The sequence below is a fragment of the Canis aureus genome, chromosome 2 (genome assembly GCF_053574225.1).
Source record: "Canis aureus isolate CA01 chromosome 2, VMU_Caureus_v.1.0, whole genome shotgun sequence".
In the NCBI taxonomy this organism is placed as follows: Eukaryota; Metazoa; Chordata; class Mammalia; order Carnivora; family Canidae; genus Canis; species Canis aureus.
In genome coordinates this window covers 22959359-23031447 of record NC_135612.1, presented here as the reverse complement: position 1 = coordinate 23031447, position 72089 = coordinate 22959359, and the positions used below count along the sequence as shown (strand labels likewise).

The following is a 72089-nucleotide window of genomic DNA, read 5'->3' as shown; positions in this document are numbered from 1 at the left end:
AGCACCTGCCTTCAGCTCAGGTTATGATTTCAGGGTGCTGGGATCAAGTCCAGCATTGGTCTCAGCAGGGAGCCTGCTTCTCCCTCTCCTCCCCACTCTTGCTCTCTGTTACTATCTCTCTCTCTCTCTTTCTCAAATAAATAAATAAATAAAAATCTTTTTCAAAGATAAATAAATTCTTAGAAAATAAATTTCATGCTAAGTTTCAAAAGTGTTGAGGGAGAAAGAGGAATGGAAAGATGAAACTAGAATCTCTTTTAGAGTAAAGACAGGCAAATAGAAAGGGATGCTATCTTCATAGTGACAATATCAGCCAGCATGATATGTATATTGATATTTGACCAAAACTATCACTGAATCATTTCCAGTGGTTCAGCGATTGCTGATGTTCTATTGTGCTAAATAGTAAATGCATAAAAGGGTATAAGAATGGTAATCAATTAGGTTCAACTTAAAATAAATAATTTAAAAGGAGATATATAAATGTTTGAACTAATGAAGAGCTGAAATTCTAAAACCTAGAGAAATCATCTCTGCCTGAATCCTATTTTTCTTGGGTACTACACTCATTCTCTTAACTCTGAACCTTTGAACATATTTCTGCATGTTTCTTCGACCCCTTTGACTAATTCACCCTTTAGAAACCACCTTCATTATCACTTTGTTAGGCCATACTTCAAAGTTCCTTATACTAGGTAAGGTCTCATTGCTATATTAAGTCTCCACTAGAACTTCTACTCCTATCTTAAAATGGCTCTAATAAACTTCTTATTAGATCTCTTCTATTAAACTTTCCAATGTCTACTTATTAATGTCTTTAAAAGTCTTAGGAGCTTGGAGAGGGAAGATGCCAAAGGAGCAGGGGAACCTCATTTCATCTGGTCCCTTGAATTCAGCTAGATATCTATCGAATCATTCTGAACACTCGTGAATTCAACCCGAGATCTAAGAAAATAATTGCTGCAATTCTACAAACAGAAAAGTGACCACTTTTTGCAAGTGGCATAAAAAGCTTTCAGGGAACAAAAGTCACATAGAGCAACCTAGAAACAACTTATGCTTAAGCCCAGCTCTCCGGCAAGGGGTGGTGCAACTCTGTCCAGACAAAGACATCTAAGAATCAGTGCAATAGGCCCCTCATCCAAAAGACCAGCAGGAACATCAGGCAATTATCCAGTTGATGGATCACACAGAACTGAAAATCTCCTGAACTAGAGTAAAACAGTATATAGAATTGGAGGGGTTTTTCGCTTTAGTCTTTTGTTTTTGTTTTGTTTTAATTGAAGTTTGATTTGCTAACCTATAGTATAACACCCAGTGCTCGCTCATCACATCAAGTGCATCACTCAGTACCCGTCACCCAGTCACACCAAACCCCACTCACATCCCCTTCCACAACCCTTTGTTTGTTGCCCAGAGTTAGGAGTCTCTCATGATTTGTCTCCCTCTCTAATTTTCATCGTTTCTGATGGCTTAGTAATATTCCATTGTATACATAGACCACACCTTCTTTATCCATTCATCTATTGAAGGACATTGTGGCTCCTTCCACAGTTTGGCTATGGAGGACATTGCTGCTATGAACATTGGGGTGCAGGTGTTCCAATGTTTCACTGCATCTTTATCTTTGGGGTAAATACCCAGCAGTGAAATTGCTGAGTCCTAGGGTAGCTCTATTTTTAACTATTTGAGGAACCTCCACACAGTTTTTCAGAGTGGCTGTCCCAGTTCACATTCCCACCAACAGTGCAGGAGGGTTCCCCTTTCTCCACATCCTCTCCAACATTTGTTGTTTCCTGCCTTGTTAATTTTCCCCATTCTCACTGGTGTGAGGTGGTATCTCATTGTGGTTTTGATTTGTATTTCCCTGATGGCAAGTGATGCAGAGCATTTTCTCATGTGCTTGTTGGCCATGTCTATGTCTTCCTCTGTGAGATTTCTCTTCATGTCTTTTGCCCATTTCATGATTGGATTGTTTGTTTCTTTGGTGTTGAGTTTAATAAGTTCTTTATAGATCTTGGAAACTAGCCCTTTATCTGATATGTCATTTGCAAATATCTTCTCCCATTCTGTAGGTTGTCTTTGAGTTTTGTTGACTGTTTCCTTTGCTGTGCAAAAGCTTCTTATCTTGATGAAGTCCCAATAGTTCATTTTTGCTTTTGTTTCTTTTGCCTTCGTGGATGAATCTTGCAAGAAGTTACTGTGGCCAAGTTCAAAAAGGGTGTTGTCTGTGTTCTTCTCTAGGATTTTGATGGAATCTCGTCTCACATTTAGATCTTTCATCCATTTTGAGTTTATCTTTGTGTATGGTGAAAGAGAGTGGTCTAGTTTCATTCTTCTGCATGTGGATGTCCAATTTTCCCAGCACCATTTATTGAAGAGACTGTCTTTCTTCCAATGGATAGTCTTTCCTCCTTTATTGAATATTAGTGGGCCATAAAGTTGAGGGTCCACTTCTGGGTTCTCTCTTCTGTTCCATTGATCTATGTGTCTGTTTTTGTGCCAGTACCACACTGTCTTGATGACCACATTTGTAGTACAACCTGAAACCTGGCATTGTGATGCCCCCAGCTATGGTTTTCTTTTTTAAAATTCCCCTGGCTATTCGGGGTCTTTTCTGATTCCACACAAATCTTAAAATAATTTGTTCTAACTCTCTGAAGAAAGTCCATGGTATTTTGATAGGGATTGCATTAAACGTGTACATTGCCCTGGGTAACATTGACATTTTCACAATATTAATTCTGCCAATCCATGAGCATGGAATATTTTTCCATCTCTTTGTGTCTTCCTCAATTTCTTTCAGAAGTGTTCTATAGTTTTTAGGGTATAGATCCTTTACCTCTTTGGTTAGGTTTATTCCTAGGTATCTTATGCTTTTGGGTGCAACTGTCAATGGGATTGACTCCTTAATTTCTCTTTCTTCAGTCTCATTGTTAGTGTATAGAAATGCCACTGATTTCTGGGCATTGATTTTGTAACATTCCATGCTACCGAACTGCTGTATGAGTTCTAGCAATCTTGGGGTGGAGACTTTTGGGTTTTCTATGTAGAGTATCATGTCATCGGCGAAGAGGGAGAGTTTGACTTCTTCTTTGCCAATTTGAATGCCTTTAATGTCTTTTTGTTGTCTGATTGCTGAGGCTAGGACTTCCAGTACTATGTTGAACAGCAGTGGTGAGAGTGGACATCCCTGTCTTGTTCCTGATCTTAGGGGAAAGGCTCCTAGTGCTCCCCCATTGAGAATGATATTTGCTGTGGGCTTTTCATAGATGGCTTTTAAGATGTTGAGGAATGTTCCCTCTATCCCTACACTCTGAAGAGTTTTGATCAGAAATGTATGCTGTATTTTGTCAAATGCTTTCTCTGCATCTAATGAGAGGATCAAATGGTTCTTGGTTTTTCTCTTGCTGATATGATGAATCACATTGATTGTTTTACGGGTGTTGAACCAGCCTTGTGTTCCGGGGATAAATCCGACTTGGTCATGGTGAATAATTTTCTTAATGTGCTGTTGGATCCTATTGGCCAGTATCTTGTTGAGAATTTTTGCATCCATGTTCATCAGGGATATTGGTCTGTAATTCTCCTTTTTGGTGGAGTCTTTGTATGGTTTTGGAATTAAGGTGATGCTGGCCTCATAGAACGAATTTGGAAGTACTCCATCTCTTTCTATCTTTCCAAACAGCTTTAGGAGAATAGGTATGATTTCTTCTTTAAACGTTGGATAGAATTCCCCTGGGAAGCCATCTGGCCCTGGACTCTTGTGTCTTGGGAGGTTTTTGATGACTGCTTCAATTTCCTCCCTGGTTATTGGCCTGTTCAGGTTTTCTATTTCTTCCTGTTCCAGTTTTGGTAGTTTGTGGCTTTCCAGGAATGCGTCCATTTCTTTTAGATTGCCTAATTTATGGCTTATACCTGTTCATAATATGTTTTTAAAATCGTTTTAAAACGGTGTTGGTGTTGGTAGTGATCTCTCCTTTCTCATTCATGATTTTATTAATTTGAGTCTTCTCTCTCTTTTTAATAAGGCTGGCTAATGGTTTATCTATCTTATTAACTCTTTCAAAGAACCAACTCCTGGTTCTGTTGATCTGTTCCACAGGTTTTCTGGTCTCGATTTCGTTGAGTTCTGCTTGAATCTTTATAACTCTCGTCTTCTCCTGGGTGTAGGATCTATCTGCTGTTTTTTCTCTAGCTCCTTTATGTGTAAGGTTAGCTTTTGTATTTGAGTTCTTTCCAGTTTTTGAATGGATGCTTGTATTGCGATGTATTTCCCCCTTAGGACTGCTTTTGCTGCATCCCAAAGATTTTGAACGGTTGTATCTTCATTCTCATTAGTTTCCATGAATCTTTTTAATTCTTCCTTAATTTCCTGGTTGACTCTTTCATCTTTTAGCAGGATGGTCCTTAACCTCCATGTGTTTGAGGTCCTTCCAAACTTCTTGTTGTGATTTAGTTCTCTTTTCAAGGCATTATGGTCTGAGAATATGCAGGGGACGATCCCAATCTTTTGGTATCGGTTCACACCCGATTTGTGACCCAATATGTGGTCTATTCTGGAGAAAGTTCCATGTGCACTTGAGAAGAATGTGTATTCAGTTGAGTTTGGATGTAAAGTTCTGTAGATATCTGTGAAATCCATCTGGTCCAGTGTATCATTTAAAGCTCTCGTTTCTTTGGAGATGTTTGCTTAGAAGACCTGTCAAGTATAGAAAGAGTTAGATTGAAGTCGCCAAGTATAAGTGTATTATTATCTAAGTATTTATTCACTTTGGTTAATAATTGATTTATATATTGGCAGCTCCCACATTCGGGGCATATATATTGAGGATTGTTAACTCCTCTGGTTGGATAGATCCTTTAAGTATGAGATAGTGTCCCTCTTCACCTCTCACTACAGTCTTCAGGGTAAATTTTAGTTTATCTGATATAAGGATGGCTACCCCTGCTTTCTTTTGAGGACCATTTGAATGGTAAGTGGTTCTCCAACCTTTTATTTTCAGGCTGTAGGTGTCCTTCTATCTAAAAAGAGTCTCTTGTAGACAGCAAATAGATGGGTCCTGCTTTTTTATCCAGTCTGAAACCCTGCACCTTTTGATGGGGTCATTAAGCCCATTCACGTTCAGAGTCACTATTGACAGATATGAGTTTAGTGTCATCATGATATCTATTCAGTCCTTGTTTTTGTGGATTGTTCCACTGAACTTCTTCTTAAAGGGTAATTTTAAGAGTCCCCCTTAAAATTTCTTGCAGAGCTGGTTTGGAGGTCACATATTCTTTCAGTTGCTGCCTGTCTTGGAAGCTCTTTATCTCTCCTTCCATTTTGAATGAGAGCCTTGCTGGATAAAGTATTCTTGGTTGCATGTTCTTCTCATTTAGGACCCTGAATATATCCTGCCAGCCCTTTCTGGCCTGCCAGGTCTCTGTGGAGAGGTCTGCTGTTACCCTAATACTCCTCCCCATAAAAGTCAGGGATTTCTTGTCTCTTGCTGCTTTAAGGATCTTCTCTTTATCTTTGGAATTTGCAAGCTTCACTATTAAATGTCGAGGTGTTGAACGGTTTTTATTGATTTTAGGGGGGGATCTCTCTATTTCCTGGATCTGAATGCCTGTTTCCCTTCCCAGATTAGGAAAGTTTTCAGCTAGAATTTGTTCAAATACATAATCTGGCCCTCTGTCCCTTTCGGAGCCCTCGGGAACACCAATTAAACGTAGGTTTTTCTTCCTCAGGCTGTCGTTTATTTCCCTTAATCTATCTTCATGGTCTTTAAATTGTTTGTCTCTTTTTTCCTCAGTTTCCCTCTTTGCTATCAACTTGTCTTCTATGTCACTCACTCGTTCTTCCACCTCGTTAACCCTGTCGTTAGGACTTCTAGTTTGAATTGCATCTCATTCAATTGATTTTTAATTTCTGCCTGATTAGCTCTAAATTCTGCAGTCATGAAGTCTCCTCAGTCTTTATGCTTTTTTCTAGAGCCACCAGTAGCTGTAGAATAGTGCTTCTGAATTGGCTTTCTGACATTGAATTATAATCCAGATTTTGTAACTCTGTGGGAGAGAGGACTGTTTCTGGTTTTTTCTTTGAGGTGAGGTTTTCCTTCTAGTCATTTTGCTCAGTGCAGAGTGGCCAAAAGCAAGTTGTATTGGGAAAAGGAGAAAAAGAGTGGAGAGAAAGAAGGAAAGAAAAGAGAAAAAAAAAAAGGAAGAAACAAAAGAAACAAAGAAAAAAAAGAAGAAAAAGAGAAAGAAAAAGAAAGAAAGGAAAAAAAGGGGGTGGGGGAAGGAAACAAATCAAAAAGCAAAACAAAACAAAACAAAACAAGACAACAACAACAAAAAAAAAAAAAGAAAGAAAGGAAAAAAAGAACCACGGGGGAGTATCTTCTAATTCTGCGTACTTTAAGTCCCTTGGCTTCCCCGGAAATTGTCCGTCTAGCTGGTCTTCTGGGGGAGGGGCCTGTTGTGTTGATTTTCAGGTGTTAGCACCTGGGGGGCTGCTGTGCCCCTGCCTGGTGCAGGGCTCAGTAGGGATTGTTTACCCCGTGAGGCCCCAGGAGCAACAGCCCTAGTGGCGGGGCCGCTCTGGAGCCCTGGATTCAGCCCCTGCAGGAACTCCGGAGCTCTCGGTCTGCAGGGCCTGGAGGCTCCGGGCGGGGCCGCTGATCTGCTCAGCTGGGGCAGGAGCGTCCTCGCTGTCCTGGGCCCTCCCGGCCTCTGCCTGTCCCGGGGTAGGCCGGATCCTGGGCTGTGTCGGGCGCCCTGTGCTCCGGGGCCTGCGCTGGTGGATTCCGCTCCCGCCCCGCACCCCTCTCCGCGGAGCCGCCCCCGAGCCCCCCGAGCTGCTCCCGCCCCGCAGCCCCCTCCGCGGAGCCGCCCCTGAGCCCCCCGAGCTGCTCCGGGTCCCGCCGTGCGCGCTGCAGCCCTTAGGGAGCTCGGCGCACTCTCCCGGGGCGCAGGTGCCTGGTAGTGTCCCCGGGAGCCCCAGAGCATCGTCGCCCTCCTGGGTCCTGCTCCAACTCCCCACGAGCCCCTTTCCGCCCGGGAAGGTCGGTGCAGCTCCTGCTCCTCCGGGACGGGGCTCTCCTGTCCTGGGGACACTCGCCCCGGCCTCAGCCCAGCTCCTCGCGGGGCCCCTCCCCCTTGGAGGCCTTTGTTCCTTTATTTCTTTTTCCCCGTCTTCCTACCTTGATAGAAGCGCGAACTCTTCTCACTGTAGCATTCCAGCTGGTCTCTCTTTAAATCTCAGGCCGCATTCGTAGATTTTCAGGATGATTTGAAGGTTTTCTAGGTAATTTGGTGGAGGCAGGTGATTTGGGGACCCTACTCTTCTACCATCTTGCCCCTCCCCCTCCGCATAGACATTTTCACAATATTAATTCTTCGTATCCATTAGCATGGAATATTTTTGCATCCCTTTGTTTCTTCTCAATTTCTTTCCGAAGTGTTCTGTAGTTTTTAGGGTATAGATCCTTTACCTCTTTGGTTAGGTTATTCCTAGGTATCTTATGCTTTTGGGTGCAACTGTAAATTGATTGATTCCTTAATTTCTCTTTCTTAAGTCTCATTGTTAGCGTATAGAAATGCCATTGATTTCCGAGCATTGATTTTGTATCCTGCCACACTGCTGAATTGCCGCATGAGTTCTAGCAATCTTGGGGTGGAGTCTTATGGGCTTTCTACATACAGTATCATGTCATCTGCGAAGAAGGAGGGTTTGACTTCTTTACCAATTTGCATGCCTTTTACTTCTTTTTGTTGTCTGATTGCTGAAGCTAGGACTTCTAGTACTATATTGAATAACAATGGTGAGAGTGGACATCCCTGCCACGTTCCTGATTTTAGGGGAAAGGCTCTCAGTGTTTCCCCATTGAGAATGATATTGGCTATGGGCTTTTCATCAATGGCTTTTAGGATATTGAGGAATGTTCCCTCTATCCCTAAACTTTGAAGAGTTTTGATTAGGAAGCATTTTGTCAAATGCTTTCTCTGCATCTACTGAGAGGATCATACAGTTCTTGTTTTTTCTCTTGTTGATATGATCTATCAAGTTGATTGTTTTATGAGTGTTGAACCAAACTTGCATCATGGGATAAACACCTCTTGGTCATGGTGAATAACCTTAATGTACTTTTGGATCCTATTAGCTAGTATCTTGTTGAGAGTTTTTGCATCTATGTTCATCAGGGATATTGGTCTAGAATTCTCCTTTTTGGTGGGTGGGGTCTTTGTCTGGCTTTGGAATCAAGATAATGTTGGCTTCATAAAGCAAGTTTGGAAGTACTTCCTCCCTTTCCATCCTTCAGAACAGCTTTAGTAGAATAGGTATTATTTCTTCTTTAAGCATTTGATAGAATTCCCCTGGGAAGCCATCTGGCCCTGGACTTTTGTGTCTTGGGAGGTTTATGATGACTGCTTCAATTTCCTCCCTGGTTATTGGCCTGTTCAGGTTTTCTTTTTCTTCCTGTTCCAGTTTTGGCAATTTGTGGTTTTCAGAAATGCATCCATTTCTTCTAGATTGCCTAATGTACTGGTGTATAGCTGCTCATAATAGGTTTTTAAAATAGTTTGTATTTCCTTGGTATCGGTTGTGATCTCTCCTCTTTTATTCGTGATTTTAATAATTTGAGTCTTTTTTGTTGTTGTTTTTAATAGGTCTGGCTAGGGGGTGATCTATCTTATTAACTCTTTCAGAGAACCAACTCCTGGTTTTGTTGATCTGTTCTACAGTTCTTCTGGTCTCTATTTCATTGAGTTCTGCTCGAATCTTTATTAACTCTCTTCTTCTACTTGGTGTAGGTTTTACTTGGTGTTCTTCCTCCAATTCCTTTAGGTGCAAGGTTAGCTTGTGTATATGAGGGTTTTTTTTTCCAATTTTTTGAGGGAGGCTTGTATTGCAATGGATTTCCCTCTTAGGATTGCTTTTGCTGTATCCCAAAGATTTTGAACGGTTGTATTTTCATTTTCATTAGTTTCCATGGATCTTTTTAATTCTTCTCTAAATTCCTGCTTGATCCATTCATCTTTTAGTAGGACAGTCTTTAACCTCCATGTGTTTGAGTTCCTTCCAAATTTCTTCTTGTGATTGAGTTCTAGTTTCAAAGCATTGTGTTCTGAGAATATGCAGGGGACAATCTCAGTCTTTTTTATTGGTTGAAACCTGATTTGGGACCCAGTATGTGGTCTGTTCTGGGAAAGTTCCATGTCCACTTGATAAGAATGTGTATTCAGTTGCGTTTGGATGGAAAGTTCTGTATATATCTGTGAAATCCATCTGGTCCAGTATATTATTTAAGGCCCTTGTTTCCTTGGTTATATTCTGCTTAGGAGATCTGTCATTTTCAGAAAGTGCCATGTTGAAGTCTCCTATTATTAGTGTATTATTATCTAAGCATGTCTTTAGTTTGGTTATTAGTTGATTGATATACTTGGCAGCTCCCATATTAGGGGCATACATATTCATGATTGTTTGGTCTTCTTGTTTTATGGATCCTTTAATATTATATAGTGTCCCTTTTCATCTCTTACTACAGTGTTCGGTATAAACTCTAATTTATCTGATATGAGAACTGCTACCCCAGGTTTCTTTTGAGGATCATTTAAACGGTAAGTGGTTTTCTACCCCTTCATTTTCAGGCTAGAGGTGTCCTTAGGTCTACAATGAGTCTCTTGTAGACAGAAAATAGATGGGGTTTGTTTTTTATCCAGTCCAATATCCTGCGTCTTTTGATGGGATTATTAATCCCATTCACGTTCAGAGTAACTATTGAAAGATGTGAATTTAGTGTCATCCTATTACCTATTCAGTCCCTGTTTTAGTGGATTGTTTCTTTGGGCTTCCTCTTTCTTTTACAGGGTCCCCTTTAATATTTCTTGCAGAACTGATTTGGTGGTCACATATTCTTTCTGTTTCTGCTTATCCTGGAAGCTCTTTATCTCTCCTCCTATTCTGAACGACAGCCTTGTTGGATAAAGTATTCTTGGCTGCATGTTCTTCTCATTTAGTGCCCTGAATATATCATGCCAGCCCTTTCTGGCCTGCCAGGTCTCTGTGGAGAGGTCTGCTGTTAATCTGATATTTCTTCCCATATAAGTTAAGAATCTCTTGTCTCTTGCTGCTTTAAGAATTTTCTCTTTATCTTTGAAATTTGCAAGTTTCACTATCAAATGTCAAGATGTTGCACAGTTTTTATTGATTTTCTTTTTCTTTGGGGGGGGGTCCTCTCTATCTATTGGATCTGACTGTTTGTTTTCTTCCCCAGATTAGGGAAGTTCTCAGCTATGATTTTTTCAAAACTTTGTGATCCTCTCTCTCTCTCTCTCTCTCTCTCAGTCTCTTCTGGAATCCCAACTATACATAAGCTCTTCCTTATCAAGCTATCATTTATTTCCTTAAGCCTTTCCTCATGGGCTTTTGATTGTTTTTCTTTTTTCCTCAGCTTCCTTCCTGCCATCAACTTGTCTTCTATGTTACTCACTCTTTCTTCCATCTCATTTAACCTAACAATTATGATATCCAGTTTGGATTGCATATCATTTAATCTATTTTTAATTTCAGCCTGATTAGATCTCAATTCTGCAGTAATAAAGTCTCTAGAGTCCTTTATGCTTTTTTCCAGAGCCACCAGTAGCTTTATAATTGTGCTTCTGAATTGACTTTCTGACATTGCACTGAAATACAAATTCTGTAACTCTGTGGCAGAGAGTACTGTTTCTGGTTCTTTCTTTTGTGGTGAATTCTTCCTTGCAGTAATTTTGTCCAGTGGAGAGTGGCTGTATGAGTGGGCTGAGTCAAAAATGTCAATCACAATCTAAGTAAAATATACCCTTGATGATTGCAAAGAGGTCAGAGACCAGAAAATAAAAGAAAAAGAACAGAACAAAATAAAACAAAAGGACCACTAAAGTGAAAAATTTTAAAAGTAGTAAATATAAAAAAGAAAAACCACAAGGAAGAAAAAAGAAAAAGAAAAAAAAGTAAAGAAAAGAGGAACAAGAGAACAAAAGGGGGGTGGGAGGATGGTGGTGATGAAGAAGTGGGAGTGGAGAGAGAATGTTGTCTACCTGAGGGGTCCTAGAGGGTGATCCTCTTGGTTCTGAGTGTATTTTGTTCTATATGTTAGAAGATGCTCAGTCCTAAGTTTATATAAACCATCAATACTTACAGGAAGCCCCAACATTGACCACCAAAACATAAACAAGGTAAAAGAGGGGGGCATAATAGGGAGGAAAAGAGAATATAATCTCACAGAATGAACGAGTACAGTATTCCATATGGTTCTGGGTGCATGCTGGTCATGTTTTAGAAGGTGTTAACTTCCACCATTGTAGAACAAAATGAGGCAGAAAAAACAAAAAACACAAAACAAAAACCCATATCTCATATGTCTACCAAATTAAATTGGATACCTTGAAGGGAGTCCAGAAGTGAAAAATATATTTATGACACGTAATTGTAAAAATATGAAACTCAAAAAGGAAAAAACTGAAAAATGAAGAGCTGGTAAAATATTGTAGTTAAGGTGGGAAAAGAGAAAAAATATTGGAAAGTTTTAGGCTGATACAAAAATGAGTTGTAATGGAAAAAGGAAAAAAAGGGGGGGGAAGGGACCCTCTAGTTCTATATACTATTTTGTCTTGATTTTCCGTTGGTCCTGGAGCTTTCCGGTCCAGAACTTATTCTTCCCCTGTCCTCCCAGCAGGTCTCTGGGGGAGGGGCCTGAGTGCTGACTCAGGTGTGTGCACCTGGGGAGCTGCCCCGCCCCCTGCCAGGTGCCGGCTCAGTGGGAACTCTTGACCTCATGAGACCCCTGTTCCCTGGTGACCCCGTCCCTCCTGTGCACACAGTGGAACAGGGAGGAACAACCATACTGGTGGCAGCCAGCTCCCCAGCTCTGGAGTCAGCTCCCTGTGAGTGTCTACCACAGCTCCCAGTCCACACTGGCTTGGGTGCTCCTGGGGCGGGGGTGCTGCTCTACACAGCTTGGGGGCGCCCCAGGCAGACCACCCTCGCTGGCCGGTGCCCTCCTCATCTCCCCCCAGGGGCACCCCAAGGCAAGAGGGTCCTCCCCATCCTGTGCCCTCCCCCATTCCGTGGTCTCAGGGGTAGCACAGCATCCCCAGCTGTTTCTGCTCGGGCGCCCTGGGATCCGGGGCCTGTGCTGCTGGACCCATGCTCCCAGGGCCCCTCTCCCACAGGGAATGGGGCGCAGCCACCTCTGTCTGGAGCCGCCGCCTAACCTACTGGCTTCTCCCCAATGCCCCAGGGGTGAGCTCCAGCCCTTTACCGAGATGGCCCGCCTGCCGTTGGACCTGATTTCCGTGCTGTGCACGTTCCCTCCAGGAGGAATCCGGGAGGATTGTTAGAGCTCCCCCTTCTCCGCGGCTGGGCTTTCCTGCCCGAGGCACCCCCGCCCCCGTAGCCTGGCTCCTTGTGGGGCCCCTGCCCCACTTGATTCTTTTTTATTTATTTTTCGCCTTCCTACCTTGGTAGATGTGAAAACTTTTCTCTCTGTAGCATTGCGGCTGTTCTGTTTTTAAATCTCAGGTTGAATTTGTAGGTGTTCAGGATCTTTTAAAAGCTATCTAGGTAAGTTTGTGGGACCACGTTAGTTGAAGACCCTGCTCTTCCACTATCTTGCCTCTCATGAGTCTTTAATGTTTCAGTTTAAATTTTTCTTTCACTTTTTTCTTTTTTTCCCTTTACAATTAGTTTCTTATTTTGTCAACTCTTTGTTTTTAAGCCTTTTATTTTTTAAGATTTTATTTATTTATTCATGAGAGAGAAAGAGAGAGAGAGAGAGAGAGAGAGAGAGGCAGAGACACAGGCAGAGGGAGAAGCAGGCTCCCTGCAAGGAGCCAGATATGGGACTCAATCCCGGGACCAGGATCAGACCCTGGGCTGAAGGCGGTGTTAAACTGCTGAGCCACCTGGGCTGCCCCTGTTTTTAAGTCTTTTTTAACTTTCATTTTTACACTTAACATTTTATAGATATATTCTTCATTTTTGGCTTTCTTTCACTATATTTGATTATATATAATCATATATATTTGATTATATATATATTATATATATATATAATTATATATATATAATTTTGAAATTTAATGTCTTCTAACAAACAGAACAAAATACCCCAGCACCAAGTGGATCATCCTGTTGTGTCCACTTGTGAGATTATATTCTCTTTTTTCCCTTTTTCTTTTTTCTTTTTTTCTTTTCTTCTTTGGTTTCTGACCTATTCAGATTTGTCCAGTGTGTATTTAGCTAGAGTCATGGTTGATATTTTTGGTTTTGTTCTATCATTCATCTATTCTTCTCTGGACAAAATGACTAGAAGGAGAAATTCACACACACAAAAAGAAAGAACCAGAGGTAATACTCTGCCATAGACCTAATTGATATGGATATAAGTAAAATGTCAGACCCAGAATTCAAAATAATGATTTTAAAGTTACTAGCTGGGATTGAAAAAAAGCACAAAAAACACTAAAGAATCTCTTAATGCAGAAATAAAATTTAATCAGGTCAAAATTAAAAATTCTTTAACTGAGATGCAGTCTAAAATGGATGATCTAATAGCTAGGGTAAATGAGGCAAAGGAGAGAGTCAATGACATAGAAGTCAAAATGAAGGGAAGAAAAAAATATAAGGTAAATAGAGAAAAGCAACTAATAGAACATAAAGAGAGGCTTTGAGATATCAGCAATACCAGAAAGCACAACAATATTAGAATTATTGGGGTCCCAGAGGAAGAAGAAAGAGGGACAGAAGGTATACTTGAGCAAATCATAGCTTGAGAACTTCCCTAATCTGGGGAAAGAAATAGGCTTTCAAGTCCAAGAGGCACAGAGAACTTCCTTCAAAATACATAAAAATAAATCAACACCTCAACATATAATAGTGAAGCTTGCAAATTTCAGAGATAAAGAGAAGATTTGAAAACAGCTTAAGACAAGAGGTCTGTAACATAGAAAGGTAGGAACATTAGATGGCAGCAGACCTATCGACAGAGAAGCAGCAGTCCAGAAAAGGCTGACGATATATTAAGGGTGCTAAATGGGAAAAAAAAAAAAAAAAAAAAGGAGGGGGTGGGGAACCAAGAATACTTTATCCAGCAAGGCTGTTATTCAGAATGGAAGAAGAGATAAAGAGCTTCCAGAACAAACAGATACTAAAAGAATTTGTGATCACTAAAAAAGCTCTGCAAGAAATAATAAAGGGGATTCTGTAAGTGAAGAGAGAGACCAAAAGTAATATAGACTAGAAAGAAATAGAAACAATATACAGAAGCAGGGACTTTACAAGTAATACAATGGTACTAAATTCATATCTTTCAACATTACTTTAAATGTACATGTGCTAAATGCTTCAATCAAAAGATGCAGTGTATCAGGTTAGATTAAGAAATAAGACTCATCCATATGCTGCCTACAAAAGACTCATTTTAGACCCAAATACATGTCTAGATTGAAAATGAGTGTGTGGAGAATGATTTATGGTGCTAATGGATATTGGAAGAAAACTGGGATAACAATTCTTATACCAGATAAATTAGATTTAAACCAAAGACTGTAGAAAGGGATGAAAGAGACACTGTATCACACTTAAAAGATCTATCCAAAAAAGATGCAGTGATTATAAATATATATGTTTCTAAATTGGGAGAAATTATATAAACCAATTAATAACAAAATTAAAGAAACACATAGATAATAATACAGTAATAGTAGGGGACTTTAACACTCCACTAACAGGAATTGACAGATAATCTAAGCAGAAGACTTAGCAATTCTTCTGCTTTGTTGAAGGAAACAAGGGCTTTGAATGACACAATGGACAAGATGGACCTCACAGATATATTCAGAGCGTTCCATCCTAAAGCAACAGAATACACAGTCTCCCAAGTGCACATGGAACATTCTTAGAATAGATCACATACTAGGTCACAATTCAGAACTCAGCTGGCACCAAAATATTGGGATTATTGTCTGTATATTTTCAGACCACAATGCTTTGAAACTTGAACTCAGTCACAAGAAGAAATTTGGGAGGATCTCAAATATTTGGAGGTTAAAGTGCATCCTCCTAAAGAATGAGTGGATCAGGGATGCCTGGGTGGCTCTGTAATTGAGCGTCTGCCCTTAGCTCAGGGTGTGATCCTGGAGTTCTGGGACTGAGTCCCACCTCAGGCTCCCTGCATGGAGCCTGCTTCTCCCTCTGCCTGTATCTCTGCCTCTCTCTCTCTCTCTCTCTCTCCCTCTGTGTGTGTCTCTCGTGAATGAATGAATGAATGAATGAATAAATAAATAAATCCTTAAAAAAAAGAATGAATGGATCAACAAGGAAATTAAAGGAGAATTTTTAAAATTCATGGAAACAAATGAAAATGAAAACACAATTGTCCAAAACCTTTGTGATACAGCAAAGGGAGTCCTAAGAGGGAAGTATAGAGTAATACAAGCCTTTCTCAAGAAATTAGAAAAGTCTCAAATACACAAGCTAATCTTATACCTAAAGGAGCTGGAGGAAGTAGAGCTAATAAAGCCTAAACTAGGCAGGAGAAGAGAAATAATAAAGATTAGAGTAAAAATAGAAACCAAAAGAACAGTTGAACATATCAATAAAACTAGAAGCTCGTTCTTTGAAAGAATTAATAAGATTGATAAACCCCTAGCCAGAATTATTAAAAAGAAAAGAAAAAGGATGCAAATTAATAAAATAATGAATGAAATAGGAGAGATCATGACCAACACCAAGGAGATATAAACAATTTTAAGAACATATTATGAGCAACTATATGCCAACAATTTAGGCTATCTGGAAGAAATGGATGCATTCCTGGAAACTTATAAACTACCACACCTGAAACAGGAAGAAATAGAAAACCTGAACAGACTCATTACTAGCAAAGAAATTGAAGCAATAATCAATAATCTCCAAAAAACCAAGAGTCTAGGGCCAGACAACTTCCCAGGGGAATCCCAACAAACATTTTAAAAAGAACTAATACCTATTCTTCAGGCACTGTTTCAAAAAATAGAAATGGAAGGAAAACTTCCAAACTTATTCTATGAGGCAGTATTATCTTGATCCCCAAACCAGACAAAGGCCCCACTAAAAAGGAGAATTACAGACTAAAATCTCTGTGAACATGGATGCCAAAATCCTCATCGAGATTGTAGCCATTGGAATCCAACAGTAAACATTAAAAGGATTATTCACCATGACCAAGTATGATTTATTCCTGGTCTGCAAGAATGGTTCAACATTTGCAAATTAATCCTCATGATATATCACATTAATAAAAGAAATGACAAGAACCATGTGATCCTCTCAATTGATGCAGAAAAATGCATTTGACAAAATACAGCAACCTTTTTTTTTCTTTTTCTTTTTTTTTCAGCAACCTTTCTTGATTAAAGCTCTCCACAGTGTAGAGATAAAGGAAACATAGCTTGATATCATAAAAGCCATCTATGGAAAAACTCACAGTTAATATCATTCATAATGGGGGAAAACTGAGAGGTTTTCCTCTAAGGTCAGAAACATGACAGAGATTTCACTCCCACAATTGCTGTTCAACATAGTATTAGATGTTGTAGCCTCAGCAATCAGACAACAAAAGGAAATAAATCATTCAAATCGCAAATAAGTCATTTTTTTGCATGACGTGATACTTTCAGTGGAAAACCCAAGGGACTCCATTCCAAAATCGCTATAACTAACACAGGAATTCAGCAATGTGGCAGGATATAAAATCAGTGCACAGAAATCAGTTACATTTCTATACACTACCAATGAGACAGAAGAATGAGAAATTAAGTAATCGATCCCATTTACAATTGCACCAAAAACCATAAAATATCTTAGAATACACCTAACCAAAGAGGTAAAGGATCTATACCCTAAAAACTACAGAACACTTATGAAATAAATTGAGAAAGACACAAAGAGATGGAAAAACATTCCATGCTCATGGATTGGAAGAATATTGTTAAAATGTCTATGGTACCAGAGCAAGCTACACATTCAATGCAATCCCAATCAAAACACCTTGACATTTTACACAGAGCTGGAACAAATACTCCTAAATTCTGTACAGAACCAGAAAAGTTCCCAAATAGCCAGAGAAATGTTAAAAAAGAAAATTCAAGCTCTATTACAAAGCTGTAAACATCAAAACAGTATGGTACTGGCATAAAAACAGACACACAGATCAATGGGACAGAAGAGAATCCAGAAATGGAACCTTCACTTTACGGTCAACTATTCTTCAAAAAAGCAAGAAAGAATATCCAGTGGAAAAAGGGAGTCTCTTCAACAAATGGTTTAGGAAAGTTGGACAGTCACGTGCAGAAGAATGAAACTGGACCATTTTCTTATACCATATACAATATAAACTAAAAATGGCTGAAAAGATAGGAATAGGATAGGAATCCAACAAAATCCCAGAGGAGAACACAGGCAGCAACCTCTGTCACCTCAGCTGCAACAAGTTCTTTCTAGACATGTCTCCAAAGGCAAGGGAAACAGAAGCAAAATTGAACTATTGTGACTTCATCAAGATAAAGAGCTTCTCCACAGCAAAGGAAACACTCAACCAAATTAAAAGGCAACCTATGCTATGGAAAAGATATTTGCAAATGGCATATCAGATAAAGGGCTAGTATCCAAGATCTAGAAAGAACTTATTAACTTTATGTATATATAAAAATCATCATATATATTAAACATACACAATGGAATATTTACTCAGCCACAAGAAAGGATGAATACTTACCATTTACATTAACCTGGGTGGAACTGGAGGGTATTATGCTGAGAAAAATAACTCAGTAGGAGAAAGACAATTATATTGTTTCACTCATATGTGGAATATATGAAACAGTGCAGAGGATTATAAAGGACAGAAGGGAAAACTGAATGGGAAGTCATCAGAGAGAGAGAAAAACCATGAGAGACTTAACTCTAGGAAACAAAGTGAGGGTTGCTGGAGGGAAGAGAAGTGGGGAATGGGGTAACTGGGTGATGGGCATTAAAAGGAAGGCACATGATATGATGAGTACTGGGTGTTATACACAACTGATGAATAACTGAACTCTGCATCTGAAACTAATGATGTATTATATGTTGGGCAATTGAATTTAAATTAAAAAAATAGGGTCATTTTTGAGTACTAAGAATATATATATATATACATATATATATATCTTTATATAAATTTTCATATACTTTGGAATTTCTTTGACTAAGAGAAGGGAACGCTTCACAAGGTTTTGTTTTTTTCCCTAAACAACAATTTTGCCATGAATTTTCCAAAATCCTCCAAGGGGTTATCTCCTCTAGTCACCATGACAACCCATATAACAAAAGGAGCTAAGAAGAGGACTGTGATCCTATTTGATTCAGAAATTTTTTCACATCTTTTGCTTCTTCAAAGTATAAAATAAAACCAGTAAGATCAGTGCTGTGCTTCGAAGATACCACAGTAACTATATTTTATATAACAAGGAAGCCGATGAATCTGACACATATACAGGATTATAAAAATTATAGAGCTATATATTAAAAATTATGAAAACAGTAAAAAAATCTGTTATGCAAATGTATGTACACACTATATTCCATACCAGGTAATAGGTGAGAGTAAATCCACATTTTTCTCACCCTAAGGGTACACTGCAAATCAGTATTAAGATTAAGCCTCTATGATTATTTATAATTTAAATAGTAACATTAAAAATTTCCATACACCTGGGCAAAGGGAGATGTCTGTCTTTACTACATGCTTTAAAAGGCCCTGCCTGCCATAAACACTGAAAACTTTTTTTTTTTTTTTTGTCCTTGTAAAAATTTTTTTTGATTTTTTGGCAACCATTAATTACACATTAAATACAGGGAAGAGATGTGAGCTAAACAAGGTTCTGTTGAAAAGATGTGGCTCTGAGAGTGCATCAGTGTATGAATATGTGTTTTTTTGGCAGGATAGCTTGGATCTTGGGAAATTTAGTTGTTTTTGTTTTAAGCTGACCACCAAAATCTGTTACAATGTGTGTCCCAATAGATTGCTGTGTTCCCTTTCTTTTTTCAAATGGTCTTAATTTGAAAGACCTCCTTAACTGTCTGGAAATCCAAAGCACATACAGTTATTCACTGGGACAGGAAAACAGTCTACTCAATTCCTCAATTCTCCATGGATTGTGAACAGGTCAGTCTCCATCATAGTTCAGGAGTCAGGGATGTAGTTCATCTTCATCCACTCCAGTAGACCCAGCTGAACTCATGCTACTCTTTAGGCTTTCACATGCAGGACAGTTCTACAGGAAATGTGCTCTGGGTCTTTGATTTATACAGGTGAGGTATATGGGGGTATCTAGGGGTAAGGCCCATGGTTTGGGAAAGGGGTGGGGCAATAGTTATATCTTGATTTAAGACTTTTACTCCAATAAAAAAATAAAAAAGATAAAAAAATCCTGAAGAGAGCAAGGCAGTAATTTCTTTGACATGTATCCAAGGCGAGAAAAACAAAAACAAAAATAAACTATCAGGACTGCATCAAAATAAAAAGCTTCTGCACAGCAAAGGAAATAATCAATAAAACTAAAAGACAACTTACTGAATAGAAGATATTTGCAGACGATATATCTGATAAGGAGTTAATATTCAAAATATATACAGGTTTTATACAACTCAACACCAAAAATACAAACAATCCAATAAAAAAAATGGGCTGGAGACCTAAATAGATATTTTTACAAATAAGATCTGCTGATGGCCGAGAGACACATGGAATGATGCTCAACATTACTAATCATCAGGGAAATGCAAATTAAAACCACAATGTAATATCACCTCACATCAATTAGAGTGGTGAAAATCAAAATGACAAGAAATAACAAGTCCTGGAAGGAGGTGGAGAAAAAGGAGCCTTTGTGCACCATCAGTGAGAATGTAAACTAGTATAACCCCTGTGGAAAATAGTATGGAGGTTCCTCCAAAAATTAAAAATAGAAATACCATATGATCCAATAATTCCACAGGAGATATTTGCCTAAAGAAAACAAAAACATTAATTCTAAAAGATATATGTACCCCTATGCTTATTGCAGCATTATTTAGAATAGCCAAATTATGGAAGCAGCCCAAATGTCCATCAATAGATAAATGGATAAAGAAAAGGTATATTTATTACTTAGCCATCAAAAGAATGAAATCTTTCCATTTGCAGCAACATGGACGGAGCTAGAGAGTATAATGCTAAGTGAATTAAGCCAGCCCACGAAACATAAACAGCATACAATTTCACTCATATGTGGAATTTAAGGTATAAAACAAAGAAAAAAAAGAGACAAAAAGATTACCTGGGGGAGGTGGGTAGGATGAGTGAAATAGGTAAAGGGGATTAAGAGTACACTTAATCATGATGAGCACTGAGTACTGTATAGAATTGTTGAATCACTATATTGTATGTCTGAAGCTAATATACAATTTTAAAAATAGTTATGCTATTTTCTAAAAGTTGTATTGTCTTTCCTCTAATTTATTTATACTTCCTTGTAGAACTGATTTTTTGTATATACATATTGAGAAAGAATTTAAGTTTATATGTGTTTATTTTTGTGTAAAACTGACCCAGAGCCATTTTTTTAAAAGACTGTTCTCTCTTTAATGTTAAGTAGTGACTTTTTTTGTCATAACTTATTTTTATATATGAGAGTCTGTAACTGCACACTATGCTGTTTTTGATTTGATTACTTATCCCAGCAAAAACATACACAGTCTTGATTACTATCATTCTGAGCTAATTTTCTTTATATAATAGAGTAACAAACACAAGTTTTTAAAACTGTCCTGGGATTTTTCTCATTTGCATTTTTTTACTTAGACTTTTTTTTCTTTCTAAATAGAGTCTTAGATTTTTGTATGTGTGTGATTTTTCACTTATTGTTAGTCATTTTCCTAGGTATTTTTATGTTGTATCAGTGATATTTTTATATTAACTTTGTAACCAGCAATTTTTATAAGCATACTTCCTAATTTTAAATATTTGTCTTCTTATTCCTTTGGACATTTTTCTTTGTACGTAATTATATTACTCCAAAGTAATGAGAGCTTTAGCTCTTTATGGCTAATCTATATAACTTTTGTTAATTTTTCTTGACTTATTTCATTAGATAGGATTGCCTGTGCAAGTCTAAACAGAGAGATATTATCAGTGATACTAGTCTCTCCTTTTTAACAGCTCTTGAAGAAAAGCTTTTGGCATTTCATTTTTAGTACTATGCATAATGTGACTTTTGTTGTTGTTGTTTGTATACAGCATCTGTTGTCAAATTAAAAAACAGACGTTAAGGAATAGATATTTGAACAACATTGACTATTCTGATACAATGAAATGATCTAGTCTTTTTTTTTAGAATTATATCTCAATTTAGTAATATTTTCAAGTTTTCAGTGTCAAAACTTCCATCATTTCCAAATTTATCTCTTGGTAGTGCATGTTTTTGAACTTATAGTAAATTCTATTTTCATTTCACTTTTCATTATTTTATGACTAGTATATGGAAACACAATTGATTTTGTATATTGAACTTGTACACTGAAAACTTGCTAAACTCACAAATTAGCTGCAGTGTAGTTTTAATTGCTATCTTCCAGTTCACTAATCTTATGTGATTATACATATAGAGACTATACATATATATGTACACACGTGCACATACACATGTAATACAGATACCGATACAAATATAGATAGAATATGTAGGCATTAGGGGAGGTTTAAAGTGTGTTCTGGGATGCAACTTTTTAAGGCAGTGGCCAAAAAGTTTGTAGTACTAATTTTTTTCCCACACTTGAGGCAATGTTCTTTTGAGTTCTCTGTGCTATGCTGTTTTATGTAGTTTTTCCACACTAAATGGTAGGTACTCAACTTTTTCTGGCCCTGTGTGAGTTAAGAGAATTGTTTCCTGTGTCTTTTGGTGGCTATTTCCCTGATGTTAGGTAGTTTCCCAAACATTATGTACAATGCTGAAAATGCTAGAGAACCCTTCTTCTCAGCTCTTTCCTCCATCTCTTTCTCCCTTTGTACTGTTCCCTCACCTCTGGTATTCTGCTAATATTCCACCAAAATTCTAATATTTTACCGATACTCTAATATTCTCCTATAGTTACATCCATCCTGCAGACACTCGGCTGTCTCTCCTCAGCCTGGGGAAACAGACAGGACTCCATGGCTTGTCCCCTCTGTGCTGTGCCCCTAGAAAGTCTTCTCAGGCAGTGTCCTAGGGCATTGGTAATGTTCATCTATATGTTTTCCTGCATTGTTTCTGGTCCATTGTCTGAAAAGCATTGTTTCATATATTTTATCTTTTTAGCTGTTTTAGGCAGAAGGGAAAACCCAGTCTCTGTGTCTCCATTTGGTGAGAAGTTCCAAACACACGTATTATTAAATATAACATTTTAAACGTATGTTATTTATAATGTAGATTTTCTTAAATACTGACAAGTATAATATGATCTAAAGGACAGCTTTTAATAGCTGACAACAGTCCCTCTTAATGAAAAATTATTTTCTGATTATTTTACTTAAGTGTCAATAAGAATACAATCTTTTTCATAAATTCATTTTTAAAGCATGTATCTCTTTATATTTACAAAACAAATATTCTGATAAAAAGATAAATATTTTCCATATATTTTCCTTTCAAATACATGTTCCATAAACAAATTATAAAGTTAAAGGCCATCATCATTTGGGGGAAATGAGCCATCTAATGGCAGTTTAAAATCAAATTTAAAAATATTCAAGTGTAGGGGGCCTGGGTGGCTTAGTCTGTTAATCACCTGACTTCAGCTCAGGTCATGACCTCAGGGTCCTTGGATGGAGCCCTATGTCAGGCTCCCTCCTCGGAGGAGAGTCTATTTATCCCTGTGCCCCTCCTCCTGCTCCTGGTCTCTCTCACACACACACACACAAAAAGGATAAAATCTTTTAAAAAAGAATATTCAAGTATAATGTTGAGTCCAAAACATTTAGTGATTCTGTAAGACATTAGAAGGATGATCAATATGTTCATATCAATTTGTACAAATAATATAGTTAAAATTTATTGAGTTATCATTACCCTTGAATGAAGATTAATGATAATTTAAAAATAACTTTTTTAATGGAAACTTGTGAAGTAACTTTGATAGTTATTCATATTTTCTATAAAAGATAAATTACATTAAAGAAGTTAAATAATACAGTCTTTATTTGAACCCAGACCATCTAACATTAGCACCTGTCTTATATTTTTATTTCATTTTTACTTTCATAGTGTGCTGCCTTCTTGGACCCAAAATTCAATGTACTCATTAATACTTTGAACTTAAATCACTGCTTTATATTGATGTGTTTTGATGTTTGATGTGATGTTTCACTGATTCTTGATCTGATATTTAGACTCTTTTCTATATCTGTCATTCCAACATCTAATTTTGAAAAATTCCTATTCAAGGATCTTTATCTTTTTTTTGCTAAGTAGTTTCAGTTATTGAATTATTAATTTTAATATTTATAGAACATAGATACAAATACATATATGTACTTAAAATACAAACTCGCAAATTTACCTTTTCATTTCCTTAATGGTAACTTTTTGAACTTTTTAAAAAGTTTTTATTTAAATTCCAGTTAGTTAACATACAGTGTGATATTAGCTTCAGGTTTACATTATAGTGATTTGACAACTCCATACAACACCCAGTGCTCATCAAAACAAATCCCCATAACCTATTTCACCCACTTCTCCAACCATCTCCCCCATGGTAATTATCATCAGTTTGTTCTCTGTAGTTAAGAGTCTGTTTCTCGCTTTGCCTCTTTCTCTCTCTCTTTTTCCTTTTGCTCAATTGCTTTGTTTCTTAACTTGCATATATGGGTGAAATCATATAGTATTTGTCTCTCTCTGACTGACTTATTTCACTTTGCATAATACTCTCTAACTCAATCCATGTTGCTCCAAATGGCAAGATTTCATTCTTTTCATGGCTGAATAATATTCCACTATATATATAGATATATAGATCTTCTTTATCCATTTATCAATCAATGGATACTTGGGCTGTTTCTATAATTTGGCTATTGTGGACAATGCTGCTATAAACATCAGGATGGATGTATCCCTTTGAATTAGTAGTTTTTTATCCTTTGGGTAAATACCTTGAAGTGTAATTACTGGATCATAGGGTGGTTCTATTTTTAACTTTTTGAGGAACCTCCATACTGTTTTCCAGGGTGACTGTACCAGTTTGAATTCCCTCCAACAGTGTAAGAGAATCCCCCTTTCTCTGCATCCTCACCAACACTGGTTGTTTCTTGTGTTGCTGATTTTAGACATTCTGATAGGTATGAGGTGATATTTCATTAGTTTTATTCTATTTCCCTCACGATCCGTGATGTTGAGCATCTCTTCACGTGTCTCTTGACCAGCTGTTTGACTTCTTTGGAAAAATGCTTTTCTCATGTCTTATCATTTTTTAACTAGATTACTCATTTTAGGGGTGTTGAGTTTTATAATTTCTTATAGATTTTGGAAACTAACCTTTTATTAGATATGTCATTTGCAAATATCTTCTCCCACAGGTTTCCTTTTAGTTTTGTTGATTGTTTCCTTTGCTTTGCAGAAACTTCTTTTTATGGAGTCCCAATAGTTTATTTTTCCTTTTGTTTTCCTTATCTCCCAAGATGTATATAGAAAGAGTTTGCTACAACCAATGTCAAAGAGGTTACTGCCTGTGTTCTGTAGGATTTTGATGGTTTCACATCTCACATTTAGATCTTTCACTCATTTTGAATTTATTTTTGTGTGTGGTGTAAGAAAGTGGCCCCATTTCATTCTTTTGCATGTTGCTGTCCCATTTTATTAACATCATCTGTTTAAAAGACTACCTTTTTCCCATTGGATATTATTTCCTGCTTTGTGGAAGATTAATTGAGCATATAGTTGAGTTCATTTCTGGGTTTGCTATTCTGTCCCACAGAATAGTGCCAGTACTATACTATTTTGATCACTACAGGTTTGTAATGTAACTTGAAGTCCAGAATTGTGATGCCTCCAGCTTTGCTTTTCCTTTCAAGGGTGCTTTGGCCATTCGGAGTCTTTTGTGATTCCATATGAATTTTAGGATTGTTTGCTCTAGCTCTGTGAAAAAGTTCTACTGGTATTTTGATAACAAGTACGTTAAATATGCAAATTGATTTGGGTAGTGTAGACATTTTAACAATATTTGTTCTTCCAATTTGTGAGCATGGAATGTCTTTCCATGTATTTGTGACATCTTCAATTTCTTTCATGTTTTATAAAGTTTTGGAGAATAGGTCTTTCACCTCTTTGGTTATGTTTATTTCTAGGTATCTTATTTTTCTTTGGGTGAAATTTTAAATCAGATTGATAACTGAATTTATCTTTCTGCTGCTTCATTATTGGTGTATAAAAATGCAATAGATTTTTATACCTTGATTTTGTATCCTGAGATTTTACTGAATTCATGTATTAGGTCTAGCAATATTTTGGTGAAGTCTTTAGGGTTTTCTATGCAGAGTATCATGTTATCTGCAAAGAGTGAAAGTTTTATTTCTTCCTTGCTGAATTGGATGCCTTTTATTTCTTTTTGTTGTGTGATTGCTGTGACTGGGATTCCTAGTGCTGTGTTAGAGTTCTTCTTTTATTTCCTGGCTGACCCATTCATTTAGTAGCCTGTTCTTTAAACTCCATGCATTATTGATGGTCCTCCCACACATTTTTCTTATGGTTTTTCTTCTAGTTTCATAGCTTTGTTGTCAGAAAAGGTGCATGCATTACTTCAACATTGTTGTATTTGTCGAGGCCTTAATTGTGACCTGATATGTGATCTATTCTGGAGAAGTCCTGTGTGGACTTGAAAAGAATGTGTATTCTGCTGTTTTAGGATGGAATATATCTGTTAAGTCCATCTGGTCCACTGTGTCATCCAAAACCATTGTTTCCTTGCTTATTTTCTGTTTAAATGATCTGCCTATTATGCTAGTGAGGTGTTAAAGTTCCCTATTGGTACTGTTTTATTAACAGTGAGTTTCTTAATGTTTATTATTAATTGTATTGCTACTCCAGCATCCTTTTGGCCTCCATTTGCTTGATGGATGTTTTTCCATTCTCTCACTTTCAAAATGTAGGTGTCTGTAGGTCTAAAATACATCTCTTGTGGCAACATATAGATGTGTCTTGTTTTTTTCTTTTTTTATCCATTCTGACACCCTATATCTTTCAATTGGAGTATGTAGTCCATCTATGTTGACAGTAATTATTGACAGACATGTATTTATTGCCATTTATTATTTGTTAAGTCATTGTTTCTGGAGTTTTTCTCTGATTCTTTTTGTCTTTGTCACTTTTGGTTTCTCCTTTCCCTCAAAGAGTTCACTTAATATTTCTTGCAGAGCTAGTTTGGTGGTCATGAACTCCCTTGGTTTTTGTTTGTTCAGAAAAGTCATCATCTTTCCTATTCTGAATGATAGCCTTGCTAGAATCAAGAATATTCTTGGCTTCAGATTTTTCCCATTCAGCAAATTGAATATATCATGCCACTCTTCTCTGGTCTGCAAAGTTTCTGTGGATAGATCTCCACCTAGACTTTCAGGTTTCCCTTTGCAAATTAAGATGTTTTTCTGTCTTGCTGCGTTTAAGATTTTTTCTTTACCAAAGTGTGTTCTGCAAATTTAATTACAATATATCTTGGTGTTTTTGTCAGTTTCAGTGAGAGTTCACTGTGCTGCCTGGATCAGCATGTCTTTTCCTTCTCCAAATTGGGGAAAGTTCCAGCTTGTTATTTCTTCAAGTAATCTTTTTGCCTCCTTTTCTCTCTCTTCTTTGAAATTCCTGTAATATGAATGTTATCACCTTTGATGGAATTACTGAGTTCTCTAAGTCTCTTCTTATGTTCCATAAATCTTTCTCACTTTTATTCAAGGGCATTTTTTTCTATTATTTTGTCTTGTAGGTCACTAATTCATTCCCCTGCTACTTCCAGACTGCTGTTCATTGCAGCAAGCCTGTTTTGAATCTCATTTATTGTATTCTTCATCTCTGATTGATTCTTTTTTAACTATTTCATCTGTGTGGTAAAGGTCTCACTGATATCTTATTTTTTTAAACTCAGCGAATATCCTTATGATTTTTGCTTTAAAGTCTCCATCAGGGTAGCCTGGGTGGCTCAGCGGTTTAGCACCACCTTTGGTCCAGGTGTGATCCTGGAGACCTGGGATTGAGTCCCATATCAGGCTCCCTGCATGGAGCCTGCTTCTCCCTTTCCCTGTGTCTCTGCCTCTCTGTGTGTCTCTCATGAGTAAATAAATAAAATCTTAAAAAAAAAAAAGTCTACATTAGGCATGTTACTTATATCTCTTGTTCTGATCTCTAGTCACAGCCTCATCTTATTTTTTCATTGGGATAAATTTTTCCATCTTAGAATATTTTAAGTCTCATTCTTCTCTGTATTAGAAAAGCCAGTTATACCTCCTGCTTCTGAGAGTAATGGCTTTATGAAGAAGAGGTCACACAGTATCCTGGTATCCAAGGCCTGTTACTTCAGGGAGTTTCTCCAGTGTGTGCTGCATGTGCTTTGCTGTTGTGTTTTGGCAGCTGTATACCTCAGGTCAGTCATCTGTAGAGATCTCCTTGCCTGCTGTGGGCAGTATTTGGTCCCTGGCCTGAACGTGGTTTTAACTGGGTGTGCTTTTGTCTGCTTGTGAAATGAGAGATGACACCAACTTCACCAGAAGTGAAGCCCTGCAGAAAACTTTGGTGTGTGGTATGGGCAGGGGTTCATGTTGGTATTCTGGTAGAGGGGCCCACCTTGCTGGTAATGAGGCAAGCTTGACAGAGAGGCACAGTCCTGCCGGAGCACCGAGGGCTGGGGCTTGATGTAAGAAAGTTAGGTACCCAGTGTTCTTAATGGTAACTTTTGATAAGCTGGACATTTTAGTTTATATGAAGTCTAAATTATCATTTTTTGCTCTTTAGTGGTTTCTTTTTGTGTGTGTGTGTCCTAAGAAACACTTCCTTACCCCAAGGCAAGGTAGATACTCTTTGTTTCCCTCAAACTTCATAGTTTTAGCTTTGCATTTTCCTCTATGAACCATCTTAAATGAGTCTTCTTCATTTTTTAAAAAGGTGTCAGCAGCCCAGGTGGCTCAGCGGTTTAGCGCCTGTCTTCGGCCCAGGGTATGATCCTGGAGACCCAGGATCGAGTCCCATGTCAGGCTCCCTGCATGGAGCCTGCTTCTCCCTCTGCTTGTGTCTCTGCACCTCTCTCTCTCTCTCTCTCTCTGTGTGTCTCTCATTAATAAATAATTTAAATCTTTAAAAATAATAAAAAATAAATAAAAGTAGGTGTCAACGTTCATTTATTTCTATACAAACATCCAGATGCTCTAGTACTTTTATTTCTCCCAGTCGGTGCTTTAGTACAGTTGTTAATCCAAAAATTAAATTTGTGATTCTATTTGTCCTTATGCCAATACCATATATTAATTGTTGTTCCTTTATAATGTTTCAATGTCAGGTATTATTATTTTTACAAATACGTACATTTTTTAATATTCTAGGTTTTTAGTATTTCATATGAATTTTACAACAATTTGCCAATTTATACCAGATAAATATCCTTCTGGGATTTTGAATGGGACTGCATCAAATCTACAGTTTGGTTTGCAGAGTACATCCTAATATATGAGATTTTTGCAAAAATGAACATGGTATATATCTCCATTTGGGGTGTTTAGTTAGGTTCTTTGGAAAGCTTTGTAATATTTACTATAGTAGCTTTCACATTTCCTTACATTAACTCCTAAGTATTTGATGCTTGTCAAAATTATTGTTAACTTTATTTATACCTAATTTGATTTTCTAACTTCTATTGTTCCTAGTATGTACACATAACATTGATTTTTGTGAATTAGCTTTGTTTTCTATGATTTTGCTAGATTTATGTGCTACTTCTATGACTTTGTTTTTTTTTTAATTTTATTTAAATTCAGTTTGCCAATATATAGTATAACACCTAGTGTTCATCTCATCAAGTGCCCTCCTTAACTCCTGTCATCCAGTTACACCAACTCCTCACCCGCCTCCCCTTCTACAACTCTTTGTTTTCCAGAGTTAGGACTCTCTCATGGTTTTTCTTCCTCTTTAATTTTTCCCCATTCGATTCCCCCCCCCCCCTCGTTTGTGGTCCCTTTCACTATTTCTTATATTCCACCTATCAGTGAAACCATATGATAATTGTCTTTCTCTGATTGACTTATTTCACTCAGCAAAACACTCTCCAGTTCAATCCACACATGACTTTGTTTTTAACAAAGTTTTTAAATATATTCAATATTTTATTTCTTAAGGAATTTCTTATTTTTTTAAGGTTTTATTTTATTTGTTTGACCCAGAGAGAGCATGCACACCAGAGAGTACAAGTGGGGGAAACAGCAGGAGTGGGACAAGCAAGAAGCAGAGAACCCAATGTGGAGCTCTATCTTATGATCCTGGGATCATATCCTGAGCCTATGGAGCCACCCAGGTGTCCCCTTAAATATTTTCTTTGCATCATTTTGCTGGCTAAGATCTTAAGCACAATAGTGACTGTTGGTAGTTAAGAGTGGGTATCCTTACTTTTTGCCTTAATTTTAGGAGAAAATATTCAGTATTTCACTTTTAAGTTTAATAGTATCTGTTTTTCATGATTGACATTCTCTAGATTGAAGTTTCCTATTCAGACTTTGCTGAGAATGTCACCGTAAATGATTGTTGAACACCATCATATGTTTTTACTATATCTATTTAAATGATCAAATAAACATATTTAAACTATGTTAATAAAGATAAGTTACATGTATTGATTTCTAAATGTTAAATCAACCTTGCAGTCCTTGGATAAATTCCACATAGTCATGATAAATCATATTTTATTACATAATACTGGATACAATTTGTTAATATTTCATGAAAATAGTTTTATCTATTTTTTATGAGGGTTGTTGGTCTGCAATCTTCTTATGTCATAATGCCCTATTGCTTCTCAGCCTATTGGCTAAGATCGAGTGTAGTTTGTGTTCTTATCAGTTTTATAATGCCATTATCAATTTTTTATCACAAGCCTATGTTAATTTCATTGTACTAGTTGAATATGTTCCCTTTTATTTTCTGAAAAAAAAAAAAACAAAAACTAAAATCGATGTTACTTCTTTTTTAAGTATATTGCAGAATTCACCAGTGACTACCTTTCTACCCGGAGTGTTTGTTGTGAAAAGTTTTAAATTATGAATTTAACTGTTTTGCTTGATACAATGTTATTCAGATTTCCTCTTTTGTTCTGTACCAATAGTTACAGTTTTTTATATCATGGAATTTGGCCATATGATTGTCAAATTTATTGGCAGAGTTGTTCTATATATATTGCTATAGGTATGTCAATTTTACAGCTATTTTAAAGTAGTATCACTTAATTTACTTTTTCAAATGATTTTTTTTTCATTTTTTGTGCCATTACTGGCTTTAATTTTTCCCTAGTTCTTTAGCTTTTTGAACCAAAAGGATAAATTGACTTCTTAACTTTTTTTAACTTTATTAAATTCTGTAATTTTATCTTCATTATTGTTTTGTCCAAAATATTCCCTAATCCATTTTTAAAGCATCATGACTTTCTCATGATTACTGCTTGCATGAAACATTTTATCTTTTTATTTTAAAATAGTATTTTTCTTTCCAAAACACTCTGCAATCAGCATATAACTAAGAAATGTCGTTTTATCTAGCCTAAAAAAAATCTTTTAAATTGATAGTGTGTAGTTCATTACACTTAATAAAATAACTAATAGATTTGGGTTCATTTTTTTTTCATCTTGATATTTGTTTCTATTTTTCTGATTTGTTCATTTTTTTGTTATTATTGCTCTTCCTTTTCTGCTTTCATATGGATTATTCAAGTATATCTTATAATTTGATTTTGTTTGATTTTTGAGACATGCATCTATTTTTATTTTAGCAGTTGATCTAGAGATTGAAATACACATCCTTATAGAAGTCTACTGAATTGATATTTTATCACTGCATATACGAAGAATCTTAAAATATATGATATAATTCTTGTACACATAATAATACTTTTATATTACATAACACTTATACAGACATACTCCTTTTCTTTTTCTTTTAGTACTGCAAAGATGAAATTCTGTTTTCCAGATCCTATTATTTCTAATTAGAAGTAAGCTGTAAGTATTTTTGTTGTTCTCCTTACCAATATGAACATTTTTATCTTTGATTTTCTGTAATTTGTTTATGATGAGTTACATTCCATTTTCTTTGTACACAACCTACTTGGGTTTCACTAAGATTCTAGGATCTCTGGGTTTCTGTTATTCATCTAGAATTGGACAAGTTTTAGTTAAGTAGTTGAGTGTGTACATATGTTTTTATGTCTATAAATTAACTTTTCAAGTTTCTCATTTTCTACTGATGTGTATATGTATATTTCATATCCTTTATTTCTTTACCATATCTATAATAATTATTTTATTTTTTAAAGATTTTATTTATTTATTCATGAGAGACACAGAAAGAGAGGTAGAGACATAGGTAGAGGGAGAAACAGGCTCCTAGGACCCCAGGATCATGACCTGAGCCAAAGGCAGACACTCAACCACTAGCCACCCAGATGCCCCTATAATAATTATTTTAAATATCTTATGTCTGCTTCCAATATCTGGGTCTATTGTTCTGTTTCATTTGATTTTTCTGTTCTATTGCTTGTGCTTTACATTTCCCTGCTTCTGTACATGTGTAGTAGTATTTTTTAAATTGTATGATACTATTTAGAGACTGGATTATTTTATCTCTTTTTAAAGAGTCTTGAGTTTTGTTCAGACAGTCAGTTAAATAATTTGCAGTACACTTTGCTTCTGTGAATGCTTTAATTTAGGCTGAGTAAGTCACTATTCATAAGTCATAGACTTTCTGCAGTCTCAACTTGTGTGCAAACTGAATATCCAATATCTCTCTACTCTGGATCAGTTAAGACTTCAACATCTTCTCTGCACTCAGTATGATCTTGAAGCCTTTGTTCACCAATCTGATCTAGATCCTCCAGTAGCTGTTCTGTGTTAGGACTTAGAGAGGCTTATCTGGAGTATATACTGTTCAAGATTCTTCAATTATCCATATTGCTAGTACTTCTGGAGTATATGCTGTTCAAGATTCTTCAATTATCCAGTTTGCTAGTACTTCCTGGCAACCATCTCTTTTCCATTTCTCCACTGTCCAAATTTCATTCTTGTTTGCCATTCTAAAATTCAATCTCTTTTCCTCTACCCAGTGAGACTGTCACTCTTTGTTTTGGCTCCATTTACCCACAAAGTTTGGGATATTTTCTCAAGCTAAAAGCTGTGATAGTTATAAGTGATTGCCCATGGTTCCTTGTTCTCAAAGATCATATCTCTGAGCTGAAAACACCTCTTTTGTATATTTTTTTCCAATTTTTAATTTCCTTATTGTAGGAAAAAAGTCCAATTCCAAATTCGCCAGAATAACTGGGACAAAATTATCATAGTAATTTTCTTTTAAATGACTTAAAATCTGCATGAAGCAATTATTTGTTCAGAGGAAGGGTATTAATCATTTATTTTTGACAGTATCAAACTACTCTAGAATATTATACATTAAAAAAATAGGTCCAGTTTTTAGCTTTCTGAAAAAAAATGTGACCCACACTTACTTCTCTGTATATACTTTTTCAAGATCAACAACATAGACTCATTGCTTCTTAATTCTACAAAATAATAATTAACGCATGTAACACTCCACTCTTATTTCCTTCCTTCTCTTATCTACAGATACTTGTCTATTTAATATATTTTCTTGAATATGTACATACCATTGAAATATATGAGTTACTCTTCAACAGATACTTCAGTAAGCCTAATATAGGCCCTTACATATGTATATATCCTAAAAGGGCACAAAATATTACTTAAATATTACTTATACTTAAAAAATATTACTTAAAAATAATTAAAGACCTGCTATTAATGCTTCTAATATTCACCTTTATAATCCTAACTATAATTACTCTTAAGAGACTGACAATTAGCATTAATAATCTTTTCCTGTTTAGAATTTCCATATTACAATTTATTTTTGACAATTGAAAAATACAGAGTATATTATTTATATAGCTGTCATAACTTTGTTTATATTTGCAATATTAACACCAAAATATATGAATTACTTTAAATGTGTTAAGTTAATCAGCTTGGTTTTGCCACATAAAAACTTCATAGTGAAGTCGGAATACGAATATTATTTTAATTATATAGAGACATAGTGGATTTAATTTTTTTCATTGAGAGTTTTAAAAAGGAATTGATTTTTCTCAAAAGATATCTTACATTTTACTTGGAAATTTGGGTTATGAGTTTAAGTCCCCTTAAATATGTTTATTTTTATAATCACACATTTTGAAAAATTTGTTGACCTAATTAAAATTTCATATGCATATGTCCCCAAATAATTTCATAATAGGAGATATTTTCTTTCTGGTGAGAAATATAATTTTTCTTCCCCTGTATACCAATAAGGAGTGAACCTTGTCATCATTTAAAACCATATTTTTTAACAGCTTGACAGTATTTTTCTCAAGTACATTACAAAATATCAGATAATGGTGATAAAGTAACATTAAAACAGTATCAAACACTAAACATCAAATTTGTCTGTCTAGAATGTGGTACCACATTTCTGCTTCAATGCATGACTATCACTGATAGTAATAGAATTATGTGTTTTTAATGCTGTGTAATATCATTGAAACTCCATTGAGAAATACAGGTGTTATCATAAGCTATAAATCATATAAAAGCCAAAATATAGGGAAGGAAAACAGATCAGTACCAAGAATGGAGAAATACAATAACTTGTGAAGATTATTTTAAGACAAAAATATAGTCTTCTTCCTTCCCATTTTTTCTTTCTATCCTTAGTGATCTTACCACTTCCTTTATAGTATATAAGAGAGTTGTATACTAGTTATAGTGCTTTCATTCAACCCTGAAATGTTAAAGCTTAACAGTATCACAAATGATATTAAATATCAGAAATAGTAATCACAGGCTTAGACATAAATTGAAAGAGAGATCATATATTATTTTGTGTATAGGGTAAATAACAGTGCAAAAGGATGAGGGGTAAGTAATCATTATTACTAAAGTGAATTATGGTGGAGTAAATTTACAGCTTGAAATTATTTTTTCAAAAGACTGTTTGTTTGTTTGTTTGGCAGTGAGGGCACAAGCAGGGGGAGCAGCAGAGGGAGAGGGAGAAGCAGGCTTCCCACTGGGCAAGGAGCCCAGTGTGAGGGCTGATCTCAGGATCCTGGGATCATGACCTGAGCCAATGGCAGATGCTTAACTGACTGAGCTACCAGGTCCCCTGCAGTTTGAAATTAAATTTAACATAAGTAATCCATACTATAAAAATGCCCACCGGGTAATGCATGCTAAGTTTATAAATACTGGATCTAAAAGCGCCTCATGGATTTGAAGTTAGGTATCAGAATTTATTTTTATCATCACAGTTTTCCCTAAAGTGGCACATTTTCATTTTCATATTCCTTTTCATTTCATGGTACATTATTTCCCTTGCCCCTATCTTCCAAACACCCATGCATTTCATTTCTTTCCAAACCTGCAGTACCAGTTTAATCTCAAAATTGACCCTAATTGGATCCGTTAGCTTGCTTCAGACTGATTTATATTATTCAGTAAAGACATATTCTATTAGTAAGGGAGGGAGGCATTTTCATAAAATGCAAGATTTTGTGGAAAACACTCTTTTGTTATTTTCAAATACCCCCAAAGAGATGCCATTTCCCCAGCCATATTTTCTTCTACCCTCCATTTGTACAACTACTGGTCATTTCTCCCAAGTTCAATATTTATAATGCACTTTATGTCATAGGGCTTTCCTGAAACTCTAGCCAGTTGTTCCTTTTTTAAAAAAAAAAAAATATTTTATTAATTTATTCATGAGAGACACAGGGGGGGGGGGGGTGTGGGCAGAGACCCAGGCAGAGGGAGAAGCAGGCTCCATGCAGGGAGCCTGACCTGGGACTGGATCCCAGGTCTCCAGGATCAGGCCGTGGGCTGAAGGTGGTGCTAAACCGTTGGACCACCCGGGCTACCCAGTTGCTGCTTTTTAACTCTTTTTGTGTACTGCATCCTGAAGGTTCTTGTGCTACTAAAATCTGCATTTTAGCATCAAGTGTCTAGTAGCATTTGGTCACAATATGTCAGCCAGTATAAGTTATGAATTTTCTCAAGAGCATGGCATGGATGCCAAGGGGAAGAGTTGAGGTAAAATACCACAAATTACTTTTTTTTAAAAAGGACACCTCAAAACAGGATGACGGTAAGAGTGCTTATTGACTGAGTGGATTGCAGCAGGTGCTTGGAGGCTTATTGCTCAGGAATATCCAATTAATACATTGCACCAGTTTTCACTTTTGAGACTTTAACTATCAGAGAAAGGAAAAACTGTATAGTAGTAGGATACTCTAACAGCATATACTTTTAGAACAATACTAAAAAACAAACATACAAACAAACAAACCAGTCCTATAATCAAGTGGCATTAGGTATGGAGAGAATATGGCATAGTTGGTAAAAATATGAACTGAGGACCAGAACACCTATGAAAACTAATTTCTTCATTCCTTATTTGTGATACTTCGGGCAAATTACAGAATTATTTAAAGATCGAATAATTGTTAAATGCTTGAAAAAATACTTTGCACATATTAAATACTCGACGTGTTTGCAATTACAGGAGATAAGTTTCATCTCATCACTTATTTTAAATAATGTAATATAAAGTGATGAACCATTTGCTATCATCTCTGACTTATATAACTATCTAAATATGGCACCTAGCCATGACTTAACACCACTAAAGTTCCTGTTTTTTAATGACATATTTATAATTTTATTTGCAAACACACTGTATGGAGTTCTTACTTCAGTGCTTTTTACTGAAAACTTTTCCATGGGATATAAGAGCTTGGAGACACAAATCTCCAGTGTGATCACCCATCTGGTTAGCAAGTTCAGTTCATTTATTATAAACCCACATGGATGGAAATTATAGCTGCAAAAATGACAAAGAAGGATATTATGTACTGCCACTTACTCGGATCTTCTGGGCTAAATGGACTACAATTCTGATTCATGAGAGAAATTGTAAGAGAACAATCTCTGTAAATGAAAAATATATCAAAAGCTTTTTGCACTTATTATATGTCATTCAGAGGATAAACAGTCCATAGTGTATTAATTTTTGATGATTGTAACATAGGTGTTTATTCACCAAACTGGGATTTAATGCCCATTAGAGGTGATAGATAAATGGTTCTGGAACATCACATCATCTGTATATTCATCAAAAAGGTAATGAAGGTAATGGGTTTCATCTATTCTATATAACATATCTCATGTACAAGTATCCCTGAGCTTTTTGGGCACTGCATTACATCTTATTTTCTTGATTTATTGATCTTTAGAAAAAGTATTTTGTTTTCCTTTTCCTTTTAATTTTTATCAATAGCTGATAACCAAAAACATCACTAAGTCATTACCTCTTGCAAAAATACATCTTCCAAAATACTTATGTATTACATAAATAATACATAACGATTACTTATGAAAGTCACTAAAGGAAGCCTATATGTTAAATATATTAATGCTATTTCTTCCTTATTTTGGTAATGGATTTTTATCCATTAGCTAACCCTCCATCTTCTCACATAATTACCACTTCTTTTTTTAAGAGTTTATTTACTCACGAGAGACACAGAAAGAGAGATAGAGAGAGAGAGAGAGAGAGAGAGAGAGAGGCAGAGGGAGAAGCAGGCTCCATGCAGGTAGCCCGATGCCGGACTCGATCCTGGGTCTCCAGGATCAGGCCCTGGGCTGGAGGCGGAGCTAAACCGCTGAGCCACCCGGGCTGCCCACCATTTCTTTTTTTGTGATGAGAACATATAAAATCCACTCTCAGCAACTTTCAAGCATACAAGTTTTGTTAATTATAATCACTGTACTGTACATTAGATCTCCTGAATTTATTTAACATATAATTGGTAGTTTTTATCTTTTAACCAACAGTTTCATTTCCTCAAGCTCCAGGTGGGGAAAAAAAGCATGCTACATAATAGATGTCATGATTATTGAACTTGGCAATTTGTGGGGCAAATACAAAGACTCTCCTGATTAAACGAACAGATTAATGCAAAATGAAGACTGAATACATTTTGTCTGAATGCCAAGCAGTGTGCTTTTACGTTAGTGAACTTGCAGCTAACAGGCCTTTAAAGTTTATTTTTGTATGTATGACTTTAAAAGAGATATTAGTATGATTAAAACCATATTTTAGGAAGGTTTATTGCTGACAACTAGACTTCTATCTTCTTATCAAGAGTCAGGATTAGGGGCACCAGGGTGGCTCAGTGGTGGAGTGTCTGTCTTTGGCTCAGGTCATGAACCGGAGGTCCTGGGATGGAGTCCCGCAACAGGCTCCACGCAGGGAGCCTGCTTCTCCCTCTGCCTGTGTCTCTGCCTCTCTCTGTGTGTCTCTCATGAATAAATAAATAAAATCTTAAAAAAAAAAGTCAGGGTTACAATTGTGCAGATGATTTTACTGCTGACAATGGGTTTTTAATTGTATGATCAAGATAAGTCCCTATTATGTTCTCAGGTAGCTGACCAAACTGTCCCACTAACTGACCCCATGATATATTGTTTTAAGAGACTTGACCACACATTGATTGAGCCATAAATTAAGTCTTTCACCTTAATCCTCATATGTAAGGAGTGTTCTACACGGTCTTAGATTTTGGTGAAACCAAGGTTTGGACTTTGAAATCTCTGAGCTTTGATTATTGATATTAACCTCCAGTTAGTTCCCTGTGACCAAATTATTGCTTATTAGATTTCTCATAGAGTTATCCTATAGAAATTCCAAGTTTTCTTCAGAAAATTAGGACTGAACATGCCCAGCGTCAGCATTTCCATAACACTACCCTTTCTCACTGAAATAATTTGACCTGCTTTAACTTTGATATCAGATATGGTTGCTTCTCAATAAAAATATGTTAATGATTGAGTTTCTGAGTAAAGTTTACAATGTTCTTTAAATGACAAAAAAATGAAGCTATCTGGGTGAGGAAAACAATTCTAGTTAAAAAGCAAAAGACGTGTTGAATTCAACTGTAATAATAGAGTTAAGTTGAACACAGGTTTCGACCCAATTTGCTGTGCAAAAGTGATGGTTACAGGACAAATACGTATATGATGATAATTTCTTTTTGCTAATCAATGTTTCCCTTGTGATAATATTGCAGGCAGAAAGTTAATATACTCTAGAGGTCTATTTAAAGATGTAAGGAAGGCTGCACTCAGAGTACTACAACTAGGGAAGGTTGGGGCACCAATAAGGCACTGCTGCTGGATATATACACGGTTCTGTACTGCTTGTCTCAGTCAGACAAGACCAAATAGGCAGTACATTTCAACCTTATGAGCTGTAAAGTGGCTGGATCTTGAAACTGTTTTTCTCACCTAAGGAAAATCATGGCTATTTTGATAGAGGCAAAGGAGTAATTGTAATTTATCAGTCACCCAACCAAAAAACAAACAAACAAAAAAACTCTTGAGAGCGTTAGTTGTAATTTATTAATTGTATAATTATTCCAGAACAATAGGCATAGTAATCCAGGAGAGTCCTGGGTATAGAACTGGAGTATTCTGTCACACTGCATCCCAATGGCTAATTAAAAAAAAAAAAAAAAAAAAAAAAAAAAAAAAAAAGATGATGGTTATTACTGAAATAACATTATATCCACTAGGGAAAAGGAGGGATCACCACCTTATTGCTAGATGGCATAGAAGCCTAGGTTTCTATTTGGTCTCCATTGATCTCTAAAGGAGGGGTCTCATTACTTCTGAGCAAGAGTAGGCGTTCCAGCTCATCACTGTGCTCTCCTTGATACCACTGGAACTGGCAGGATTGAAGCTCCTTGTTATTGTTTCCCATGTGATTTCTACCAAAACCATGGTTCTGAGGCCTCCTTACTGTTAAAGGATGGTTAAAGCTCAACTCTGGATTAGCCCTCCTTCGATATCTTCTCAGAAGGATATACAAGACACCTATTTTCTTCCAGGTGCCAGTGAAAGTTCAGACTCTTCCTGGCGTCTCTCCTGACAACTAGAGTGGTGAGGGATCTTTAAATAGCAGGCAAGGACAAAAGTCCTGGTTCCCTTCTCCATCTTTTCTGACACCACCCAGTGTGGACATTGAAGTGCTTCACTACAGTCTTATAAGGGTGAAAGGCCAGGCTTCCCAGGGATGTCTGGGTGGCTCAGTGGTTTAGCATCTGCCTTGGGCTCTGGGCGTGACCCCAAGGTCCTGGGATCGAGTCCAGGGTCAGGATCCCCAAAGGGAGCCTGCCACTCCCTCTGACTATGTCTCTGCCCCTCTCTCTGTGTCTCTCATGAATAAATAAAAACGTTTAAAAAGAAAAGAAAAAGAAATTATTAAAAAAAAAAAAAAAAGGCTGTTCTCCCCCACTCAGCCTTGGTACAAGCTGGCATGGGACCATAGTTTATGTGTCTTTTGTTGCAGAGTGGTCATCTATTATCTAGACTTTTCTGTTTTGTTAGAATGTTTTGTTACTGGTTCTTTGGATAGAGAGAGACGGGTTTTGTTGGGCATTTTTTGTGTATACCTAGTGGCCTTTCCATATTACTCACTTCTACAGCAACCAGTCTGGGATATATAAAGCAGAAAAAAAATAAAGCAAAACAAAAAAATCCTCACAACCCAGAAAACTCACACTGTGTTGTTCCTTGGGTCCCAAGTTTTCTAGACAATTCATATTTCTATGCCTTTCAGAGTTTTATGTTTTCTTGTTGTTATTTATATCAAAAACAAACAAAAAAAAAAAAGGAAGGTCTAGAGTTTTTAATTGTACTTAAGAAAAGAATAGGGGAAAATACATCTCTTCTATCTTCCTGGAGGCAGAAGTCTCAATTACAAAATATTTTGAAAAAAAACAAAAGAAAATAGTTTAATCTTTGGGGAAAATACACGATGTCATGATCTCAACTTGGGGCTCTTTTGAGTGCTTACAGAGTTCGCTTGATAGTGTCTTTTTTAAAAATGTCAAATAAATAAATTTATTAATTATTAGTTTATTAAAATGTGATCAGTTTAATAATCATTAGTTATTCTTTGGGTGAAATGTTGGTTGCCTTTGTACATAGGCCTTTAAAAATTACTTTTAAAGTCAATTTGGAAAAAAAAAATAAAGACAATTTGGTTAAGTAGTTTACATAGCTGATGAAGAGTATACATATAAAACTACAGTGTAAACAAAACAACAAACAATACAGTATAAAAACAAATGTCTTAAATTTGTGGAAAGAACTATTTAAGCAGTATGACACAATTTTTGGTAACCGTGTCATGCATGATTCAAAATACGTCATATTTCAACTTATAAATTAATAGACATTCTCTGGAAAACTATGCTAAATTACTGATAGAATTCAAATTTGACAAAGAGAATGATGTCAAAGCTCCACTGAAGAGATTGAATGAAATTGTTTCTTAAAAAAATACCCAAGGGAGAAAGATATGTTTAAATGTATATATTATATATATTTAAATTTACATATTTTAAATATATATTACACACATATATATTATTTGTATTATATGTGATTTTTAATATAGGACTACATTACTTTATCCATATATCCAAAACAATATTTTCAAGTTAGCCAAAAAGTTTTTGGTGTGAATTTTCATTAAGAAAATGGTGCTTATTTTATATTCATTGTCAATTTGTAGTTAAGTGTGTGCAATGATACAAAATGCTTAATTTTATTTCAAAAAGTTTCCTAAACAGTATATTAACTCAGTCCATGACTGGAAATTTGTAATTAATTTTAAAAGTTGTTCATTTAAAAAAAAAAACTATAATATAACAATGGGATCATTTAAGTATGCTGCTTAAATTTTCTTTGAAAATTTACTTATTTGAAAATTAATTTCATGTTTTAGTGCATAGATGTTAAGGATAGTTTCACATATATTTTCAATAACATAATTTTCTCCAGAATTCTACATTCAACTCCAGAGATAACTCATTAATACTAGAGTTTTCTCTGATAACTTTTCCCCCTTCATTTGCATATCTAATTCATTTATAAAGATGTGCAGGGCATATTCTACAGAACTTCTGTATATGTGTGTGGATATTTGTTTCTCATGGTCTTAACCAATATTAAATTCACAATATCCAGAATGTTGGTGTGTTATCAGACCAATGGAAATAGGTTTTAAACAATGGAATATCACTGATAGACGAGGGTAAGAACTATTTTTTTATCCCATAATGCAGACCTTACATGGATTACCTCAGTTAGTTCTCACGATAACCCTAGGAAATGAAAACTGTTTTCACACCCCTTTTCTAGATGAGACACCTGAGGCTTCAGAAGAGATGAAGTAACTTGCCCAATGACACACAGCTCTATGTTTCTAGGATAAAGGCAACCTTTTCTCTTTAATTTTGCATGAATGTTAGCATGGTATGTAATAGACATGATTAAAAGCTTGCCATCCAAGCCACTAATCATCGATTGAGTATAACCAACCTTGATCTAAATATCTAGTTGCAGATAATAAAGACAGAGAAGGAATGTGTGTAAGGGAGATAACAATCCTTAGTGATGTTAAATGAACTGACTTTAAGGCCACAGTCACATTTCTTGGAAGCTATAATTTTAATGAACAAGTCTATATACGGTATGACTGATCACAATGAATGGAATATATTAGGAATAAATCATTCAATTCTCAAAAGGGTAATTGATTCCTGCTAGAATTGAATCAGGTATTATTATAATTTCCATTTCAGAAATCGGGAAATTAAGGTATAAGGGTATTCAGTAAGCTGGTCAAGGATACACAAAGAGAATAAAATTTTGAACTATAACTCTGAGGCTCCCAGTCTACATTTTCAGCTGCTACATATCATATACATGCTTTTTTGCTTTGTTTTTTCTTTAAAAAAAAATAAATTGGATCTTCCCTGAAACCCCCATTCATTAGCTATAATGATGATAAATAAGACATTTGAAAATGCCATTTTCCCTCACCAAGTCCCAAAAGTCTGTGTGATGTTTTAAGAGTAATCTCAGTTTTAGGAAATGGAATCATTAAAGGGGTATAATAAGAATATCAAAATTGAACCTCACTTCCCTGAGGATTAGGAATAAGAACAACACACTCTATTCCTCTGGGAATCTTTTGATAGGGCTTTGTTCAAACCCAGGGTAAATACCTTAGAGCAGCAGTCCTCTGGCGTTGTCATATATTGCCCAATTTGATTGTTTAAATAAATTTTTTTAATACAAACCCAAAAAGGCAGAGATAAAATGTGTCAGAATGTATTTGTGCGTATCATAAATCCATTTCACATCACCTCTCAGTGCTCATAGCAGGCAGAGTGCCATCTTGAATTGGCTTTGATTTGAATATGGACTCTTGATCTTTTGAACAAAAATTAGTGACTATGGGCACTTTATATTAATTAACATACTTGCCTCCAACAGATTTGTTTTCAACAATTCTCTGGTGCTAGATATGAAAATAAATTGAAATTCTCAAACTGTTAAACTTATGATTGGCTTCTGACAACTGCTATTTTCTGATCAGAGGTTGAGATCTGATTAATGAAAATGGCAGTTTATTGCTCTTCTTTATTTTAATAGCTGAAACTAATGGCAATCCCATGTCCCTGAAGCTTGAACCGTAGAATGGATCAGAAAGAGAAAAACTTTGGAAAGTCAGCTTTACAGCATATATTTTTGAGGGGATCTGAAGCTACTTTTCCAAAGCATACTTATGAACATTTTCCCTTTATGTTAGTCTAATTTATTTTCTTGTGGGAAGAGGGAAATAATTTCCTGTAGTCTATTTATAGTTTCATTTCTCTTGTTCACTAATTTGTTAGACAGTTTTGAATGCTCTGAAGAGTGCTACAGGTTCTACATTTTATATTGTTCTTTCGACAATGAGACTTCTGTCCTCCTAAATATTTTTATAATTATTTAACAAAGTTTTCTGTCAGCACTATTTTTGTTCCTTATTGTTCCTTAATCCTATAATTCTCAAGTTTTAACCAAATGTATTATTACAGTTTCTCTGACTGTAGCTTGTTGCCATCACAGCATATCAGGCTTTTGAAGAAAATGTAGTGTTATGTCATGTTGCAGGGTGCTCTTTAGAATCTGGCATTTTTATACAAGCCCATTTTTGTTGAGATGACAGTGAGGGCCTCAGAACCTATTTCTAATGGAGGCCTCAGGCAGACAGTTTGATTGGATAAGATATGGCTTGAGTTACAGAGGTGATTTGTCTTGAAGCATTCTGTATATGGCCAGCACACCATAATTTACTAGTTTATTTAAATGGTTTGGTGTGTTAAAGGTAATTTATATTAATATCTTTCCATTGCCCTTTGTTTTCTCCAATGCATACTATTTATTTCATCCTAATCTTTCATAGTATCCAATGTATATTCCATGCTTGAAGGCTCACTGTATCTTTAGGTCAGGTCTTCATTACTTGAATTCAAAGGACATTTTGCTAAAGGTAGAAATTAGTCTAAATTGAGACAAAACACTGATGGTTAATGTGTATATCATTAACTTTCCTCTCTTAAAACAACTGTATCTTAATAAAAACCTCTAGGACATTATTAGAAAAGATTGCCTGATATGTAAATATTAGTCACTGTACTAAGGCCATACAAATAGATAAAGATTAGAAATAAAAAAATAAATTCTGCTCTGTGCTAAGCCCTTATTTGTATTATACAATTATCTCTCACCATTTCCCTATCATAGAATGTTACTTCTGGAAAAAAATATAGCCCTTAATACAAATCTACAATATTTTAGAGATAGCTTTCAATAAAGATTTAATTATGATTTTTTTAAAAAGATTTATTTATTTATTTTAGAGAGAGAGCATGAGAGCACAGAGGTGGGGAGGAGCAGAAGGAGAGGGAGAGGGGGAGAACCTCAAGCAGACTCCCTGCTGAGCACCAAGCCAGATATGGAGCTCCATCTCACAACCCTGGGATCATGACCTGAGCTAAAATCAAGAGCTGGATGCTCAACCAACTAACCCACCTTAACACCCCAGATTTAACTATGCTTTTACACAAAACATAGAAATAAGATTTTACTGATAAGGTTAAAAGGTATATTGTCTCTGTTTCAGTCTCCTGATGACTAAAGTACCTTTTCTTTCTCAGAAAGCAAGTTTCCTGCTTATCATTTCAGCTTCAAGTGCATCCTAAAAAAAAAAAAATTTGCTTTAAGTATTTCAGTTGGTATATAAACTTAATAACATTAGGCTTTATTATATTGACAGGGCAATTACAAGCCTCTTGTGCATCTTCTTGTGGCATGTATATTTTTTGTTAAATAATCAGGCTTTTTGAGAAGTTCACATTAACTAGTTTTTTTTTATTTTTTTTTTATTTTTATTTATTTATGATAGTCACAGAGAGAGAGAGAGGCGCAGAGACACAGGCAGAGGGAGAAGCAGGCTCCATGCACCGGGAGCCCGATGTGGGATTCGATCCCGGGTCTCCAGGATCGAGCCCTGGGCCAAAGGTAGGCGCCAAACCGCTGCGCCACCCAGGGATCCCATTAACTAGTTTTTTTAACAATGGTGTACTGACACTTCTTTACTATTGTTTCTTTCAGCTTGCACATAACATATGGAAATGTATTAAGTATAAAATGGCCAAAAATAATCTAAATTGGTGTGTATTTTTATGCCGGAGTAGAAATGGATAAGAGAAATATCTGTAAGTATTAACCAAGGGAAAGTAAGAAGAATGTGAAACTCTGAGCAATCAAACCATTGATCATCTGTAGGAGTCAAGTTCCACTGTTAACTTTCAAAGCTTTGAATAGGTAATGGAGGACAACACATTTAATTATTAGGGTTGTATAAGTGCAACCTGCAACATCATGCTGAAAAGTACACATTCACAGGTAGGACTGTGGCTCAAAATTCTATAAGCACTTACCTGAAGTAAAATTACTCGATTCAAAATGGTTTGTTGTAACATTTAATGGTATTCCCATTTAAGAAATAATTATTGAATATTTACTATGTATAAGATACTAAAGAGAGGAATAAAACAACCAATAACAAAAACGTCTTCAGCCAATTGATTTTCTTTATAGTAGGAATAAAAACAGAAAATTATAATTAAGTTCATTTTAAAGTAGAGCAGGATAAATGTCTTTGGGACATAGGGAAATGCCTTTGGGATACAGGGAATACAAGGGGTAGGAGAAAACTATTTCAGAAACTGTGCTTTTAGTTCAGGTATATAAGTCAACATTAATTGGTTGAAATTATAGGTATTTTAAATCCACTGCCATTTTGGATTGAGCAGGAAGGAACCATATAAGAAAAATAAGGGGAATCTGGGCAGGTGTGAATATCACCTATGTTTTTAAAAAGACTGAGGATGCCACATAGAAAGGAAGTGAGGTGGGGACAGGGGGCAAGTCAGCCCCAAGGTGCAAAAAAGAAGTTTAGCTGAGTAGATAGATATGCATAATAAATGTCAAACTGGATTGGGTCAGATATCCCAGCAGCCTATTTTAGCAGCAGCTCAATATGGGGAGCAGAATAATGGCTCCCTAAAGATGTCCTAAACCTTGGAATCTGTGAATTTGCTACACAACATAGCAAGAGGGCTATGTTATGTTCACATAGCTACACAACATAGCAAGAGGGCTATGTTAAGGTGGTAGGTGCTATTAAAGCTGCTAATTATCTGCATTTAATATGGAGAGATTATCCTGGAACATCCAGTTGGGACCTAATCTGATTACCAGCATTCTTTAAAAATACAAGAGGGAGCCTAAAGCAAAGGCCAGAGAGATGAGATATAAAAAGGACTCCATCTACCGTTGCTAGCTTTGAAAACTCAGGAGGCCATGAACCAAAGAATACAGGCACTCTCTAGAAGCAGAAAAAGGTAAGGAAATAAATTCTCACCTAAAGTATCCAGAAAGAAACAAAGCCTAGTTGATACTTTACTCAGCCCAGTAAGACCATTTTGGACTTGTGACCTACAGAACTGTATGATGATACACTTGTGTTGTTTTTAGCTATTATAATGGTAGTTATCAGAAGTGGTAGAAAACTAATACACTCCACAGGTCATTTATTACTACATCCGAGGAATTCCCAGTATGAACAGCCCTAGAATTATCAGCTACATGATGTCTTCATTTTAATAACAAGTTTTTACAGGCCTCTAACTTAATATGCTAATTGTATATTTAATATTTGTATTTGAAATAGTATAAAATGACCAAAAATAATTTAAATTGGTGTGTATTTAATACCCACCCCATCATATACAAAGCTTTAAAAGGAGAGGTACTTATTTATTTAGTTGACAGCAATGCTTGATGTGTTAATTGACTTGCAGTTTGACTTCTGTCAATAACTTAATGAAGCTTCACTGATGATAGCACATAAAATGTGAAAAGGTGTCTCCCTGACATGGAATTTTAAAGGATTTCAGAAGGCTAGACATCAGGAAAATATCATCTTCATGACCCTGTAGATGTATCATTTATAATAGACTATAAAATAGTACCAGTGGGTTCCAGGGAGAGACACTGATCATGAGACAACCACAACTGTCACAGAATTAGTGGTAGACCACGTAGTGAAAGCCTTTCTGCACTTAGTGATTCAACTTCATTTATTGAACAATTATTGTTTGCCAGTCACCTAATATAGCCTTGAATGTCTTGATGTTAATTATAGCCTACTATATTTATGTAGTTTTCACTCATCACCTGAATGTCAACATACTAGATTTCTTTGGATCTACAGCTCCAATTCAATCTCCACAAAAAAGAGATTACTTTGAGTAGAGTCCCATATTGGCATCAAGGGTATTACATTTTGGAATCCAAATGGAAATAGACATTGATAAAGGAAATCATTTATTTGCTTTTTAAAGATTTTATTTATTTATTGGGGGTGGGGGGTCGGGAAGCAGGCTCCATGCTGGGAGCATGACGTGGGACTTGATCCTGGGTCTGCAGGATAACACCCTGGGCCGAAGGCGGCGCTAAACCACTGGGCCACCCAGGCTGCCCTATATGTTTTTTTGTTTTGTTTTTTGTTTGTTTGGGTTTTGTTTGTTTGTTTGTTTTTAAGGAAATTATTTGGGAATGCTTTGGGGATCTACTTTTGGGGAAGAAAAGGGAAGGAGAGAGGATTGGTCAAAGAGAAGTTGAATTGCAATACGGGCTCAAAGAAGGCCTTCCCTCTTTGGTGAGGACTTCTGGAGCTGAAAATGAGAAAAATTGGGTTCTAAGTTGTTTCACATTGAGGTAAGGGGTTCTGGCTTTCTGCCCTCCACACTGACCAATTTTTAGATGTAAGCTGCCCATGGAAGGAGGCATTACTTTGGACAAGACCTACTTTTTTTAGCTTAGGTAATCTCAAAAGATGTCAGGGAGATAAAAGCATTCTCTGGCAGTACTCCCCAGTTGCTAGGGAAATGATTTCCTCATTCATTAAAGATCTGTGTAGCACATCATAGTATCCATCTCCATGGGGTAAAATTGAAGCAGAGTGGTATTAAAACATGATATTATTTAAATAACTAACCTTTCTGGGTCTTTAAAATAAGAAGACCAGATTTCACAACACAAAACTCCTTTTTTTCTCTCACATTTTTTGATTTTCTTTTTCCTGTTGACTTCGAATTTTATTATACAAAATATTAGCAAGATTAGAAACTGTACACTTAACAAATTCAAACTTCATTTTTAAAATTCCACTTTTATAAAGTTGTCAAGAAAATTAAATTCAACTTCAATTTCCTCTGAATATTAAAATCACATTTCAGTAACTATATTTTAATCTGATAATCAATGATTATTCAATGAAGCAAATTACTTAATGCAAATTCCCCACAAATAATTCCAAATAAAGTAAGCAGTAAGTTTTAACACAGTTCAGGGTAAATTTTTTCATATTTCTCAAAAATAATTAATAGATAACATAATTGCGATGGATACCATAACTTCTTTGCTCTAAGGAAAACGTACTCTTGCAAATGGTGTATGCCTGGTCCTCAAGAAGCCCAGGAAAAATTAGAATATCTCTTGCAGTTTCTTTTTCTTGCTTCCTTACTCATGTTTGACTAAAACTAAATTTGCAGGTTTTTAATTATCCTGCAGCTTGAATTCAACCCGTGATAAGTAGTTATTTAATTTGCTGTCAGCTTTAACTACCCTCAACTGTGACAGAGCAATACAGCATTATCTTCAGCAGCACTAATGAATCAGAGTAGCTGTGATCTGGAGTAATGGTGTTTTTTTATTGTGCTTGAGATGACCTCTACATAAGTAAACACATGATATTTCAATATTTGGCATAAATAAGGCTAGGGTATTTTTATACTGAAGACTGCTAGTTGGCCAGGAGGTTTTTAGGCCAAAAATGTTCATATTCATTAATTATTAATTAATTTAGTAAATATTTACTGAAGCCTTCCCTTCATAGGATGCAGTTGCAATAACGTGAAAGATGGTGGCGGCTTGGACTAGAGTGGTGCTAAAAGATAAAGATGTCAGGGTTTGTGGATTAGATTTGCAGAGTGAGGGAAATACATAAACATAAATGAAGATACCATGATTTCTGGCCTATGCAATTAAAAAAAATGTGATTGTTACTATCAAAGTTGGGAAAGATTGTGAAAAAAGAAGGTTTAGAAAACATATCAGTAATTCAGTTTAATACAAATTGATCTAAAGTGGTATTTTTCTCATTAGCTCATCACATAATAATGAATAATTCATTATTGTTCACGGTAAAGAAATTAGCAAATTAATCCTCTTATGACATATACTTAGTAGTAGTCATAAAAATATATTAAATATGCATTTTTTAAGAGTTGAGTGAGCAGAGAAAATGGGTTTAATACAGATAAATATATATTACTTACAATGGTGAGCCTTTAAAATTGGAAAATGCCTCCAAAATATGAAATTCTAACATTAAAAAGATCAAAACATAACACTACCTTTGATATAATAAAGTTTTTTTTTTCTAGATCTCTTCAACCAGTTTGAGATTATTCTTGCTTATGCAATAATTACCCCAACTCTTTAGTATAAAGTTTGAAAAGCAAGGTAGTAGAAAGTCAAACTACCTTTGTCTACTAGAGGAACTGTTTATTTTTCTGAAATTGTCATAGTCTCACATATGTATTTTAAAATATAGCTTAAATTATTTTCAATAAGATTTTTTCATGTCTTTGTTTACTGATAAAGTAGGTATTTGTAAATAAACTTATCTGCTCCCCTGATATCTCAGTATTTGTATAATATTCTTTACCTCTAATGTTCTCTTTCCATGTTCATTTTCCTTTCCTCTGCATATCTCTCTATATCGTCCTATTAAGCTATTATATTTTACTACACTCCTTACTGATTTTTTTATCATGTTCTTTCCCTTTAAGGAAAAAAATCAAGGTAAAGATATGAACCTATCTTTTGAATTGGCAAAAAATGACAATGCAAAGATCACAGAATGTAGACTTACATAACTTAAATTCATTGTAAAACACGGGGAATTCATTATAATTTTTTACACAAATATGATTTAAATTATATTTGAGTTCATTTTTCCAGTCTAAAATTATTTGAAATATATAAATTAGTAGTTAGAAGTTGAAGTGCAGGGACACCTGGGGGCTTATTTGGTTGACTCTTGAGTCCTGAGATTGAGCCCCACATCAGGCTCTGCACTCAACTGGGATTCTGTTTAAGATACTTTCTCTCCTTCTGTCCTTCTGCCCCTCCTCCCTCTCTTTCTCTCTCTCTCTCTGTCTTTGACAGTAAAAAACAGAAAAACCTGGCTCCCCAGCTCCAAAATGTTAGGGAGTAGCCCCCTTTAATGGCTATTAAATAAATCACAGAAACTCACGAGACTACAAAGAAATATGTAATTAAAGTGCTATCAGTAGTCTCTGCTCAAACCAAGACCACACATGACTCTCAAGGCTATGGGCTACCTGACTAGGCTCACAGAAATTCCAGATGTAGAGAAATATTATGGAGGAGATATTAACCAGAAAGAAGGGAACACCTTGTTTGGGCTCATGATATTTACAAGAACATCTTATTTGTTATTATGATAGTTACAAGTCCACCATGTTTGTTCTAAACATCCACCCTAATATTGACAGGAAATTTACCTAGTTCCCTGGTCAGTTTCCCAAAAAAGATAGACGTAAAAGTCCCTGATGGCAGCCTGTGGGGACCCTTCCACTTTTGAGAGCTTTCTCTGTATCTCTGCTTAATAAATTTCTATCACTTTGTTCACTCTCTATTGTCCGTGAGATTCTTTGACTTTATGAGACAAGAACCAAGCTCTCCCATACCAAGGTGATATATATGCATGTTGAAAATTCTTGGAAACATATGGTAAGTAATGTTTCAGCAGGTGAGTGATTATTATCAACTAATTGTACATGTGTGTGTGAAGAGGCTGACTGGATACAAAAGTAAAGACTATATAACGTGGCAAATGACAGAACTAGAGCTCTTCTACATTCTGACCTGGCTAAAGACAAAAGGTCACTTTGCTAATAAACCTAAAACCAAGTATAAAGCATGTCAGTATGGCAGTGTAAATTGCATAAATAAGACTAATAATCAGACTTCTGTGCAAGTCCCTCTTCACATTCTTTATGTTTTCCTAACTCTGTCAGTTATCTTACCACTTAGAGAGAAATTTGATCAAGCAGATGTTTACTCATAAGAATAGCCATACTTAAATGTATGCATAGGATTTTTTTTCTCATTCAGGGTATAATGGACACTAATGCAAGAAGATATTAGTAATCAGGACACTTTCCATTGCAAAAAGTAAGTATTAAAATCAAAGTGCGATGTTAAGGTTCTATTTCCTTACATAGTTTCTTGTTTTAAGAGGTAAGAAAAACTCAATATATCTATTTGATGATTAACTTTAAAATTAACCTCCTCCAGTGTCCTATAAAAATTAAGTAGGTAAAACAGGAAAAACATATTTTTCTTCTTAATGCTGAGATCTAGGAGATTTAAACAAGGGAAATTAGATATCCTGCCCACTCGGCTCTCAGAAACAGACTTCTAAGCTGCACTATTAATTAGTATAATTTAAAGTACATTTTAGAGTTTCAAAGTATAAGGTCATCTGGCAATCAAATTTTTGTAACCCACATCATTCTTATCTCGCCTTCGATTTCCAGTAACTCAAAATTTATCTTCTAATAAATTGGTGTCATGCTATATCTAACTACAAATCTGATTATTATGCATCTTCCTATATTCCTTCTGCAACTCCTTACTGAGGAGTTACCTCTTGAACATGGAAAAGATCATCTTCATGATTCACATTATGCTTTGCAATTTAACTTCACCAAACCCTAAGCTGCAAATGCATCTCCACATACATAGTACAGTTTCATACATTTGCTTTGTCTATCTTCAGAACTCATGGAAACCACCATCCAGGATGGGTTAGACTTCTTCCTATAGATTTCTACAAATGACTTGTAAAGGGCTTAAGTCATGCCAAGTACTCTCTAAGGGCATGATGTACATAAAGTCTTTTATTCTTCGTAACAGCCCTACATGTAGTAGGTAATATTATTCCCCAAATAAAGAACTGAGGTACAGAGAACTTTGGCAAAAGTCATCAGTCTTATAAGTGGTAAAAATGGGTTAAATTTAGAGAGTTTGGGGTCAGAATTTCTGCCCTTACCCACTACACTGTAGAGGACTTCACGTCCATTGCTATCATTCCATTAACCCTATAACATTATACTTACGTGTTCATTGTCTTTCTCTTCTGTCTGTTTCTTGAGGACAAAGGCCTATTTTGTCGATCCTGTACAAATAAGTGCCTATCATAGTACTTACTTCTCAATAGTGCAATATAAAGGTTTCCTGAATTAAGTTTTCAAGAAACGTTGATTATATATCTATTGTGCAGTTTCTTACACTAAATTTTTTGAAGGATTAAAGGTACATAGTAAAGGGAAGGAGGAATGAGGGAAGAAAGAAAGACCAATTCTAGTGTATTGGGAAAATATAGTTAAAAATCTAATCTCCCACAAAGGTAGTAGGGAAAGAAAATACCTTTATTATTGAACAAGCAGTAAACCAGAACATGATGCTCATCTGCTAAGGGAATCTGCTAAGAAATTGTAAAGATAGAAATCTCATCCTTTCATTTGGCCAAGCAGCTATATTTTGTTAAATACATGCATGTTTTTGAGATGAACAACTAGTTCTCAAGTAAGAAAACTGACAACACCATTTGTCCCATGCGATATATCCTCATTTTACCTGGAATCTGTGTTATGTTAGTGAATTGGCTTTGCCTAGTGGAAAGACCAACCTCTAATACTGTTAATACTAGGAAGTAGTTTTGCATCTTGGAGCAAAGTGCTGCCCACCAAAGTCAAGTTCTTGCCCTCCTATTTGAGAAATGGGAAGACAGGGGAACTATCTTCCTTAATGTTTGTATTTCATAGAGATTGCTCCCAGGATCTCCAGAAAGACATTCCAAGGTCATAAAGCTGACAAAATGCCAATTTAGTCTTCAGAAGTATTTATGTACATTTCAGAGCAGAAAGTACTTACAGTAACTCTAAGATAAATGCTCACTGAAAAAGGAGCGCGGGGAAATACCTTCCCTGATTTTCAACAGGGAGAATTAAGGCTCTCATTTTTAATTTGTATTTGTCCTTACAAGTGGAGCCGCTGAAGAATAGGTCAGAGGGAGTGTGGTATGTTGGGAAGAATATTGAAATCTACTAGGTCCAGATTGGTTACTTACAAGCCTTTTCCTTAGAGGCAGCATTTAATCTCAGCATTTAAGGCTCTGCTTTTCACTTGTAAAGTGAGTAAGTTGTAATAGTTACTACCTAAGGTCACTTTCAGATTTATTGCTCTATTTCAAAATCATGAAAAAATCAAGGGTTCGGTGAGGATGACAGGTGGTGTTTTTTTGTTTTGTTTTGTTTTGTTTTGTTTTGTTTTGTTTTGTTTTTCATGTCCACACTTGTTTGGAACTTTTAACTACTCTGATCTAAGATACAGTCAATGACCACTGAACGTCTATAGACTTAAATCATAAGGAAATTAGAAACATCCGATCTCTATAAAACACTTAACACATATGTTTAAAAACTTTTGCCAACCTAAGTGTGCACTGAAAGAAAATACTTTCATATTACTGAATAGTAATGAATAATGGACCACAAATGAAGCTTTTTTTATTCTTTCTTTTTTTAAACTGTAGAGACTAAGACTAGAATTGTGGCCTGGAATGTGGACTTGCATTGACTGCCACTCTGAGTCATGGGGATTTAGAAATATTATTTCCTTGTTCTTTGGACATGTATTAAGTGTCTAGATACTTTTCCCCCTTTTGTTTCTTAGCAAGGAAAATTCTGTACAAACAATGTATGCTAAAAACAAAATAGTTTTGGGGTTTTTAAATCTGAGAACATTCTTTCAGAGTTTTACTTTGTGAAGAAAATTCTGGTGGCCAAGCTAAGAGAAAAACTTTTAACACTTCTGCTAAGTAAATGTTTACAGGAAAAAGGAATATTACTGTTGACAAGATAAACATCCCAGAAAACACACACACAACTGTATTCGATGGCCTATGCCCCCAGTGTTTGAAAGGCTTTTCTTCTGAGCTTAATTCCCAAAAGGGGAAAACTATGTAAATAGTAAATCTATACATTCCCTGGGAGCAAGTATATTATGCACTGTTTCTGTGAGGTTTTGTCACCATTTCAGTGCTACAGACTAAATAAGGCAACTTCGGGGCAAAGGAGGTTACTGTATCCATTTAGAATACTTTGAATATCTCAGAGAAATATTTTAAATATCTGGTCCCACTGTTTTTCTTAGAGAAGTAAATGAGAAGTGACAGCAGTGAGTGAAAAATAGAATTGTTTTTGCAGAATTATTTTGAACTCCTTTCCAAGGAGAATGGCCACAATGTGTTCATTGTGGTTTTAATGGATTGTAATGAAAAATTTAACTTTGCTTCCCATTAGCACATCCAAGCTTTACTGCTTCTGCATGAGCCCTACTGAATAAAGCTGTATCATGTCATGTTTTTCCATGGCTATGCTGTTATTACATGGTTGCTATCTTTATCTGCCTTTAACTCTCTGACCTCAATCCTTAACTTCTCTTCCCTAATTCTACCTTAACTATATGAGCTATGGAGTTCTGGGGACACTCCTCTACCAGAGAAGTCTCTACATGGATAATACCTCCAGCATTCTGAGGTCTTTGTCAATCATCATATTCTTAATAAGGCTTAGGGACCAATTTATTACAATTGTGAGCCCTTCTTCCATCACAAGGTAAGATTCATTATTGCATTCTATTGTAGTAAAATATATTTAGATATGTAACATATAAAATATATAAATACAATATGTAAAATATGTTATATTGTATATTTATACACAAAACATAGAATTTGCCATTTTAACCATTTTTAAGTGTGATTCAGTGCCATTAATTACATTCTCGATATTGTACAATTACTACTTATTTCTGAAATTTTTTCATCAGCCCAAAATAAACTCTGTAACCATTAAGCAATAATTCCCCATTCTGCTTCCTCCCCACCCACTCCAGGCTCTGGTGACTTCTAATCTACTTTTTGGGTCAATTTACAGATATTTGGATATTCACATAATCGATATCATATACTATTTGTCCTTTAGTGTCTGGCTTATTTTATGGCAGAATAATAGTCCATTGTATGAATTTCTGTTTATCTGTTTATCTGATGAACACCTGAATTATTTACATCCTTTGGCTATTGTGAATAATCCCGCAACAAACAAAGGTATGCAAGTGTCTAAGTTCCTGTTTTCCATTATTTTGGAACAGATCTAGGAATGGAATTGTTGGACTATGCAGGTCCACTATGTTTACTAGAACTGCCCAGCTGTTTTCCACAGTGGCTGTACCATTTTATATTCCCATGAACAATTTACAAGGGTTCCATATTTTCTGCATCTTTTCCAACAGTTACTTTCTTTTTTTTGAAAAATTACTTTCATTTCAGTGGGTATGAAGTGGTGTTTAATTGTGGTTTGGACTTGAATTTCATTAATGACCAGTGATATTGAACATCCTTCCATTTGCTAATTAGACATTTGTATATCTTTTTTGGATTGATATCCAAGGTTTTTTTTTTTCTCATTTTATGCACTTTTTGTTGTTGATTTGTAGGCCCTTTACATATTCTAGGTATTAAATACTTACTAGATACATGGTTTGTACAAGTAGTTTCTCGTGATCTTTGGATGTCTTTCACTTTTTTAATAATATCTTTGATTTTGTATTATAATTTTCCAGAGAACAGAGGCAATAGGATATACATTTATATTAACTTATGAAAAAAATGATTGTTGGAATTTTGGTAGGGATTGTTGTGAATCTGTATATCTTAACCATCATCTCATCCCTTAACCATCATCTCTTTATATATATCTGTATCTATACTGTTATCTATCAATCATCTATCCATCTATCATCCATATATACATATAGAAATAGTATGGTGGGTGGGTGAGAGTTGGTGCTGTGTATAAAATGAATATTTTTGTTGAATATTTAATATACACACACACACACACATATGTATATGCGAGAGAGAGAATTTGATCATGGAACTGTGGAAGCTCACAAGTCAAAATCCGTAGGATTGACTGGAGGGCTGAGGACTCAGAAAAGAGATGCAGTTCCAGTCAAAAACCAGTCTGCTAGCAAAATTCCTTCTTCCTCTGGAGAGTTTGGTCTTTTTTTTCCAAAAAGCCTTCAAATGACTTGATGAAGCTGATCTACATCATGGAGGGATTAGTGTCTCCTTTACTCAAAGCCTACTGATTTAAATATTACTATCTTCTAAAAAATACCTCCAAAGAAGCATCTAGAAAAAATGTTTGACCAAATATTCATGTACTGTACCATACCCTGGTTGACATGTGAAATTAACTACCACAGGTACACAACTGTGTTTATGTTGCTGTTGCTGTCGTTATATAGGTTAAATCTAATGTATCATTTTTCTTTTCTCTTTTCACTAGTGCTTTTAGTGTCCTATCTAGGTGAAGGGGATACGAGATACAAGCTTGTGGTTATGGAATCAATAAGTAAGTCACAGGAATTCAAAGTACATCACAAGGAGTATCTTCAATGGTATTTTAATAACATTGTATGGTAATATATGGTAGGAACCCTTGTGAGCATAGCTTGTTGTATAGACTTGTCAAATCACTGTTTTATATGTGAAACTAATGTAACATTGTGTGTTACATTATATATGATATATATGATACATATCATATATTGTTTAAATAAAAATCTGATGCTCAATCCAAGGTGATGAATATTGACCCTTATATTTTTTTCTAAAAATTTTATGAATTTAGCTCTTATATTTATATTGCTGATCATTTTGAGCTAATTTTTGTATATGGTATGAGGTGAGGGATCCAATTTCATTCTTTAGTATGTGAAAATCCAGTTTTCCCAGCATCTTTTGGTCATCTGTTGAGAAGACTAAATTCTTCCTACTAATGGACTTGAAATCCTTGTTAAAAATCAATTGACCACAGGTAATAAGTTTATATCCGAACAGAGAGAGATGTGGGTCCAGGGGAGAGACAGGGAGAGATGGAAGTTAAAGAGTAAGAAAGAGATTAAAATTGAGATTTACATTCAAACTGTGAAAATGAAGAGATAGAAATGGGTTTTAAACAATTACCAAGACCTTGACTTTCTGTTGTGGCTTAACTGAAATGGGCTGAGGATGGTTTATTACCAAAATACTGGGCTTATACAAATATTGAAATCTTTATGTCCCTCTTGCTAAAATACTAATGTAGTTACTAGGTAGAAACTCAATACCATCTCGAAATAACACAGAATCATTAAATGGTAATAGATGTTTAAATATTAATGGATAGATATTTGAAATAAGAAAGTAGAAGCCTGATGATCCTCAAACTACGGTTTCTGAATAACTGAATGTCTAAAGATACACAAATATTCTTTGTGTGTGAGGAAATTATGTACATGTTTATTCTTTCTATTTCTCTTTGATATTTAATCAATTTTAAAGTCTCTGTAATAAACCTTTCTTTTTAGAAAGATTGAACCCTGTCCTGTTCATTTTTCCTCTGTACCTAACACAATTTCTTGTGTCTAATAAGCACTTATTATTTATTGGTTGAGTTAATATGTCAAATATCTTCTGTTTCTAGCTACTCTCTGTTCTTCTCTACCATATTCCCAACCTAGAATACTGATCAGATTTATATCATTTGGTATTTTCATATTCTTTTTCCTCTGAGTTTCCATTTATTTTGACCAATAGGGAGCCCTGTCAGGAGATTAGAAGGTGAAATCAGCATATTTATTCCACTTCCCATCTCTTTGCTAGGTCATCAACCTGGCATCATCCCTAACCTAAAGGTCATAGTCATCTTACAGGGAAATAAACAAAAGCAAGAAACCCAAAATTTTGAGTGAACTTTCTCCTTCAGGGTCCAATGACTACCCTGGTACTATTTTGCTTGTTTGTTTTTGGTACATCCTGACACTCATTATTACATAGGTTCTTTATAACTTGCATGTGTATCCCACTTATGCTGGGGCTGTAATTGATAATTTCATGGTCATTTATAACGCTGAATGGCTTATTAAAGTAAATATCCTATAAACAAGCAGCATGTAAATACTAGCTTAATGTGGTTTATCTTATTAACATAACTTCTGCAGTTGAATTTCTCTTCCTTCCTGTTAATCTATGTGATACATAGAACAAAGAGATGATAGCATAGTGTTTTTCTCTTTTAGACACTTAAGGAATGAGCAAAGGGAAAAGAGAGAGGGAGGCAAATCAAGAAACAGACTGTTGACTATGGAGAACAAACTGATGGTCACCGGAGGGGAGGGCAGGGATAGGGGAAATAGGTGATGGGGATTAAGGCATGCACTTGTCTTTAGCACTAGATGTTGTATGGAACTGCTGAATCACTAAGTTGTACACCTGAAACATATTACACTGCATGTCAACTAACTGGAATTTAAATAAAAACTTAGAAAACCACAAAAATTGTTATCAAAATATAAAATAAACACAAAATTTTACTCTTTCCTCTCCATAATCAATAAACCTTTTGAAGCAGACAGGTCTAAAAAGAAGAAAGTTCTTCACAGGTCACTGCATTTAAAGTATAACTCCTTCCAGGAAACTGCTTTTACAAGTATTCTCTTAAATACTCTTCAAAAAATCTTCGACTTCAATCTATAATAATGTTTTTATAGTTTAACCATCCTAGGTATGTTAAAATATAGCTGTATGTTCTATGATATGGTATATACGCTAGGGAGATGCTCTCTAATGTAGCACACTGGGGCAATAGGTACTTGGATTAGGAATTAGCAACATTTTTCTTTTAAAGTAAAACTATTATTGAGATAATGGTTATTCTTTTTTGCTTCTTTCTTAATCTCTTTTCCTTTTGGATGGATATTAAACTGATGTCCACATGCAATTTCTATCATACACTTATGATTTTTGGTTGTTTGTTTTTTGCCATTCTCCACAACTATTATATACTAGCTGAATCTCGCAGAGGTTAATTCTGATCCTTCCAGAATTAGTGAAAGGAAGCAATGCAGGCAAGAGTGTTCATTGGTAGCTTTGATCAAGAGTGTCATAGTCAATGGTTAATATTTTACTTTAACAAAGCTTCTTCCCACCTCTCCCAGTGGAGAGTTAAATAACATTTAAGATTTCCTTATAATCCAGTTTGCCAGACATAGTCCTGGCTTACGTGTGTTTATATAATGAAATTATAGATGGTAATACTTTCACTCTCAAAAAGAGTTCTGATTTGTATAATTAATTAGATGATCACCCTAATTACACAATCACATCTCTTGCATTATATGCCAAACTAAAGGTAGGATTACCATATAGAGCAAATGGTATATCCTATGCAATATTTGGCACACACTTATCCTTAAATTCATAGTCTATGTAAAACTGGATGTTAATTGGGTATGCTATATTTCTGCGTTTTAGTTAGCAATTCTACAGTAGGAAACAAACATTGAGGAAAGATTAACAGCAATTCCCAACACCTCCCCTAGAGTGCAGTGAGTAAGATCTCAAAGTTAAAATAAAAATCAAAAATCAAAATGTCTTAACATTTAAGTTTTAAAATTATTAAAGTAGTACATGTGTGGTAACAATAGAAATATTGTGACAAGGAATAAATGTTAATTTTTTTCTCCCTAGGTATTCAGTTTCCCCTCAAAGGCAGACATAATAATTAGCAGCTACTTCTATGCCTTTTGAACTTTTTTTATAAGTAATTTTGCATATACATTTAGATGTATGCATTTCAAATATTATAAACATGCACGTGCAGAGGGATAGCTGTGATACCTGCATGTGTTTATTTACTATCATCTATCAGTTTATCTATCTATCTAAACTATATTTTATATAAATGTTATAATCCCATACATACTCTCCTATGTCTATATTTTAGAAACTGACATTACATGCATAGACAGAGAGAGAGTGATTCCCTCAGGAATCTTTTATTTTATTTATTTTTAAATTTTATTTTAAAGATTTCATTTGATGAGAGAGAGAGCACAAGCAGGGAGAGCGGCCCCCTACTCTGGGGGGAGCCTCACAGGGAGTTTGATACCAGGACCCCAGGATCATGACTGGAGCAGAAGGCAGACACTTAACCAGCTGAGCCACACAGGTGCCCCTCCCAGGGTGAGAGAATCTTAAACAGACTTCCTGCTCAGTGCGGAGCCCATCTCTGGGCTGGATCCAAGACCCTGAGATCAGGACCTGAGCTGAAACTGAAAGTTGGAGGCTTAGCTGACTGCACCACCCAGGAGTACCAATTTATCATTTATCTTATCAGAAAGTGGGATTTGGTATAAGTACAGATCTAATTGCAACCTTAGAATATTGAATTTTTAAATTAATATTTTTTAGCTCTTTGAAAGGTAACCAGTTTTACTGACTGGAAAGGGCAGCCCTAATAGATTTATGCTGTTACCTATTAGTACTCCAAAAACGTTCACATTTTTTTATAAGGTAATTCAAATTCTGAGTCGTTGAGGCACAGTAAGTGCTAGGGGGAGAGTATTGGAATGGAGCTAACATGAGACAGGAGAAATGTATAGGGTTTTTGCTCATGTGAAAAGGCTTCTGTAGAACTTAAATCAGTCCTGTAGGATAAATTCAATAGGCACTTGAATATCACTGGGATCTTAGAAAAATGTGATGTTCCCATTTACAGGATAATAATATTTGTATGGTAGAGATGTTAACAGGGTCACATCAAACATCATAAAATGTAGAATATTGGTATGATCCTTTGACAGTTGCCCTGACATTATCTAGAGTTTTTTCATAGGAATTAAATGTAACCAGATTTTGTAACAAACAGAAAATGACCAAATTATTACTTTGCTACCATGATATTTCTGTTGGATCTCCCTCCTTATCCTTGATTGAAATCCTAGGAATAACCCTGAGTTTTTGTCACTTTCAATTCTTAATGAACAACTTCATTTTCAAGCAAGAAAATAATTTGGTCCTGTCTATGTTAAAACATTGATTTATTATCCAATTAAAAGTCTTTTGCTCTTGAGCTCAGACCTGATCACTTGGAAATCTTTAGGGAGGGAGGAGATTAGAGCACAGTTAACTCCTTCCCTATCCTTTTTTATTGCCTGACATATTGGCTTTGCTCTTTTCTGTTCTTCCAGAATCAAGTCCCATAGAATCTAAAACCATTCTCATTTTATTGAAGTCCTAAGATTTATTGGAATGAGTGGGTTTCTTATCTCTCACTTAAATTCCAGCTTCTACAAAGTTTTGATCATGTTATTTTATGCACTCCTTTTTTCCCACTAGCACTTTACTTGCTAGACTACAAATACCACTTTTCTCTTATATTCAAAGCATTACACACTAAGTTCTTACATATAACTGATTCTTAGGAAAAATCTTTTAGCAATAAATAAAGACTAATGAGTTTGTTACCTGAAACTGCTTAGCCTTATTTCAAGGAAAGAAATCCAAAATCAGTTCTCAGAAAAAATGGATTGTACCTCTGCATGAAAATCAGGGAACTTCTCTGGGGTGCCTGGGTGGCTCAGCGGTTGAGGATCTGCCTTCAGCCCAGAGTGTGATCTTGGAGTCCCAGAATTGAGTCCCACATTGGGCCCCCTGCATGGAGCTTGCTTCTCCCTCTGCCTGTGTCTCTGCTTCTCTCTCTCTGTGTGTCTCTTATGAATAAATAAATAACATCTTTAAAAAAAAAAAAAGGAAAAGCAGGGAAGTTCTAAATAAAATGGACCTCAACTCCAATTCCTGTGAAATTTCTTTTGTACCTGTGCAAGGTAGAGTTTTAAGGGTGTCCTCTCTAAAATAAGGGGAACACTTTGATTCATATAGTTATAGAGATAGCATAGTGTTGTAGTTAGAACTAAGAACTAGAGATCTCCTCCTTTAACCAGCTTATATGACTCAGAAATGTTACCTCACTTCCAAATGTTTAATTTCCTCAACGGAAATAGGCAATAATGGTAATACCTATCTTATAATGTTGCTAAGAGATTTAAATGATTTATTTGTGAAGTAGTTCAACTAGTTTCTGGCTCAGAGTAAGCATTATACATAAATTTATTAAATACATGAATAGGGACATTTGAATGATGCCAAGTCATATAGCTTAAATAAAATGGAAAAGTAATCTTAGGCAATAGGATATCAAGGATATATGAATATGAAATGTGGCGGTCACAAAAGTCTCTCTTCATCCCAGGACTATATTCCCTCTGGTTTCCGATTCAGCAGTACACTTAGGGAAGGAGAAACAAGAACATCTTTTCTGGTACTTATGAATATTTCTCTGTATACCTTTATTAGAAATTTTGAAAATGTCTTTTCCTATTTCTCTTACTGACAAAATATAGAAGGACTATAATCTAGTGTGGGAAGGTTCAATAACTGAAAAAATATAATAAAGCAAGGAAGTAGTTCTACAGAAAAACATAAAAAAAAAAAAAACAATTAAGACTGAATGTTAGGCATTTAACACAAGTAATGTTGCCACACTGTGGCCAAAAACTTTCTGGACTGGCTGTTGAAGTCTCTCTCTTTTCTAACAGTTTCTTCCTTTCTCTGCAAAAATGGTGCCCCTTGAACAACAAATGCCTTTTAAGAGATCATATATGAAATTTTGCATACTATATCTGATAAATGTAGCAATCTTGTTTATATTTAAATGCACTAGCTCAGAAAGTCTGAAGACTGAGCATTCTGTTACTATCATACATTCAACACCTCTATTACCAGACTCAACTTGTTTTCTGCCTTAAAAGCCTCTCTGTTGTGTGTGTCATTTATTTAGGTGAGTCATAATTCTACCAGTGACATACATGGGACCTAAATTCGTGTTTGAGTCCTCCTCTTCATCTCACACAAATCCATCATGATGTCATGCCCCGCTTTAGTGGGCACATATCTTCCAGTAATTAGCTCATTTTCCCATTGACATTGTGCCAATATTGGCTCTCATTGTGGAAGCACAAGGCATGACTGAAATAGCCACATAATTTTTCTTTCTTCGTCTTCTTAACATTCCTTACACTTAGTCTCTATCATTCTCTCATACTGATGTGAACTAATTCACAAATCTCAACAGGTTTTAGTGGCTGCTGAGCAAAAAGCAGTTGGCTTTCTTTCTGTTAACTTAGATGTCAGTTTCAAAACTGGTCTTTCCCCTAGAGATCTATTCAACATCAGGCCTCAACTCGCCTCCTTCTCCCTTCCTGGGGTTTCCTTGCTTTTCTGCTTGGAAACTCCTTCAAGCTTCCCCTATAAGTCAAGCAATGACCATTTAATAGCAGTAAATCCTTCTTTCTTTCAACTCAATGACACCGGTTTGGTACCAAATATGACAGTCTTAGGCTTTCCTATGACACATAAAATTCTTATTGCAGCTCTACTATTGTATTTCATCGAATGAGTTCATATGTACTATGAGTTCAGTGTTCTTTATTTTCTTGTTGAAGAATGAGACCATTATTTTTCTTCAGATTTTAGAAAGAAGGCAAAATGAAAATTTAGGCATATTTTTGTCAAAGTTCATTTGCGTTATTTTACTTTGCTAGAATTTGGAATATAGATCAAAGTGGTGTGATGTTGCAAGGATAAAAATGAGTTCAAAAGTACATCAGGGCTAAGAAAATTGATATTATCCAAAGCCAAATTACCAAAGTAATACAATATAAAACTGATTTCCAACTATATAACACTGGATGTGGAATAACATGTTTCTTAGTTTCAAGTTTAATCAAATATAAGAAATAAAGTATCAAGAAACTTTAAAATTGTTTCACATATCTTTAGGAAAGACAGTTTTGACCACATCACACTTTTGTTTTTAAAAGATAACTTAGAAAATGGAAATGATCAAGGTTTTAGAAAGAAGACTTATAGGAAAAAAAGATCTACATATTTCAGAGTAATAAGAACCATGATTTCTTACTATATTTATGTATTTATGCATAACTTAGGTTCCCTGATTTTCTCCCACCATCAATGTAAATTTTCATTCTTTGTTTTTATGCTTCATAAAATCCAGTTTCCATTTATGAAGAGTGATTGGTTTGTTTAATACACTGTATGGAGGGGAAAAAACAAAAACATATGACAATTCATTTTCTTCCTTGATTTTTGTCATTATTTTTAATGATGTGACAAATTTCTCCACATTTTAATTTAATTATTTAACTGTGGTTCAGTGATTTAAACCATAAACACAATGACAAATGATAAAGTAAGGGAATTAGATCAAGTCATTTACAAATAAATCATTCTAAATGGTTCCATGTATCTCTCACAAAAACTACATAGCAAATGCAATAGTTTAGAAGACTCCACAGGAGGGAAAGAAAAAGAAAATAAATAAATTTGATAACAACAGCAGGATTTCAAATGAGAGCAGAACAGGGCAAAAAAAATAGGTGGTTATTTTTGTTTTAGTGTCTGTATATTTCCAGACAAGTTTCACCTTAAACAGAGATAACCATAAATGCCACTTGGTAGAAAATAATTTTCCTAAGTGACTGATGGATTCTAAAGGTGATTTTTTTCTGTTTATACATTAGCTTAAATTATAGACTTACTATAATTGCAATTGAGGCCTTTTATTTTGTCTGATGGCAAAAGCATCTGGAAAGATATTATTTCCCACTCATGGGCTTTAATCTGTGTGAATCTAATACAAAGACAACTAAAAGTATGTAAGAAATGGATTTCTAAAATATTAAATATTCTTTAGATTTTTGATAGAGCTGAGGATGAGGTATAACTTTTGTTTTATTTAGAAAAATAATTCCTATTAGTATTTTGTGGAGTTAATATAAAGACTAAATGTCAGTTGGACAATTTGAAAGCTCTATTGGACAGATTGCCTAGGATTACATTCAGAGTTGTTAAATGTACTTACCAGTGATAAAGGAAATAAATTTATAGCAGCAGGTCAAAATAGACATGTTGGTGAACCAAATATATAGTAATGTAGACTTTATTACTATCTCCTTCAACTCTGTTACATGAAGAAAATGATAGAAACTAATCAGTAAAAATGTATTATCTCATACCGTATGATCCCATACCACGTTTTGTTAAAAACACAGTAAAATTTAGGGCCATAAAAAGAGAGTAAGTGCTAGGGGCCTACACAAAGATCGCAGGTATTATATAGAGGTAAATATGTATTTAAATGTGTAGCTTCATCACAGTCATATTAATTATAAAAAAATACAGTTCTCATTAGACACCTTTAATACTCTAAATCTCAATATAATATTCCTTTTCTCTTTTTTTGTTTTTATTTAATTCAATTAGCCAACAAATATAATACTTCACTATAGAAAAAATATTAAAGTTTAGAATGTTTGAGACTTTGATTCCATTCCTCCTACTCTATAACCAAACATTAATGGTAAGAATTGCCCTACCTTCCTTGGAGATTATGGTTTATTTGTTTGTCTTATGAAAATTTACCTGAAAATAACTCAAAATTACAAAATATTGAAATTGAAAATGTCATGCACTATACAGAATTCTATAGACCTTTAGGTTAATATTTGAATGTGATATCAAGCCTTCATCGAGTTTATAGTCTTAAATAAAGGTTTTTTTTAAAGATTTTTGTTTATTCATGAGATACATAGAGAAAGAGACAGAGAGGCAGAGACACAGGCAGGGAAGCAGGCTCCATGCAGGGAACCCAACGTGGGACTCGATCCCGGGTCTCCAGAATCACGCCCTGGGCTGAAGGCAGCGCTAAACCACTGAGCCACCCGGGCTGCCCTTATATAAAGATGTAAATGTACCAGCTGCTATAGTATTGTAAAACAGAGTCTTAATCTAGATTAGAGCATGGGGAAAAAAGGAGAGGATGGTATAGGCATGATGATGATGATGATGAAAGTCCTTTCTGAAGAAGTGGAGTCCAGTGCTCATACTTGAAATAGTTAACATAAGCTAGCTAAATGAAGGCAAAGGATAAATACTTCAGTTGAAGGAAATAGAGATAGTAAACAGTGATAACCACAACAAAATAAAAATAAAACCAAAACAATTTCTAGTATAGATATCCAGGAGACATTTGAAAGTTATCATATCAGAAAAGAAATGTGGGTTAGAGATAGCAATGGAGAATTGTGGGCATTACGGATTGTGACTAAAGCCAAAAAATGGTAGATATCTTTGGAAGAAAATATGACAAGACGTAAAACTCTGAGATAGCTGATCTTAAAGTATCCTATAAACAAGATAAGACATTCATAGAAGGCAGATAGAAATGTCTATAGTATTTAGAGGAAATCTCAGAAAATGTGATCCCATTAAGGCCAAATAAAGAAATGTCATCCACAATGTTAAGTATTTTGCAAGTCATTAACTTGTAGAGAATCATATTTGTTTCCTAAATGCATATAAAATACTAAACAGTAATGTAAAAACTTGATAAAAAATTTAATCCTTTCTGTATCTATATTTTCTATATCTTTCATTTGATAAATCTAAAATTACAGTTTTCAAGATTATTTGTATATGACTCTGATTTGGTTTTTCCTGTGGAACAGAGATATTTTAAAGTAGCCTACTTTGGTGCGTCCACTAAAATAAACCCAATGAAAATGATTAGTATTTTCAGGCAGTTACCAAGGAATTGCTTATCTTAAACAAGTTCTAAAAATCAATCAATCAATCAAACAAACATGTTCTAGGCAAAGAAGTGAATATAAAAAATGGAATCAACATTGTTGAATATTAATAAGTATGTATTAATAAGAAACAAAAGGGGCACCTGGGTGGCTCATTGGGTAAGTGTCTGACTTGGTTTCAGCTCAGGTCATGATCTCAGTGTTGTGAAATGAGCCATGCTCTGGCGTCAGAGTGCAGTCAGCCTGAAATTCTTTCTCCCCACACTAAATCCCTCTCACTCTGCTCCTACCCCACACTTGCACTCTCTCTCTATATATGTGTGTGTGTGTATATATATATAATGAATAAATAAACTCTTTACAAAACAATAAGAACCAAAAAAACTAATATTCAATCTTTTTGGAAGAAAAGTAAAAATTTAGCTATTTCTAAAGATATAATGTAACTGAAATTTAAGAGAGTAAAGAGAAGGAGAAAAAAAGGCTTTAGAACAGCATTCACGAGATGTAAAGGTGTGTAGCAAATCCTGCTCAATTTTGCTCTCCTTCGCCTTAGGGAGAAATTAAAGCTGTGTTGTGTCTTGGGGAGGGAAGACAAAGGAGTCCTTGGTACACTTGGATATTTTTCCTTTAGATGAGCCACACTGACCACAATTTAAAATTCTCTCCATTTTTTTTAAATAAACATCCAAGTTTTAGTAGCAACTAGGAATATAACTGATAAAAATTTCAACAGTACAGTACTGTCATAATTGTAGCTATCTAACCTCATCAATCCAAATACATTATTTAAATTACCAATACAAAAGCACAGAATATAAAGTAATTATACTCCTTAATATTATTAAAGAAAAACACTGAGCATACATGGATTTTAAAGGGGACCATGTTATTGTCTGAGTAGTTTAGATTTTGCAATCTAACTCTGATTAGGAATATTTTAATAAACTTTTGTCAAAATGGGTAGTATTTCCAACTACCACCCAATGTCAAAAGTTTAGTTCTGTGTCAATCTGGTAACTTTTTCATTTAATTTCTGTCATTGGAACTATGGAATAAAATTATGTAAAGCAGATCAGTTCAAACCATAAGTTTTTGTTACTAAAATGCCAATGAGATCTTGATGGTAGGTCTTTGTTATAATGCAATCTGACACTTTGACTGCAATTTTAATGGGGCAATCTTTTACACGAATGACTAAAAACATGTGCAAAATCAATCAAATAAATTATCTCCAAAGTGAAATGAATCCATTAGGTTTCTAACTGAAGTTTCTTTCATATTAAAGAAGTTTCTTTCTTTTGAGTAGAACAGATACTGAAAAAAGTTGAGTGCTGTTTTCATATAATTCTTTGAGCTGATACAATGTGCTATGATGAGACTCCAGAAAATAGGGGAAAAAAATGACCAAATCCTCTGGATTTTTATAGCATTTTGTCAAAACACAGAAAAGGAAAAGTTCACCCATTTCCCAAATTACTGGCATTCTAAGCAAGAATCACTAAATTTGTGTCTTTATGGGTTGACCAGTGAAGAATGAGTAAATCTCATTGAAATTTATAAATTTCCCAGATGAGTTTTAAATAACATAATGAGTACAGAACTTTCTAGGTGTCTCATTTCTGCTAACCTAAATATTGCTATTTTATTTTCTACATTGGTAAATGCATGATTTAGACAATAGAAGTCTCTTGAACTGATGTAAATAGCTGACCTGGGGAAAATTCTGGTAGTTTAATTGTATTTAATTTGAAATTTATGCTACTTTAGCTGATTAAAAGGCATGCAGGTGAACTAGATACTCTTTTACGTGATAAAGCAGCAGATGTGCTCGGAAACAGGAGCACCCATTAATGAACTGTCTGGATTGATAGAGTTGCTAGCCTTGTCACGGTAGCCTAAGAGTCCTTATTATTAGCGACCAGATTCTCATTACAAAACACACCTGAATAAAATATTGACAATGGCATTCATAACAAAAAGGTCAGTTAAAGTACAGCCAAGTTGTCTCTTGCTTGGGAGCCACTAAACCAATTAGGAATATAAAACTTTACTCTTATCAACATAATAAGTTGTTCTTTCAGGTAAGGTCTGGGTTTGATTGGAGACCAGAAAATTTGATATTTGGTATCACATTCTCTCTTGATTTGTGTTTGAATGATCACCCAAAATAACCTATGTATTTCTACAACTTAAAAAAGTATCAAAAGAATAGATTTATCAATTGATCACAACTCACTTTATAAATATTAAGTCCATGGAATTTTAAAATTCAGTTACCATTGAGAGGAAAACACATTTTATAGTTAAATAAATCATAAACCTAGAACATGATTTTCTGATTCTCAAACTAATGTTCTTTGGGTGTAGAATAGTACTGCTTAAATTAGAGATATTTGGGATAAAAGAAGGAGTCTTGTTGGCAAAATTTTTTCAGTAAATTATTCGCATTTCAGTTTTTTTCTATTCTCATTTTGTCATTATTTGGCTACATTGTTGTTTAATTAAACAGTTCATTTGAACTTTTTCCTTTATTTGGTTTTATTAATAACCCAGTGTCCATCATAATTTGTAAGCTTATATTGAAAGTTGAGGGCTCAAACTTTCAATTGAATCTAGCTGCCAACTTGTTCAAATACAAATATGTGAAAATGTCTTAAGTGTTCTGTATTTTAATTTTATCATGAAAAGTGAAAAAAAATGGATTACATAATCTCTAAGATCCTACCAGATTTAAATCCGATTATATCATTTAAGCCAAAGTTATATATGAGAAGTAATGAAAAGAAGTTTGGGGACTATAAGAAGAAAGACATTTTGTATGTACATAAAAAGTATTGTTAGAGAAATAAAGAGGTTAATTCTCCCTATATGTGCATGTCCTATCTAAAAAAATCATTACCATATGTAATTGCAGAACTTCTGAGAATAGATTCTTACTGATGTTCCAACTATAATCCATTGCCACATGGATCATTCTAGTTGGAAACATCAGTATGAACTTATGTTTAGCTTAATTTATACACAGATATAATTTGTTGGTTTCATGTAGAAATATTTTATATGTGTATATAGTTTCTAAAATTCTCCAATAAAAGGATCCAAGGCTGCTGGAGAAATGGCTGAAATTCTTAAACTGGGGCAGGAAACATACAAGGTGATCTTGGAGCATATTCTTATGTCAGAAAGTAAAGAAGTACTTTAGCACACACATACACATAATGATGGAGTATGTTAAAGGACACAGGACCCAACAGATAGAACTCCCAGTGGCCAAAGCTGGAACAATTTAAACAATAAAATCAAGTAGTGTTATAACCCATAATTTAAAATATCAATGAGCCAACACAAATATAAATAAAGCATTGGATAAATAAATGGAGAAGAGACTAATCTCTTATGAAGAAAAATTCTAAGTAATTTATGTAGATACTCTATCATCAAGCAGCTAGAGCATAACCCCCCACTCTTCAGGTATGGGATGCACATAGTAACTTCCTTCCAAGGAGTACAGTGTGGAGAAGGGAGGAAGAGTGTAACTTTGCAGTGGAGAAACTTGTCAAACACTACTTAAGATAATCAAGGTCAACATTAATAGTGAGGTCATGTTACTAGTGTGTACCCTTAACATGATGTAATGAAAATTAGACTTCTACTTTGTGGTATTTCCACAAAAAGAACATAATTTTAGTTCAATCATGACAAAGACATCTGATAAATTCCATCTTAGGGGCATTTTACAAGTTACCTGCACAATACTCTTCAAAACTGTCAAGGTTACCAAAGACAAGGACGATCTAAGAATACATGACAGCCAAGATGAAACTAACAAGACATGATGGTTAAATGTAATGTGATATTTTATATGAGGTCTTAGGCCTGAAAAAGGAGGATAGGTAAAGACTTAAAAGAATATGAATTATGTGTGGAGTCTAGTCATTAACAGTGTATCAATATTGCTTAATTTTGATAATTGTACCATACTTCTCTAAAATGTTAATAATAATGGAACTAAGTATGGTATATGATTGCTAACATTCTATCCTATCTTTGCAATTTTTCTGTAATTCTAAAATTTTTCTAAAATTTAAAAAATATATCTATCTACACACACACACACAGACATACCAAATGTAATGTGAACTCATGGATAAGGTTCCTTCATCAAACAACTCCACATTATGGGGATGAGGCACAGCACCTGCTTATCCCTAAGTAATAGGCTTCAATTCCTTGTAGCCAAATTATTCAAACAAGACAATTACATTCTCTTATAGAGCCCAGGGATCATCTCACTCTCTTGTGTACTTCCACAGTCCTGGCTTTGTCACTCTGCATTTGATTAGAGACATCCAAGTGAAAGAAACATCGTTTTGAAGACATATGTGTCTTCTACCCTGGTTTGGAAGTATATGTAACCAAAAAACTGCTGTAAATATCTCTCAGTATCAAGTGTTATATGTTTCATCATCCCCATAATCCTAGAGTAGGAATGAATCCCTCTCTGACCAACAAGGTGAATAAGAGGTCATCAAAATACCAGATCAAAACAAAACAAAGCAAAACAAAACACCTAGGTATTTTGATAAAGGTGTCAAAAAATTAGGACCTAGATTATACCATTATGCCTATCTTGTAATTTTTTCTAATTTTTCAATTTTCCAAGCTCTGCTTCTCCATGTATCTCCACTTTTTTTCTCTCATTTTGTTTCGAATTCTTTATTTCTTAGATATTATTCTTTCTCTATTTAGAAAATTCAGAATCTTAAGCCCTTTATCGAAGCTGAGTAATAGCCCTACCACTGCACATAATCACCCTGAGATATTCCTTATATCTTCTCTTCAATGATATTCTTTAATTAGTCTTTCCTTGTGGTTTATGGCTTAGATGCATTTTGTAAGAACATGGCAGTCTTTTATAACAAGTATTCTTCTTATGAATTATACAGTGAAATAAAAGACTTTTTAAAAAGTAATTGTATCCGTTTTTAGTTCATGTTAAGGTTCTTAGTCAAGAATTAGTTTTTTAAACTTTATTTTCTAATCTATTAATGCAAATTAATTAAAGATTTGCAACAATTTTGTTCATTATTTATTATTTTATTTATTTATTTTTTGTTGTTCATGATTTAAATTCACTTATGAACAGAAGAACCCAAATGCTTCATAAGATTTCATCTCAAAAATATGTGCACTCTTAAAAAATAGCAAAGTTTAATGACTTTGGCTACAATTACATATGCCTATATTGAATACTAATGATATATATCTATTGCTTTTGTATAATCAATCTTGTTATGCATATAATATGTACTAATGTCCACATATTTATTGATATTGAATGGCATCTGTGCACTCTGTGTTAATGGCTAGAGTTAACTGTTTTTATGAAGTGATTGCATAAAATGGTACAGACACAAATATGACAAAATAGGTAAACAATGAAAAGATTAATAAATAGTTGTAGCTGATAGAAAAAAAAAAACTACCAGCACTGTAAGGAATGTA

General features: G+C 35.1%; 1 long non-coding RNA gene and 1 pseudogene across 1 annotated transcript; one reads left to right on the top strand and one right to left on the bottom strand.

Annotated features, from left to right (window-relative positions):
* Positions 1-30086: 30086 nt before the first annotated feature.
* Positions 30087-30198, top strand: LOC144304093 (U2 spliceosomal RNA; annotated as a pseudogene).
* Positions 30199-44184: 13986 nt separating this feature from the next.
* On the bottom strand, positions 44185-64959 carry LOC144290235 (uncharacterized). Its single transcript, XR_013358013.1, has 4 exons — positions 64856-64959; positions 63893-64025; positions 47860-47950; positions 44185-44490 (listed from the first exon to the last, which is right to left on the bottom strand). It is a non-coding gene; the product is annotated as an uncharacterized LOC144290235 (long non-coding RNA).
* Between the last annotated feature and the right edge of the window lie 7130 nt (positions 64960-72089).